Source organism: Somniosus microcephalus, chromosome 28 (genome assembly GCF_052327205.1).
Source record: "Somniosus microcephalus isolate GS21.2 chromosome 28, FLI_Smic_1.0, whole genome shotgun sequence".
Taxonomy (NCBI): Eukaryota; Metazoa; Chordata; class Chondrichthyes; order Squaliformes; family Somniosidae; genus Somniosus; species Somniosus microcephalus.
In genome coordinates, this window is record NC_141014.1 from 19786127 (window position 1) to 19847261 (window position 61135).

General features: G+C 47.0%; 1 protein-coding gene across 1 annotated transcript; it reads right to left on the bottom strand.

Annotated features, from left to right (window-relative positions):
• Positions 1–2533: 2533 nt before the first annotated feature.
• On the bottom strand, positions 2534–24409 carry LOC147099032 (uncharacterized). The gene is made up of 5 exons (XM_085969174.1): positions 24019–24409; positions 13368–13619; positions 8560–8667; positions 6958–7022; positions 2534–6032 (listed from the first exon to the last, which is right to left on the bottom strand). The coding sequence occupies exons 1-5, from the start codon at positions 24407–24409 to the stop codon at positions 5745–5747; spliced, it is 1104 nt and encodes a 367-aa protein (XP_085825300.1). The 3' UTR covers positions 2534–5744.
• Between the last annotated feature and the right edge of the window lie 36726 nt (positions 24410–61135).

Below are 61135 nucleotides of genomic sequence, written 5' to 3' on the forward strand. Positions count from 1 at the left end.
AGGAATAACATTTCACCGGCATACAAACATTGGCCCCGATATTTATTGGGGCGGAGTTTCAGAGCGGGGGCGGGAGGAGTTATTGTCGAACGCCATGGAGTTTTTTTAAACAGTTTCCCCACCCAGAAACCAGCCCGATTGACAGGATTGGCTGCCTGTCGGTCATGGAACGCTCCACAAAAGGCCGTAGCCCAGGATCAGGTAGGTTTACTGGTTGTTGGGGGTACAGACTGCAAGGGGGGGGGTGTGATCGCAGGGGTCGAGGATCATGGAGGATCTGAGAGATATTGGCGGGGAGGGTCGGAGATCAGGGGAGAGATGGAGGTCAGTGATTGGGGAGGGGGTCAGTGATGGGAAGGGGGTCAGTGATGGGGAGGGGATCAGTGATGGGGAGGGGGTCAGTGATGGGGAGGGGGTCAGTGATGGGGAGGGGGTCAGTGATGGGAAGGGGGTCAGTGATGGGGGTTTGTGGGCGAGTCAGATCGTGGGGGAGAGATGGACGTTGGTGATGGGATTGTCGGTGATGGGGGTCGATGATCGCGGGGGGGGGGGTCGGTGATGGCGGGGGGGGTCGGTGATGGCGGGGGGGTCGGTGATGGCGGCGGGGGCTCGGTGATGGCGGGGGGGCTCGGTGATGGCGGGGGTGGGTCGGTGATGGCGGGGGGTGGGTCGGTGATGGCGGGGGGGGTCGGTGATGGCGGGGGGGGTCGGTGATGGCGGGGGGGGTCGGTGATGGCGGGGGGGTCGGTGATGGCGGGGGGGTCGGTGATGGCGGGGGGGGTCGGTGATGGCGGGGGGGTCGGTGATGGCGGGGGGGTCGGTGATGGCGGCGGGGGCTCGGTGATGGCGGCGGGGGCTCGGTGATGGCGGGGGGGCTCGGTGATGGCGGGGGTGGGTCGGTGATGGCGGGGGGGTCGGTGATGGCGGGGGGGTTCGGTGATGGCGGGGGGGGTCGGTGATGGCGGGGGTGGGTCGGTGATGGCGGGGGGGGTCGGTGATGGCGGGGGGGTCGGTGATGGCGGGGGGGGTCGGTGATGGCGGGGGGGGTCGGTGATGGCGGGGGGGGTCGGTGATGGCGGGGGGGTCGGTGATGGCGGGGGGGTCGGTGATGGCGGGGGGGCTCGGTGATGGCGGGGGGGCTCGGTGATGGCGGGGGTGGGTCGGTGATGGCGGGGGGGGTCGGTGATGGCGGGGGTGGGTCGGTGATGGCGGGGGGGGCTCGGTGATGGCGGGGGGGCTCGGTGATGGCGGGGGGGGTCGGTGATGGCGGGGGTGGTTGGATGGAGATCGTGGAGGTGGGGGATTTGCAGATTAGCTTGTTGGGCTTGGAGGAAACACTCCTGCTCCTCCTGGCCCACAAGCAGTGCTGTAAATGCACTTACTTGATGGATCCAACATGAATTAAAAATAGAACTCCTGTTAAAATGGAGGAATGCAGCCTCCTTAAAAGATTACAATAACTGACCCGCTTCCCGAGAGCAGATTGCTCGCCCACGCCTCGTCCCGCCACCGTTAAAACCAGAATGGATGGGTTTGATGCGGGTTGGGTTCCGGTTTCAAATTTTTTTAATTTTAACTTCCTACCTGACCCAAACCACCCATTTTTTCAGAGTTAAAATTACCCCCAATGTTGCATCAGGGAGTCTACAAATGATTGCTTCCTCCAAAAGTCTTGCCGATGATCATATTGTGTAAGAGATACACTTTGAAGACGATTTCTTTAGCCCCATGTGGACTGATCCTATGGTGAGCATTTTCTAACTCTCTGTACCATCAGCTTCTTCTCCTGTCATTCTGCTTCTGACTATAATCTTGCTTGCAAATAAACCTGAATAGTAGTTTTAGCATTAAGCACTGACCTGGCGTTATGGTATTTAGAATAAATAGGGGAACGTGGTGGTCATCCCACATGGCTCTTGTGTGCTATGGTTAAGGGTCGATCAGTGCTCGCTTGGCACGTGATCCCGTTCACATCGCACAATAGAATGCAAGTGTCGGTTCACAGGAGACTCGGGCAGCTTATAGAAACTACTTCTCTGCCATAAGCATAGCTTAAAAGGGCAGTAATATCATTAGGAGCATAAGTTGGGAGAAAACCGAGCCCGCAGGAGATTATGTCTGCTTCTCCCTCGTCCCCATACAAACAAACCACAGCTGCCGATGATCACTGAGGGGCGGAAGTTAGGTGTAAACCTAAATTTACGATGGCATTTTTCAGGGTGAAACTCTATCCATTTTGTTTCAGCAGATCATGTTCACTCGTGGCTTGATTTTAGTTTTAAGGACTATCTCACAAGTATGTGTGTCACAAACATTTTAAAACACCATCACTAACTGAGGGATAAAAGCAACCTTCGGAGATCGTTTCACAATCAGCGAAGCCCAGTGCTGGTGTGGAACTCTCCCATCACAACGACGGTGACCATTACTGAGCTCAGAAACTTTCATTTTACCTCTAACATGAGTGAATATTCCATGCAATACAATTTGGTAACTGATTTCTCACAGTGTTTCGTACATTGTCCAGAATACCTTTAAGCTACAAGGTATGATTTTATAAACAAAAGAAATGCATTTGGATATCTATATTATATTCATAGCTACAAAGGATTAACTGCTCCAGCTCAGACCCCAGTTGTATTAAATTTGCCCGTTGTTCTAGTAACCCTTGGCAGTGCATACGCCAGTCACAGTTTAGATCCTAATTCTCTTCTATCAGTAATAAATGTGAGGTAAAAGGTGCAACACTAAATCACATGACAAGGACGCTGGTTGGCCATTTTCATGGACAGTGTCAGCCGTGGCTCAGTGGGCAGCTCTCTCGCCTCTGAGTCAGAAGGTTGTGGGTTCAAGTCCCACTCCAGAGACTTGAACACATAATCCAGGCTGACGCTCCCAGGGCAGTACTGAGGGAGTGCTGCACTGTCGGAGGTGCCATCTTTTAGATGAGACGTTAAACCAAGGCCCCGTCTGCTCTCTCAGGTGGTTGTAAAAGATCCCAAGGCCACTATTTTGAAGAGCAGGGGAGTTATCCCCGGTGTCCTGGCCAATATTTATCCCTCAATCAACATCACTAAAACAGATTATCTGGTCGTTATCACATTGCTGTTTGTGGGAGCTTGCTGTGCGCAAATTGGCTGCCGCATTTCCTACATTACAACAGTGACTACACTTCAAAAAGTACTTCATTGGCTGTAAAGTGCTTTGGGATGTCCTGAGGTTGTGAAAGGCACTATATAAATGCAAGCCTTTTTTAAAAAAAAGATGGAATTACAGACTGTGATCTTTTAAGGCATGGGTAAAAATCCCAGAAACCCATGTAATAAAGAATGGTTAATCTCCACATGATCTTTTAGATCTGATGATAGGGCAAATGTCACGAGGATATGTCTGTAGTTTATTGGCAGAGTCCACACTCTGGCTCAGCTTCTCTGTTTGCTTGCATCACATACTTTTTAACAATGTTTCCTTATAAAATTCACATTTATTGTACAATCTAGTGTAAGGAAAGCACCATCTGTAAGTCCACGCAAAATCCCCCCACTGGGATCAACAACAACCTCAACAACTTGCATTTATATAGCGCCTTTAACATAGTAAAACGTCCCAAGGCGTCTCGCAGGAGCGTTATCAAACAAAATTTGGCAGTGAGCCACATTAGGAGATAGGAGGACAGATGGCAAAAAGCTTTGTCAAAGAGGTAGGTTTTAAGGAGTGTCTTAGAGGAGGAGAGAGAGGTAGCGAGACGGAGAAGTTTAGGGAGGGAATTCCAGAGCTTGGGGCCCAGGCCGCTGAAGGCACGGCCACCAATGGTGGAGCGATTGAAATCGGGGATGCGCAAGAGGCCAGAATTTCATATAGTCACCTAACAGAGGAAGTTCTTTCATCCTTCATTCCTCGGCCGTTCGCTCTGTTCCATTCCAGAAGGTATTATTCAAGTGTAACTTTTAGACCTTCTTTTAACCGTAACTTTTAACATTCATAGAAATAGAACTTTCAATACGGACACAGACCGTTTAGCCCAGCCAGTCCATGTTGGTGTTTACCCTCCATGTGAGCAAATAATTCTGATCACATTTTCCCGGCCTGTTCCCCGTCCCTTCATCCACCTCTCCAATCTAATCTGGAATGTTGATGTAGTTTCTGCCTCAATCACTAACCCTGGAAGTGAATTCCGAGCCCTCTGTTTGAAGAAGATCCTCTTGCTCTCTCATCTCCATCTCTTATATTTACTACAACAACAACTTGTATTTATATAGCGCCTTTAATGTAGTAAAATGTCCCAAGGCGCTGCACAGGAGTATTTTAAGACAAAAAAATTTGACACCAATCCACATAAGGATAAATTAGGCCAGGTGACCAAAAGCTTGGTCAAAGAGGTAGATTTAAAGGAGTGTCTTAAAGGAGGAAAGAGAGGTAGCGAGGTGGAGAGGTTTAGGGAGGGAATTCCAGAGCTTAGGGCCTAGGCAACTGAAGGCATGGCCGCCAATGGTTGAGCGATTATAATCAGGGATGCTCAAAAGGGCAGAATTAGAGGAGCACAGATATCTCAGGGGGGGTTGTGGGGCTGAAGGAGATTACAGAGATTGGAAGGGGCGAGGCCATGGAGGGATTTGAAAACAAACTTGAGAATTTTGAAATCGAGGCGCTGCTTAACCGGGAGCCAATGTAGGTCAGCGAGCACAGGGGAGACGGGAGAACGAGACTTGGTGCGAGTTAGGACACGGGCAGCCGAGTTTTGGATGATCTCAAGTTTACGTAGGGTAGAATGTGGGAGGCCAGCCAGGAGTGCGTTGGAATAGTCGAGTCTAGAGGTAACAAAGGCATGGATGAGGGTTTCCGCAGCGGATAAGCTGAGACAAGGATGGAGACGGGTGATGTTAAGGAGGTGGAAATAGTTAGTCTGTGTTATGCTGCGGATATGTGGTCGGATGCTCATTTCAGGGTCAAACACCAAGCTTGCGAACAGTGTGGTTCAGCCTCAGACAGATGTTAGGGAGAGGGAGTCAGTGGCTAGGGAACAGAGTTTGTGGCAGGGACTGAAAACAATGGCTTTGGTCTTCCCAATATTTAATTGGAGAACATTTTTGCTCGTTCAGAACTGTATGTCGGACAAGCAGTCTGACAATTTAGACACTGTGGAGGGGTCGAGAGACGAGGTAGTGAGGTAGAGCTGGGTGTTGTCAGCGTACATTTAATCTTGTATCTATGGCCCCTCATACTGGACCCCTCGACTACTGCAAGCAGTCTGCTTCTTTCTACCCTGTCCCGTCCTTTCATAACTTTAAACACGTTATTATATCGCCCCATAATTTGCATTGTTCTAACAAAAAAAGATCCTTCAGCGGATTACAATTAAAATGAAGTTGATATTTCTCCTTGTAGAACTTTCAATATCTTACTTGAGGGACGATGGTCGTCCCTCCTAATCGCTTCAGTGTCCATTTTCCTCACACAGGAGCCTTGGGCTGTTTCTCTGCATCAAAGACATGATATAAATTACAGGGCAGCGGTAACATGGGCCTGGGAGCAGGACTCTCGCCTGCCATGTTGCCTGGTGAGTAAAGCTACGCATTGTGGGAATCAACAGAGGGGAAGAAGTGGAGATGGGGGACCGAGAAATATTTTGTTTTAAAATGTTGATGTCTTTCAAACATCAGTCAAATCAATGCACAACGGATCACCAACACGGACTGGAGCAAGTTACAGACACAGCATTGAACTCAAGCTCTGGTTGCAGATGTTTAAGCTCGCCTTTTCTTTTTCTTTTTGTCCATCGCTACCAGATCTAGGGTCGAATAATGCACCTGCGCTTCCTGTGACAATCGCTGTGTCCATGGCGACTGCTCCTGCCATGGCAACCGTTGCTGTGGCGGCAAACCCGCATCTCTTGGCGGCTGTTTCTCTCTGGGCACCCGCTGCTCCCGGGGCAACATCTGGTCCCGTGGCAACCGCTGGTCCTGTAGCAACCGCTGGTCCCGTGGCAACCGCTGGTCCCGTGGCAACCGCTGGTCCTGTGGTAACTGTTGCTTCTGAGGAAAGAAAGAACGTTAAAATCCGCATTGAAAAGTAAACCTCAGGGGGTTGCTTGTGCAGATATTATCATTAAAGAAAGAATGACATGCATTTTCTACAGCGCCTTTCACAACCTCAGGCCGTCCCAAAATGCTTTACAGTCAATGAAGTATTTTTTGAAGTGTAGTCACTGTTGTAACTTTTAGAAAGCCAATTAGGATGGCACAGGTCAAATTAACCTGCACTGGGCATTGACTGGGCCGCACCGCGTGCTTTCATTGACTGGGCCGCACCGCGTGCTTTCATTGACTGGGCCGCACCGCGTGCTTTCATTGACTGGGCCGCACCGCTTGCTTTCATTGACTGGGCCGCACCGCTTGCTTTCATTGACTGGGCCGCACCGCTTGCTTTCATTGACTGGGCCGCACCGCGTGCTTTCATTGACTGGGCCGCACCGCGTGCTTTCATTGGCTGGGCCGCACCGCTTGCTTTCATTGACTGGGCCGCACCGCGTGCTTTCATTGACTGGGTCGCACCGCGTGCTTTCATTGACTGGGCCGCACCGCTTGCTTTCATTGACTGGGCCGCACCGCTTGCTTTCATTGACTGGGCCGCACCGCGTGCTTTCATTGACTGGGCCGCACCGCGTGCTTTCATTGACTGGGCCGCACCGCTTGCTTTCATTGACTGGGCCGCACCGCTTGCTTTCATTGACTGGGCCGCACCGCGTGCTTTCATTGGCTGGGCCGCACTGCGTGCTTTCATTGACTGGGCCGCACCGCGTGCTTTCATTGACTGGGCCGCACCGCGTGCTTTCATTGACTGGGCATTACCCTGCCAGGTTGACTTACAGCCAAGAGGTAGATTTTAATAAGCATCTAAAAGGAGGAGAAAGAGGTAGAGAGCAGAGAGGTTTAGGGAGGGAATTCCAGACATGCTTACCCTGGGGCCAGCTTCAGTCAATCGCGGGGCTGCAGTCTGACAATTTGTTGGTGAGTTTTTCATAACTGTGAAGATATAAGAACATAAGAAGTAAGAGAAGGAGTCGGCTACAAGGCCCCTCGAGCCTGCTCTGCCATTCAATAAGATCATGGCTGATCATCGACCTCAACTCCACTTTCCCGCCCGCTCTCCATATCCCTTGATTCCCCTAGAGTCCAGAAATCTATCGATCTCAGCCTCAAATATACTCAAAGACTCAGCATTCACAGCCCTCTGGGGCAGAGAATTCCAAAGATTCACAACCCTCTGAGTGAAGAAATTCCTCCTCATCTCAGTCTTAAATGGCCGACCCCTTATCTTGAGTCTATGCCCCCTAGTTCTAGACTCTCCAGCCAGGGGAAGCAACCTCTCAGCATCTACCCTGCCAATCCCCTTCAGAATCTTGTATGTTTCAATGAGATCACCTCTCATTCTTCTAAACTCCAGAGAGTATCGGCCCATTCTACACAATCTCTCCTCATATCAAAAGATGCAACTAGTCAGTTTATAGTGGGCAATGGAAACACAGTGATCTGCAGCATGTTTCTACCCGAGGGGGATCAGTCAATAGATGGACTGTAGCTGACACCCACTCTGTCACACCTCTAACTAAAGCTCCCACTGACTCGAGCAACCGAGTTGAGCAGGAGCACTGCTGCCAGTCAATTTTGAGAGAGCAACTGAAACCCCCAAAATTTGTGTTTTCTCAACAACTTTGTGTAAATAGGGTCAAGAAGATTGCATCAGACAAAATGTGAAATGGCATTTTATTATCCCAGCTCCAATATAGTCCAGAAAACAGAAGCAAAGGTGACATCTAGTGGTGCTGAAACTGCAATTGCTAACCGCTCAAATTGAATAAAAGAGATAGAGATATCAAAGTCATAGAGGGAAGTTCCCGGATTCAATCCCTGGCTGAGTTACCTGTTCACTGGCGGGCAGTAGAGGGAATTCCAATTGGCTGTAAGGGGAGTTACAATTGGCTGTAAGGGGAGTTACAATTGGCTCTAGGGAGAGTTACAATTGGCTGTAAGGGAATTAGAATTGTCTCTAGGGAGAGTTCCAATTGGCTGTAGGGGGAGTTCCAATTGGCTGTAGGGGGAGTTCCAATTGGCTGTAGGGGGAGTTCCAATTGGCTATAGGGGGAGTTACAATTGGCTGTAGGGAGAGTTACAATTGGCTGTAGGGGGAGTTACAATTGGCTGTAGGGAGAGTTCCAATTGGCTGTAAGGGAATTAGAATTGTCTCTAGGGAGAGTTCCAATTGGCTGTAGGGGGAGTTCCAATTGGCTGTAGGGGGAGTTCCAATTGGCTGTAGGGGGAGTTCCAATTGGCTGTAGGGGGAGTTCCAATTGGCTGTAGGGGGAGTTCCAATTGGCTGTAGGGGGAGTTCCAATTGGCTGTAGGGAGAGTTACAATTGGCTGTAAGGAGAGTTCCAATTGGCTGTAGGGGGAGTTCCAATTGCCTGTCGGAATCCTGGGCTAGTACCAGTTGCTTCAGTGCCTTTCCCAATGACCCAGCAGATACTGTCTGTGCCTTCACACAAGTCGGCCACACAGGTACCTTTGCCTCTGTAGTAGTTGGAATAGATGAGGACACAGAGCAGGATTGTTAATAATAGCCCAATAACTGCACATAAACTCCAATCCAGAAAATCCAGGCCACCTGACCCTGCAAAGAAATAAATAAAATATTCACTTAGACAGAGAATAACACAGATAGAACACTCCAGTGTATAATAACTCAGAAAGCCAGAGCACTCCACAAAACATGTAACAATTTGAATTTTGCCTGCATTACTTGAACTGAATGTTGTTAACTTGGAATATTGCTGTATTGCTAGGGTCAGCATGTAAAGGGTTAAATCAATGCCACCGAGAGTTTCCTTAGAGGGTGGTTCACAGCTGCCCACAATAGACATCTTAGCAACGGCATTGCTACTTTATGTAAGCCACTGTAGCCTTCAACCAATGGGACGACTCCAGGAGGTCAGTTCGCTGAAATGATCATAGCATTGGGCTATCAATGAAGGCTGCAGCTAATGCTAACGGAATATCCACTGTGGGTTAATTCAATCATAAATTGCATATTGTCTACATATAGAATTAAGGCAGGTGACAGATAAATCTCTCTCTCTCTCTCTCTCTCTGACATGGGTGAGCAGTGCCCTAATAGGCAGCAACAGCCCAGACTAGCTAGCTTAGGACTAGGTAAGCTTGAAGATGGGTCAATGCTTAGAGAAGTAGTAAGGTGGTCTATTCATTATTTTTCATAAACCAAGGAGTATAGGACAATGCTCATCTTCACTATAAAAGCTGTAAAAGAGAAAACTACAAAAAGGGTCAAATCAACTAGTTTGAAGACATAAAAACAGAAAATGCTGGAAATACTCAGCAGGCCAGACAGCATCAGTGAAGAGAGAAACTGACCTTTCGTCAGAACTGGAAAAAAGCAGGAAATGGAACAGATTTTTACGCAAGTGAAGAGGCTGGGAAAAGGGGGAGGGGATGAAAGAACAAAAAGGAAGGCCTGTGATTGGCTGGAAGGCAGGAGAGATTAAGAGACATTAAGAGATATTCAAGGCAAGAGGAGATGGTAATGGGACAGGTTAAGCAACAAAGGATGGCTCTAGATGAAGTGTAAATTGTGCTGGCAGAGTGAAAGACAGCTGCCATGTGGGAGAGAAGAACAGAACAAAAGTGTGGATAAAAAATATACATATGTTATGATCTGAAATTGTTGAATTCTATGTTGAGTCCAGAAGGCTGTAAAGCGCCTAATCGAAAGATGAGGTGCTGTTCCTCGAGCTTACGCTGAGCTTCCGTGGAACAATGTAAGAGGCCGAGGACGGTGAGGTCCGAGTGGGAATGGAGCGGAGAATTAAAGTGACAGGCCACCGGAAGCTCGGGGTCCCCCTTACAGACTGAACAGAGGTGTTCTGCAAAGCGGTCACCCAATCTGCGTTTTGTCTCCCCAATGGAGAGGAGACCACATCGTGAGCAGCGAATACAGTATATTAAATTGCAAGAAGTACAAGTAAATCGCTGTTTCACCTGGAAGGGGTGTTTGGGGCCCTGGACAGTGGGAAGGGGGGAGGTATAAGGGCATGTGTTACATCTCCTGCGCTTGCACGGGAAGGTGCCAGGCAAAGGGGAAGGGGTGTTGGGGACAATAGAGGAGTGGACTAGGGTGTCACGGAGGGAGCGGCCCCTACGGAATGGTGAAAGGGGAGGGGAAGATGCGTTTGGTGGTGGGATCACGCTGGAGGTGGCAGAAATGGCGGAGGATGATCCGTTGAATGTGGAGGCTGGTGGGGTGAAAGGTGAGGACAAGGGGAACTCTATCGTGGTTCCGGAAGGGAGGGGCAGGGGTGAGGGCAGAAGTGCGGGAGATAGAACGGACCCGTTCGAAGGCCGTGTCAACCACTGTAGAGGGGAATCCTCGGTTGAGGAAATAGGAAGACATGTCAGAAGCACTGGTGTGGAAGGTGGCATCGTCGGAGCAGATGCGGCGGAGACGGAGAAACTGGGAGAATGGAATAGAGTCCTTACAGGAGGCGGGGTGGGAGGAAGTGTAGTCCAGGTAGCTGTGGGAGTCGGTGGGCTTGTAGTGAATATTGGTCAATAACCTATCCCCAGAGATGGAGATGGAGAAGTCGAGGAAGGGAAGGGAAGAGTCGGAGATGGACCATGTGAAGGTGAGGGAAGGGTGGAAATTGGAAGCAAAGTGAATGAAATTTTCTAGTTCAGGGTGAGAGCAGGAAATGGCACCGATACAGTCATCAATGTACCGGAAAAAGAGGTGAGGGAGGGGACCCGAGTAGGACTGGAACAAAGAGTGTTCCACATATCCCACGAAAAGGCAGGCATAGCTAGGACCCATGTGGGTTCCCATAGCCACACCTTTGATTTGGAGGAAGTGAGTGGAGTCAAAGGAGAAGTTGTTCAATATGAGAACAAGTTCAGCCAGGCGGAGGAGGGTAGTGGTGGATGGGGACTGGTCGGGCCTCTGTTCAAGGAAGAAGCGGAGCGCCCTCAGGCCATCCTGGTGGGGGATGGAGGTGTAGAGGGATTGTACGTCCATGGTGAAAAGGAGGCGGTTGGGGCCAGGAAACTGGAAACTGTTAAAGTGGCGGAGGGCGTCCGAAGAGTCGCATATGTAGGTGGGAAGATACTGGACAAGGGGAGAAAAATAGAGTCGAGATAGGAAGAGATAAGTGCCGTGGGGCAAGAACAGGCTGAAACGATGGGTCTACCAGGGCAGTCCTGTTTGTGAATCTTGGGAAGGAGGTAGAAGCGGGCTGTGCGGGGTTGGGGAACTATGAGGTTGGCGGCTGTGGGGGGAAGATACTAGAGGAGATGAGGTCAGTGACAGTCTTGGAAACGGTGGCTTGATGTTCGGTAGTGGGGTCATGGTGTTGGCATTCAGCTTCCGCTAGGTAGAGGTCAGTTCATCAAACAACAACAGCACCACCCTTGTCAGCAGGTTTAATGACAATCTGCCACCATCATCCCAATGCTGCCAAACCTCAAATTTACCCTTCCTATAACTGCCCCACCCAACAACTCCCTCCCAGTGGTCCCATACCCCACGTCCCACTTCCAACCATCCCATATGTCAGGACTACCCCTCCCCACACCTATTAGATCCAAGTACCCCCTTCCCAGTGCTCGCAAAAAAAAAGACTGTCCTTCCCTATGTTCCCATACTCCATAACTCCCTGCTGGTTCACCCAGATCTTTGCGGCCCTCTCATGTTTCCATAGCCCGTAACCCCCCTACTCCAAGCAGACGCAGAGCCCATGACAACCCTCCCAGTGCTACTAACCCACAGGCCCTTCTCCACCAGCAGTGCTACAGACATTTGTGGAACCAATCTCCTACCCACCTGCAACCTGGATCCTGTCCACTACCATCAGGGCTTTAATAAAAGGTAAGGATAAAATCAACTCTATAGTTAAACTAACATTTAATAGTAATCAAGGCAACCTATTTACAATTTCTGTGCAAATATGTGCAGAATCATGGAAGTGAAGCCCAAAAAACACCACTGACACTCCCACAGTAAGAACACAATCTTATTGATGCAATCACCATAAGTCAGTGAGCTAGATAATATACTGTAAACTGCAAGGGGTGAAACAGTGAGTCCTCCAACTCACTGCGGTGGGGGATCCACTGGTGTATATGTTATAAAACCACACATTGGGGTGAAATTCATACGAACACGTGAACAATGACAGACAGGTAAAGACCCTGTGGTCCACTCAGCCTGTGTGTCCCACACAATATATACACTCCCCACCCCACCCGAAACCCTGTGATCTCCGGGGAGAGGCGAAAAAAAGATAAAAACCCCAGGTTAATTTGGGGGGAAAAATCTGGGAAATTCCTTTCCGACCCATCTAGGCGATTGAAACTAGTCCAGGAGCTCATTCTGGCCTGAATTCCCCGCAGTACCTACCCTTCTGTACGAGGTGATCTCCGCCCCAGCCAGAAACAGGCCCAGTTCTCGCTTGATGGAATTCAGTGAATCAGCCTGTTCCAGAGGTCCACTATTCTCTGGGAAAAGAACCACCTCCTGACATCTTGCCTACACAACTTAAATTTGTGACCCTTGTTCTTTTTTTTTTTTAATTCATTCATGGGATGTGGGCCTCACTCAGAAAGTCAGCATTTATTGCCAACCCCTAACTGCCCTTGAGAAGGTGGTGGTGAGCCATTTGGCCTGCTGGACCATTTCAGAGGGGAGTTAAGAGTCAACCACATTGCTGTGGGTCTGGAGTCACATATCGGCCAGACCGGGCAAGGACGGTAGATTTCCTTCCCTGAAGGACATTAGTGAACCAGATGGGTTTTTACGACAATCCGATAGTAATTGTGACCATGAAACTGACACTAGATTTTTATTCCAGATTTATTTAATTGAACCCCAGCTGCCGTGGTGGGATTATGAACTCATGTCTCCGGATCATTAGTCCAGGTCTGCTGGATTACTAGTTCCGTAACATAACCACTACGCTACCGTTCCTGTTGGTGGGAGTGCAAAGCGGACGGTAGTGGATTGGCGCCCCGATACACTCCGCCCAATTCATGTTCCCTTTAAGGTCAATAGAAAGGAACATCAGGAAGGTGTACAGCGAGCGACTGACCCGCTACTGCCCGTTTTGCCATCCTGATAAAGGTGAACATCACGCCCATGTGCAGCACACAGATACAGCCCTCCTGTACTCACTATAATAATCTGCACTGTTTTATTAGGGTGTAATGCTCCTGATTTATCACACTGTAGTCATCTAGTATCATGTTCTCTATATAATCACTATTTTCTAAAGACCAGCCTTTGTCTTTTGCGTATTAAACACAGCTTACTTTCTAACATGGGAATTGCCACTGTTGTAACCTTAGTATCGCACTGGCAGATTTTCATCATTCCCAGGCCATCCTCAAGGGTGATGTTGCATTTGATGCTGAAGCTCTTAGCTTGTCCTTTGGTGCTCGCACCAGTCGCACTTCCGTTACTCAACGTCACATCCCACATAAACTGCACATCATCTCCCACAAATCCAGTAACAACACAATTGGATCCTCCTTTTCTCCTTTCATCCCTATTTTCAGATGCTCCTGAAATATAAATAATCGATCAGAGTGAATAAACGTTCATTTCTAGAGGGTGATATCGCAACCTATTCATGGTCATGTTGTGTTCTTTTCCAATAACTGAGTTTAAAAAAAGGGAGAGCTTTTTACTGGGCATTGGTACTGAGGAAATGTTGTAACATTCCTTCCAGTGCAGGCTGTGATTAAGAATTGGAAAATCCATTGAGTTATAATAGATAGATAGAGATAGAGGGATAGGCAAATAGATAGATGGATTAAAAAAAAGAAAGACTTGCATTTCTATAGCGCCTTTCCCAACAACCGGATGTCCCAAAGTGCTTTGAAGTCCTTTTTGAAGTGTAGTCACTGTTGTAATGTAGGAAATGCAGCAGCCAATTTGCGCGCGGCAAACTCCCACAAACAGCAATGTGATAATGACCAGATAATCTGAGGGATAAATATTGGCCAGGACACTGGGGAGAACTTCACTGCTCTTCGAAATAGTGCCATGGGATCTTTTACGTCCACCTGAGAGAGCGGACGGGGCCTCGGTTTAATGTCGCATCCGAAAGACGGCTCCTCCGACAGTGCAGCACTCCCTCAGCACTGCACTGGAGTGTCAGCCTGGATTTTTGTGCTCAAGTCTCTGGAGTGGGACTATGAACCCACAACCTTCTGACTCAGAGGAGAGGGTGCTACCCACTCAGCCACAGGTGATAGATAAACACAAGTTGATAGACAGATAGGTGAAGACAAATAGATAGACAGATAACGACAAACAGATAGACAGAAAAATGTTGTTGCCATTTGTCCATCGCTATCAAAGAAGACAGCCAGAATATCATCTCATTTTTTTGCAGCAAGTTCTTTGGTGACCGATGAGATCTATTTTTGCTCGGAATGAGCGTCTGCAGATTGAACAGTGGATCCCAGGTACGCCAGGTTTGGGGATCTTGATTCCTCAGCCGGCATTTACATTCAGCATCAGCAATGCGACGGGCCTCAGAGTAGGAGGTACCTACAGGGGCGTGCTTTCTTATCTTGAGCAAGTTGTTCCCCCTTATAGACCTCTATTTCACAGTTGCTTTCAGGCAGTCTCTTTATCCCTTTTGCTGTCCGCCACAAAATCACTTCCCTGTTGTCAAATGCGCCGTAAAAAGGATCTTCGGAAATCGTTCATCGGACATTCACACCACATGACCCGACCATCGTAGCCGTGCCTTCGTGATCCGAGCATCCATGCCTGGTGTGTCGGCTATTTTAAGAACTTCAGTGCCGGGGATCTTGCCTTGCCATCTGATCTTCATTAGTCATCTCAGAAGGTCGTCACTTTCTTAACGTGGCGTGAATATGTTGCCCGGGTTTCACCGGCATAAAGCAGGGTCGTCAGAACGGCAGCCCTGTATACTCTGAGCTCGGCTTGCAGGCTGACGCCTCTCTCTCGTCCCAGAGGCGCACACGGAGTTGGCCAAAAGGCTGATCTGGCTTTGGTGCTTCTGCAGGATGCTTCCGCGTCGATAACGACTTCCCTGGCCAGGCTGCAACCCAGGTAGGTGCATCTTCCCACAGCCTGAAGCATCTGATTAATGGATGATAAATAGATAGCTTCTAGATTAGATTGATAATATAAATAGAGAGAAGTTAGAGACAGATTGATGAGAGTTAGATTAGAACGATAACTCGGTGGATGAGAGAGATGGGGTAGAATAGATAGATGGACAGACAAAAAGATATAACACAAAAAAATGACAAACACTGAAATTTGGGAATGAAAACTGCAAATGGTAGAAATGCACAGGACCATCAACATTGAAAGAGAAAAATAGATTGCTGCTTTAGGAGGTGCCTTTTCATCAGAAATCAGAGATAGATGGACAGACTGACTTAGATAGGCAGACAAAGGTAGAGAGAAAACTATTTGGATATGATATGAATTGGGGAGTGAAAGATGAAACAAAAGGTACAGGGGGAAGGATAGAAACATTAGTAAGTAGCAGAATGAAATTTCAGTTTTACACCTTCCTACACGAATGTAGTTTGTGGCGATCCTATCAGGCTAGTTCTTTAAAGAATAACGTGTAACGCTACCAGAAATTGTGCTCGGTCGATTGCTATCTCAGTCATTCAAAACGACCGCAGCAGCTCGTAATATAGAGAGCTGTGAGCACAGAGCGGGGTGAATTTGCTAAACAGAGTGGCGATGGAAATTTGGTGAGAGTGGGAAGGAGGTTCTGAGTAATTTAATATATATAAATAATCAGTAATTAATTAGATCAAAGGGGATAAAATTTAAATTAACTAAGTAGAGGATACCAACATTAAAGGGATCCAAATTGCATTAAATAAAAATCTGGTATACATAATTTTTTTATTATTCATTCACGGTATGTGGATGTTGCCAGCATTTATTGCCCATCCCTAACTGCCCTTGAGAAGGTGGTGGTGAGCCGCCTTCTTGAATACAACTGAGTGGCTTGCCAGGCCATTTCAGAGGGTGGTTAAGAATCAACCACATTGATGTGGATCTGGAGTCACATATAGGCCACTTTCTCACCCGATTCCCAAATCCCTTGATTCCCCTAGAGTCCAAAAATCTATCTATCTCAACCTTGAATATACTCAAAGACTCAACATTCACAACCATCTGGGGCAGAGAATTCCAAAGATTCACCACCCTCTGAGTGAAGAAATTCCTCCTCATCTCAGTCTTAAATGCCCTACCCCTTATCCTGAGACTATGCCCCCTAGTTCTAGACACTCCAGCCAGGGGAAACAACCTCTCAGCATCTACCCTGTCAATCCCCCTCAGAATCTTGTATGTTTCAATGAGATCACCTCTCATTCTTCTAAACTCCAGAGAGTATCGGCCCATTCTACACAATCTCTCCTCATAGGACAGCCTCTCATCCCAGGAATCAATCTAGTGAACCTTCGTTGCACCGCCTCCAAGGCAAGTATATCCTTCCTTAGATAAGGAGACCAAAACTGTGCACAGTGCTCCTGGTGTGGTCTCACCAAGGCCTTGTACAATTGTAGCAAGACTTCCTTACTCTTATACTCCAACCCCCTTGCAATAAAGGCCAACATGCCATTTGCCTTCCTTGTTACTTGCTGTACCTGCATGCTAGCTTTCTGTGTTTCTTGCACGAGGACACCCACATTTGAAAGTTTCTCACCATTTAAAAAAGATTCTGTATTTCTATTCTTCCTAAAAAGTGAATAACCTCACATTTCCCTACATTATACTCCATCTGCCACCTTACTGCCCACTCACTTAGTCTATCTATATCCCTTTGCAGAGTCTGTGTTCTCCTCACAGCTTACTGTCCCACCTAGCTTTGTATCGTCAGCAAACTTGGATACATTACACTCGGTCCCTTCATCTAGGTCATGAACTTATTTTCTTTGATTTTACTTCTCAATATTTTTTCATGCCCTCTCTTTGCTTTCCTAATTTCCTTTTTAATTTCACCCCTGCACTTTCTATACTCCTCTAAGCTTTCTATCGTCTTGAGCTCTCTGTATCTGATGAAAGCTTCCCTTTTTTTCCTTATCCTGCCCTGTATGCTCATTGACATCCAGGGGGCTCTAGATTTGTGGGAACATATTTGCTCTGAACCCTCACTATCTCCTCCATGAATGCCTCCCACTGCTCTGATACTGATATACCTTCAAGTAGCTGTTTCCAGTCCACTTTTGCTAAATCCCATCTCAGCTTAGTAAAAATAGCCTTTACCGGACTGATAACTTTTACACCTGGTCGATCTTTGTCCTTTTCCATAACTATGCTAAATCTAACTAAATTATGATCACTACCACCAAAATGCTCTCCCACTGATACCCCTTCCACCTGCCCAGCTTCATTCCCTAAAACCAAGTCCAGAACCGCCCCCTCTCTTGTAGGGCTTGTTACGTACTGGCTAAAAAACTTCTCCTGAATCCATTTTAAGAATTCTGCGCCCTTGATTCCTTTTACACTCATTCTATCCCAGTTGTTCTGCTTAGAGCAGCGAAGGTTAAGGAGAGGTTTGAAAGAGGAGTTCATAATCTTGAACGGTTTTGAGCGAGTAAATAAGGAGAAACTGTTTCCAGTGGCTGAAGGGTCGGTAACCAGAGGACACAGATTTAAGTTGATTGGTAAAAGAACCAAAGGTGACATGAGGAAAATAATTTACGCGCCAGTTGTTATGACCTGGAAGGGCGGTGGAAGCAGATTCAATTGTAACTTTGAAAAGGGAATTGGACAAATACTTGAAGGGGAAATATTTGCTGGGCTATGGGGAAAGAGCAGGGGGGAGTGGGACTAATTGGAGCGCTCTTTCAGAGAGCCAGCACAGGCAGGATGGGCCGAATGTCCTCATTCTGTGCTGTCTCGTTCTATGATTCTAATTATATTAACATGAAAATCAGTGATTAGGACCTGCCCGAGATGTTAGCATAAAGGAAACCACAGATACCAGTTTTCCGTTGTGCCTGTATCTAGGTCAATAACCTGGAAACTACCGATGAAGGCTTTCAGCTGAATGAGCAAACAGGCCATTCTGACAGCGAAAAGCTTATTTTTCCAATATTCCCATTTTCTCTGCCTTCCTTTCCTGACGCCACTGTGTACAGTTTTGGTCTCCTTATTTAAGGAAGGATATACTTGCATCGGAGGCAGTTCAGAGACGATTCACACGGTTGATTCCTGCGATGAGGGGGTTGACTTATGAAGAAAGGTTGAGCAGGTTAGGCCTATACTCATTGGAATTTAGAAGAATGAGAGGTGATCTTATTGAAACATATCAGATACTGAGGGGGCTCGACAAAGTCGATGCAGAGAGGATGTTTCCCCTCGTGGAGAAATCTAGAACTCGGGGGCATAGTTTCAGAATAAAGGGTCGCCCTTTTAGAACTGGGATGAGGAGGAATTTCTTCTCTCAGAGGGTCGTAAATCTGTGGAATTCTCTGCCCCAGAGAGCCGTGGAGGCTGGGTCATTAAATACATTTAAGGTGCAGATAGATTTTTGCAAGATAAGGGAGTGAAGGGTTATGGGGAGCGGGCAGGGAAGTGGCTTTGAGCCCAAGATCAGCCATGATCTTATTGAATGGCGGAGCAGGCTCGTGGGGCCAAGTGGCCTATTCCTGCTCCTATTTCTTATGTTCCTGCGGTACAGTGCCATGGGAACCAACAGCCCTGCAGCACCTCACCTGAGTGAGGCTCAACTATGATGCTCTCCCCCCTGTCCAACATTCACTGGCTGGGCTCGCCTGATCCCCTGGTCCTAAATTTTCTCATGTGCTTATTTACAGACAGATTGCAGAAGCTAACCCTATCGGAAATAAGCACAAGAGTAGTACAAGAAGTACAAGAAGTCTGAAAGCCAACCATCAGCAATTAATAATTCTGTGGAAAAAAAGCTCATTGCATTAAATTTAATAATGTAACATTGTATAAAAATGTTTAAAAATGTGTTATTTTTCTTTAAATGGTTCTCAGGATGTGGACGTCGCTGGCAAGACCGGCATTTATTGCCCATCCCTATTTGCTCTTCTTAAACCGTTGGTAACTGTTTCGATACAACCAAGTAACTTGCTCGGTCACTTCAGAGGACATTTAAGAGACAACTACATTGGTGTGGGACTGCTTTGTGTCTAGATATTGATTGAGGACACGATCAAGCTAGCCATGGTTAAACAGCCTGCCAAAAATGACTGCCCGGGTTTACACATGAGAAAGGAGCAAGGTGCCAAATACGACTTGATAGCTTGAGAAGAGGTTTGGAGCAAGTTGAACGATAAAAAAAATAACACGTTCTTATTACATTTTCTATCAAAGGGAAAATACAAAAATAGGCAGACCACATTTGCGCACATCATTAATGCAGAGACCATTTATATGCAGACTATATACACACAGAACATTTTTATGTACACCATGTATGCACACAATTCAAAAAGGTATAAAGACACATTTCTCAGGAAAATTAAAACATCATTTTCTAGCTTGGTATGAATTACTTTAATTCTGTCACAGTAGACATGGGGTAAAAACTCTCAGAAGATTATTCCAACTGATTTTTACACAATTTTGATTAAATTAGTGATTGTTGTCTGGCAAATGCAGGAGCCAAACCATTCAATTCAAATACAAACATCTTGTGTGATTTGGTCAAATATATTTTTGAATAGTAGCTAGTTTTGAATTTAACAGGCAGTTATTAAAACTCTGGGTCCTAGTCATTTTTGAAGATATTTATCATCCTATATTTTACAGTTCGCTGAATATCTCTGAAGCCTTTAAGTGAAATAGTCAGATAGCTCTTGTAGATGGTAAGAAAATGAAAGCAACTACGATGTGAGAAATATTATTTATATCATAGTTTAGAGCAGTAGTCATTAACTAGTTATTATTGTCTACTAATCGGGGAGCTGGCAAAGTTTAATAACTACTGTAAAAATATATATTGTGTCATTACCATTATTAGTTTGCACTATCATTGTTTGACAGTTACACCCCAAGTCAAAATTCAGTGTAGTGTTGTTCTACTACCTTCTGAAGTCAAAGAGTACCATAAAACCAGTTGAAATAAATTAAAGAGGATGAATTTCACCTAGATATCTGGGCAACTGACAGCCTTTGCAGAGACGTAGGGCTCACCTATGAGAGTAATCAGCAAACATGGAAGTCTAAAATATCGAGAGTTTAAAAAAAAGTACAAAAACCCCAAAAATGTAACATATATATTGCCTGATTCAGTGTTTGTCAGTGGATTACTGGCAGCAATCCAATCTCAGAGTTCAGCTGATGCACAAACTCCACAAGATCTGTCACGGTTTACTAAACTCCTCAATTAGACCCTTGCTTTACAATCACTGCTGAACACCCATTCCATTCCTCTGTGTCGAAATCATCTGAACTTTTGATGAATTTCAAGCCTAGAATTCATTCCATTATTCTTTACATAAACCATCAAAAACCCCATTATTCTATAGAAACCCGTTTAGACCCATTGATTAAAGTGCCGCCTGTAATTTTCTCCTGAATGGCCATTGTTTTTCATATATAAAATCATCTAAACCACCCAAATAGTTTTTAGCTTGTAACTTGCTCCTAGGTATCCATTCCTCTGTATGTAACTCATCCGAACCTGTTGATTAGGTACCAGCCTGCAGCTCACTCCTTGGTAGACACTGGGCCAGATTGTGCTGGAGCGAGGAAGCTCACAAGATGCTCCGTTAGTTAGATGTGTTCGTACACCTTTAGGTTTAAAAAAAATTGGCACGCAAATTTGCTGGAAGTGTGAGTTGATAACGGCACAGTGAGGGAATCAGGGCAGCTGGGACCTTGGTGAGCAATGGCACAGACTGTGCACAGACCGTAACCAATGCAATTAGGGATTGAGAAATAAACAGAGAAGAAACGTGATTTAGAGTGGGTGAATTCAACGTCAAATCAGGTACAGAAAGAGAAATAAAGAGAGGGAAAGAAAGATTGGATTAAGAGAGTCGGAGAAACTAGCCAGAAAGAAAAAAAAAAATTTTTTTAATTTGCCATGTTTAAAATCTCCTAAACTTTTCACAACCTGGAGGAATGAGATTCCACATTTACAATTGTTCACTTTCTGGGCTCGAGAGGTTGACTGGCAGCCAGTAACAATTATCACTTCGTTCAAAGGGTACTTGCGCTATTAATTACTAGACTTAACTTTCAGCGGCGAGTTTAATGAGCAATTAACATGCAAATGCGGCAAATGCATGAAAATCACGGGGTGGTTGAGCGCAAGAAGCCGTTTTCGTCAAGCTAATGGCGGAGAGGCGCAAATCATCCAGCAACTTGTGGTGATTCTCAATGCACATTAATAACGGCGGGCGTCGTTCAGTTGCCGTTACTTTTTCAGCTAAATCTGGCCCAGTATATTCTACTTATGATCCATTGAACTCTCTAGAGTCGATCCCAGCCCGTAATTCACTCCTGGGCATCCTTTTTTAGATATTTTTTTTATAAAGCATCTGACCCTTTTCTTTAAATTCCAGTCCCTGTTAATCACATTCCTATAATTCATCATCTGAAATCCTTCATCAGACTATTTCCTGAGTATAATGTACAGGTTGTAACGGATCACAAATCATTGTGGAGAAGTTACTCTGTGTAGCAAGATTCATTCAAAAAGCGGTTATGAACTACACGAGACCAAAGCAATTCTTCCCCGAGAGAGTAAAACCTCAAGCAGTTCATAACTATTATCTGAAGTCCATCAAAAGCACTCTAGTTTGCTCTATTCTGAAACATATATATTTGATGCTAATTTTACGAAATTGACTCTTTTTGTCGGTTTCTGTATGCACGGTCTGAATCCCCACTACCAGTGCACACCACAATGAGAGAGAAATCACGGAGATTGTACTATAGAGTTTATCAAGACTATCTACTGTTGCTAGACCGCTATAGAGAAATGCGTTCGAATTCAATACTAGGAAATTCTATAACTGTAATGATCTATATCAAAGAATTGGGGAAACTGCTTCTGACTAGAGTGTTGATGTGCCATGCTAATACTTATATTTATATCATCCGTAACTGTACCAATAAAATTATTTAAGGAATAAAAAGTGAAAATCTGGATTTCTGAAATAAAAGCAAGAAATGCAGACAGTATCTGTGAGCTAGCTCCGTTATATGGGTGTCATTATATGGTATTTCGGATGAAACATTAAGCCAAGGCCCCCTCTGCTCTCACGGGTGGGTGTAAAAGATCCCAGGGCACTATTTTGAAGAGCAGGGGAGTTCTCCCCAGTGTCCTGGTCAATATTTATCCCTCAATCAACATCACAAAAACAAATTACCTGGTCATTATCATATTGCTGTTTGTGGGAGCTTGCTGTGCGCAAATTGGCTGCCGCGTTTCCCACATTACAACAGTGACTACACTTCAAAAGTACTTCATTGGCTGTAAAGCGCTTTGGGACGTCCTGAGGTCGTGAAAGGCGCTATAGAAATGCAAGTCTTTCTTTTCTTTCTCTCTCAGATACTCACTGACCTGTTGCAGAACTCCACCTTTTTTTTCCTGTTTGGATTGATTTATTTTAGGTGGAAAAAAAACTCTTTGGCCTTCACTTTGTCCCATGCAAATATTAGCATGAGAATATTGACTGCATTTCTGGGCAATCCCTTTGCTGTTTCAACTCAGGGTCTAAGCTGTCCGCAATGAATCGGTCCAAAGTCCTGTCGGAAGAGCCAGCAACGCGAGCTCAGACAAATGGGTCCAGCACTTGGTCAGTATCATTGGCTCAGCCTCATTTCACGGCAGTGGGATCTTGTTATTTTCTGAATGATTGATTTCCCTGATTTCCTACATTACAACAGTGGAACAAAGGGATCTCGGAGTACAAATACACTAATCACTCAAAGTTGCGACACAGGTTAGCAAGGCCATAAAAAAAGCAAACCAAGCACTGGGGTTTATTTCCAGTGGGATAGAATTGAAAAGTAGGAAAGTTATGCTAAACCTGTATCGAACCTTGGTTAGACCACACTTGGAGTACTGCGTACAGTTCTGGTCGCCATATTATTAAAAGGATATAGAGGCACTGGAGAGGGTGCAGAAAAGATTTACAAGGATGATACCAGAAATGCGAGGGTATACATATCAGGAAAGGATGAACAGGCTGGGTCTCTTTTCTCTTGAAAAAAGGCTGGGGGGTGACCTAATAGAGGTCTTTAAAATTATGAAAGGTTTTGATAGAGTGGATACAGAGAGAATGTTTCCACTTGTGGGGAAGAACATAACTAGAGGCCATCAATATAAGATAGTCACCAAGAAACCCAATAGGGAATTCAGCAGAAACTTCTTTACCCAGAGAGTGGTGAGAATGTGGAACTCGCTGCCACAGGGAGTGGTTGAAGCGGATAGCATCGATACATTTAAGGGGAGGCTAGACAAGCATATGAGGGAGAAGGGAATAGAGGGTTACGCTGATAGATTTAGATGAGGAAAGACGGGAGGAGGCTCGAGTGGAGAATAAACTCTGGCACGGACTGGTTGGGCCGAATGGCCTGCTTCAGTGCCGTATATCCGATGGAATCCTGTGTAGTGACAACACTGCAAAAATACTTCATTGGCTGTAAAGCGCTTTGGGGCGTCCTGGGGTGGTGATAGGCGCTAGAGAAATGCAAAATCTTTCTGTGTGTAGAGATGATCTTAGGGTAGATCTTTCTGTCGTAGATGTTTGGTACAAGTGTTCTAATGTGTTGCTAGCAACGTCCTCTCTCTAATTTAATATAACAGGGTAAAGACTCCATTGAGGGAGCAGGGAGGAGATGGTGATGCTTAAGTGTTGCTCCAGTCCGCGGCTGAGAGCCATTTCTACTTTATATCTCTGCCTGTAACCTCCTCGCTCCTATTCTGTCAGTCAATGTGGGAGACAGGCTATAGATCCTTACCTGTGACTGTCAGAACGGCCCCTGTCCCGAACTTCACCTCGCCCTGCGTTCTGACGGCGCAGTAATAGATTCCAGCATCCGAAACCGTGACATTTGCGATCTCCAGTCGAGAGCTGCGGGTGTCGGAGTCAAACGAGGGAGAAAAGCGAGTCCCGAAACGGTTGAAGTAACTCACTCCTCCGCCCGAGGCGTGGTGATACAGTACCGCAGTCGGTGCTTGTCCGGGGCGTTGCAGGAACCAGTACAGCAGGTCTGAGCCCCCCTGTGTTTGACACCCCAGGGTCACCGAGTCTCCCGAGTGCGCTGTGGTCCATGAGGTCTGAGCCAGACTGGAGCGATCTGGGTCGGGAAAGACCGAGTGAAGTTGGTTATTGCTCCCTTCATGCAACATCTAAAATCTGCGAAATAACAACAGAAAATGCTGGAAAAACTCAGCAAGTCAGGCAACATCCGTGGAGAGAAATTTGAGTTGACGTTTCGGGTTTGTTTTGAAGAAGGGTCAAACCCGAAACGTCAACTCAAATTTCTCTCCACGGATGTTGCCTGACTTGCTGAGTTTTTCCAGCATTTTCTGTTGTTATTTCGGATTTCCAACATCTGCAGTATTTTGCTATCTAAAATCTGCGACATTGCTTCAGTTTCTGTCTATTTTATTTGTAAATCCACTCAGTCCACGGGTTACAACTATCACCGACATACCATCATGTGTGATATTCAGCAATCTGTCCACTGGAGTGTTTGTATATCATTTAAGTCATATAACATAATTCTCATCAATTCTAACAAACGTGGCATAACATTGTGAAATATGGTTACAATTATAGAGCGGAGGATAGAGATAGGAATACAACGGATAGAGAGAAAAGTGTAGGTAGATTCATAGTTCAAGGTCAGGATCCAATGGATGTACAGATTGGGGTCAAACAGATGTAGATATAGGGATCAAATGGATGTAGAGATTGGGATCCAATGGATGTAGAGATTGGGATCCAATGGATGTAGAGATTGGGATCCAATGGATGTAGAGATTGGGATCCAATGGATGTAGAGATTGGGATCCAATGGATGTAGAGATTGGGATCCAATGGATGTAAAGATTGGGATCTAATAGATGTAGAGATTGGGATCCAATGGATGTAGAGATTGGGATCTAATGGATGTAGAGATTGGGATCCAATGGATGTAGAGATTGGGATCCAATGGATGTAGAGATTGGGATCCAATGGATGTAGAGATTGGGATCAAGTAGATGTAGAGATTGGGATCCAATGGATGTAGAGATTGGGATCTAATGGATGTAGAGATTGGGATCCAATGGATGTAGAGATTGGGATCCAATGGATGTAGAGATTGGGATCCAATGGATGTAGAGGTAGGGATACAATGGATGTAGATATAGGGATACAATGGATGTAGATATAGGGATACAATGGATGTAGATATAGGGATACAATGGATGTAGAGATAGGGATCCAATGGATGTAGAGATAGGGATCCAATGGATGTAGATATAGGGATCCAATGGATGTAGAGATAGGGATCTAATGGATGTAGAGATTGGGATCTAATGGATGTAGATATAGGGATACAATGGATGTAGATATAGGGATACAATGGATGTAGATATAGGGATACAATGGATGTAGAGATAGGGATACAATGGATGGGTGGATAGATACATATATATTTTCATAAATATATGGTTGCAATGGATAGAAAGTAAGGTGGATATAAACAGCCAAACAAACAGATGAAGAGAGTACTTACAATTCGCCCACGTCAATAGGAACCACGTTAGCCGAGAGCTCATGTTCGCCTGCCTCTGAAATGCTTCGCCTACAAACACATCTCCTTTGGCCAGCGGCTCGACAAGTTTGTGGTTTTGCTCAATGTCCCCACCGCAAGGCCCTCTCTGATCAGCGCCGCCGCTCTGTTGCTGCAACAGACGCTGATTGCGCTGATACTGATTGAACTGCGCCAGTCACCCTGTGACCGGCGGGCTCTCGATCAGATTGAGATTGTGAGATCTGGTTGGTGGGCTGAGAACCTCAGGGCTCGGGGTGTTATGATTGCGAAATTTCAAGATAAATGAAACAAGTTTGCAAGTGAGCCTGAAAGTGATGAAATGACTACAAATGTAACCTAGATCTAGTTTCCGACCGTGGCACATACAGGCGAGAGGCTGGTTGTAATGGAAATACCAAGACATTTACAAGCGAGTCTTTTCTGCAGAGAATAGTTGGTTCATTCAGATCCAGATCTCACTGCTCTGATATCGGTCCGTCCCGACCGCCCAGGTTCCAATATCTCAGGAAGTCCCAGCGTCTGCTGGTGTGAATATTTGCCTCATATAAACTCGTAGCCAATCTACTTTCCGACTTGCAACCGTTTTCACACAGCGCCCGCTCAGCTCAACCGCCTTTCATTTATTCTATTCCGCGATTTCCAACTGTCGAGACAAATTGGCTCCCCACTCCCCTTTTCCTGCGTTACCACCGTGACTACAATTCAGAAATACTACATTGGCTATGAAGGGTAAAAGAAAGCAAGACTTACATTTATATAGCACCTTTCACAACCACCAGAGGTCTCAAAGCACTTTACAGCCAATGAAGTGCAGTCACTGTTGTAATGTGGGAAACGTGGCAGCCAATTTGCACACAGCAAGCTCCCACAAACAGCAATGTGAGAATGACCAGATCATCTGTTTTTGTTACGTTGGTTGAGGGATAAATATTGGCCAGGACACCAGCGAGAACTCCCCCTGCTCTTCTTCGAAATAGTGCCTTGGGATTTTTTACATCCACCCGAGAGAGCAAACAGGGCCTCCGTTTAACATCTCATCTGAAAGACAGCACCTCAGTGCAGCACACCCCTGCATTGGAGTGTCAGCCTAGCTTCATGTGCTCAAGTACCCTGCTCAAGTCCCTGGAGTGGGACTTGAATCCACAACCTTCTGACTTAGAGGCGAGGGTGCTACCCATTGCGCCACAGCTGACACTGACAGGCACAGTAGCATAGTGGTTATGTCCAGTAGGGCTGGACTGGGCAGGAAGTTCAAATCCCAGCCACAGCAGCTGAAAAATTTAAGTTCAGTTAATTAAATAAATCTGGAATTTAAAAAAAAGCTATTATCAACAATGGTAACCATAAAACTACTGTTTTGTCATAAAAGCCCAACTGGTTCACTAATGTCCTTCTGGGAAGGAAACCTGCCAGGGGTCTTGACCTATATTCCAGGTAACTCCAGACCCACAGCAATGCCTTAACTGCCCTCTGAAATTTCCGAGCAAGCCACTCAGTTGTACCCAGACCACTGCGACAAAGTCAGCACATACAAAAAACAACTTGCACCTACATATCACCACCATCTCAAAGTGCTTTTTTAAAATGTATTTGTTTGTGGTGTGTGGGCGTCACTGGCAAGAGTACCCCCGCCACGCAGACTGCAGCAGTTCAAGAAGGTGGCTCACCACCTCCTTCTCCAGGGCAAGTAGGGATGGGCAATAAATGCTGGCTTTGCCAGCGATGCCCACATCCCGTGATCCCACATCCTTCCCACTCTGCATTCTTCACACTCTGGATTCGTCCCACTCTGGGTCCTTCCCACTCTGATTCTTTCCCACTCTGGATTCTTCCCACTTTGACTCATTCCCACTCTGGATTCTTCCAAGTCTGATTCTTGCCACTCTAATTCCTTCCCACTCTTGATTCATCCCACTCTCGGTCCTTCCCACTCCGAGTCCTTCCCATTCCGAATCCTTCCCACTCCGGATTCTTCCCACTTTGATTCCTTCCCACTCTGATTCCTTCCCACACTGTATCTCTCCCACATTGATTCTTTCCCACTCTGGATTCTTCCCACTCTGACTACTCCACACTCTGTGTCCTTCTCACTCTGATTACTTCCCACTTTGATTTCTTCACAATCTGAAATATTCCCACTGTGTTTTCTTCCCACTATGATTCCTTCCCACTCTGGATTCTTCCCACTCTGTGTCCTTCCCACTCTGGGTCCTTCCCACTCTAGATTCCTTCCCACTCTGGGTCCTTCCCACTCTGGGTCCTTCCCACTCTGGGTCCTTCCCACTCTGGATTCCTTCCCACTCTGGGTCCTTCCCACTCTGGGTCCTTCCCACTCTAGATTCCTTCCCACTCTGGGTCCTTCCCACTCTGGGTCCTTCCCACTCTAGATTCCTTCCCACTCTGGGTCCTTCCCACTCTGGGTCCTTCCCACTCTAGATTCCTTCCCACTCTGGGTCCTTCCCACTCTGGGTCCTTCCCACTCTAGATTCCTTCCCACTCTGGGTCCTTCCCACTCTGGGTCCTTCCCACTCTGGGTCCTTCCCACTCTGGGTCCTTCCCACTCTGGATTCCTTCCCACTCTGGGTCCTTCCCACTCTGGGTCCTTCCCACTCTAGATTCCTTCCCACTCTGGGTCCTTCCCACTCTGGGTCCTTCCCACTCTAGATTCCTTCCCACTCTGGGTCCTTCCCACTCTGGGTCCTTCCCACTCTAGATTCCTTCCCACTCTGGGTCCTTCCCACTCTGGATTCCTTCCCACTCTGGGTCCTTCCCACTCTGGATTCCTTCCCACTCTGGGTCCTTCCCACTCTAGATTCCTTCCCACTCTGGGTCCTTCCCACTCTGGATTCCTTCCCACTCTGGGTCCTTCCCACTCTGGATTCCTTCCCACTCTAGATTCCTTCCCACTCTGGATTCCTTCCCACTCTGGATTCCTTCCCACTCTGGGTCCTTCCCACTCTGGGTCCTTCCCACTCTGGGTCCTTCCCACTCTAGATTCCTTCCCACTCTGGGTCCTTCCCACTCTGTTTCCTCTCCTCGCTGACTCGTTCCCCATGAATCTTTTTTATCCTCAGTTATATCTGCGTTTGGTTCTTTTGCTATATTTGCTAACCTTAGTTGTGGGAGATCAAGTATCACTTAATATATAATTTTTACTTTCAAAATTAACCCAGGGAAATTGAAAAGTTCATGCTGTGCCTCGCTTTTGCAAATTTAAAAAAAGAAAAACTTGCATCTATATAGCGCCTTTCATGACTTCAATGACCCAAAGCTCTTTAAAGCCAACTAAGTGCTTTTGAAGTGTGTCACTGTTGTAATGTAGGAAGCGCAGCAGCCAATTTGCGCACAGCAAGATCCCACTAACAGCAGTACGATAATGACCAGATCATCTGTGGTGGTTTTTTTGGTGATGTTGGTTGAGGGAGAAATATTGTTCAGGACACCGGGGAGAACTCCCCTGATCTTATTTGATATAGTGCCATGGAATCTTTTACATCCACCCAAGAGAGCAGACAAGGCCTCGGTTTAACGTTTCATCCAAAAGACGGCACCTCTGACAGTGCAGCGCTCCCTCGGCACTGCACTGGGAGTGTCGACCTGCATTTTTGTGCGCAAGTCTCTGGAGCGGGACGTGAACCCACAACCTTCTGACTCAGAAGCGAGTGTGCTGCCCATTGACTCACGGCTGGCACCATGGGCTGGAATTTCTGGCTGCAGGCGGGTTGGCATCGGGAACGTGAAACGGCGGGTTCCGAACCTGCTGCCAACTCCAGCCAGCCTGCTGACACAATTTTCCACTAATTGGGCTCGTTAAGCCCACCGTGCGCGCTACCGGCCCTGATCACAAGGTGTGGGTCTACTGAGCCACTCTGCTGGCGCGGAGTATTTAAGGGGGGACCATTTCACAATTGCATCTGAAGTCGTTTCTGCTGCTCCTGACTGCTGCTGCTCACCATGTCTGTGGAGAGACAGAAGGCAGTTCCACGCTTCAGTGAGGAATCCCTCCGTGAGGGAGTCAGAGGTGTTCGGGAGATCCTATACCCGGGAGATGGAAGAAGGAAACCTCCTCAGCAGATGAAGGCAGCCTGGCTGTGAATAGCTGAGGAGGTCAGTGCCAGGTCCATGGTCAGATGCACCTGGGTCCAATGCAGGAAAAGGTTCAATGATCTCCTGCACTCAGGAAAAGTGAGTATAAAAGCACATTGACCTTAATTCTGCTGCGCCTGTCATCACATCCCCATCACTCTGTATTGCCAACCCTCCCCCTTGTAAGGATTTGGGGCTTCTTTAAACTGGTTTAAAGTAATTTTCCTGGTCTTGCAGCCTTTGCCTGCATTCAGACCAATTCCAATAAAACCAATTTTAAAACAGTGGTTTCGAATCGCTACCCCACCTTCCAGTTCTGACTGCAGGGCTTATAATTATTGATATTAAAACAGACACGTAGTTTGGATGAGAGAAAAAAATCAAGTTTTATTAACTAAAAGAAACTATAATCAAAATATCAAACTATCCCACACGCACACAGTAATTACAGTAAAATTATATAACAGGGGTTGCAGACGGCGAAAACGAGGGATACAATGGCTACAATGCTATATAAACAATCTTAGCAATTCCCTTAAATCACCATCCCCCAAACTCCTTAACTAGGTTGCTATGCTGAGGAGTCAGAACACTCGGCTCACCTGTGGTCCAGCGAAGTAAGAGCGAGAGATAGCTTCAGCAGCTATCTTTATACCTGGTGCGGCTTCTGCCTTGCAAGGGCTGTGTGCAAAATTCCCCACCCAAAAGGGTCCAATACACAAGAGAAAGCTGTGATTGGCTACCTCAGAGTGGTTGGACTGGATTAATGTGTCTTCTGGAGCTTCCTGGGCTGAAACAAAAGGGAGATACAACTGCTCTATTGTCCAGCGCTGGGTGATTTAAAACCCATTCAAATCTTGAACGATTCCCATTCAAGGTGCAAAAGTCTCTTCTGCAGTTTAGATATATCCACTCGATATACAAACAAATGTTAATAGCATTCAATTGCTTTGTAAACAAAGCATTGTCCTTTGTCTTCATTGAACCTTACTTCCAGACACAGAAAGCTGCATTCCAAGCCTCTTTTGTCTCGGCCATGTGGTGTCCGCCATTTTTATCCCTGGAAATTTAAAAGCACATCTCCCAGGGATACTTTAATCAAAAAAATGAATCTTCAGAACTGTAAATTATTGCGAATTCTTACACCCTGCACATCCTAACACAACCCAACATCTCTTGCACCATCACCCATCCCTCTCTCCCTATGTACAGAATCACTTCCCCATCTAACGATGCACCCCTCACACTCACCCTCAAGGTTATGCAATGACAACAACTAGCAACTCAAAATGAGGGAGCTTGGTAATGGGAACCCACTCCATCATAGTCTCCCTCTAAATATCTATCCTATCCATTCTATACACTCACTCCATCACTCTCACTGAAACACCACTTCTTTCTCTCATTGCAGAAAAAGAGAGCCCACAATAAGAGGCAGAGGGAGAGAACAGGAGGAGGACCACCATCCGTGGTGCAGCTCACCCACGCTGAGGAGGCAACTCTCGATATTGTTGCAGGTGCTGAGGAGCTTGAAGCGGGGGACGGAGAAAACGGGCTCAGTAGAGCAACCTGGTGACAGAATTATTTTCCAACCATCTGATTTAGCATTCATGAGTGACTCATATGGGATCTGATGTTCATAGAAATTGAGTGCTGATCATGTGCGCAATGGGATGTGTCTGCAACCTACATATCACATGTTTAACTCATGTCTTTACTCTCCCACAGGACCATCAAGAGCCCCCCTCCCTACTGTCCAGGAGGAAGAGCAGGAGGACTCCTCAAAGGATGCTGCATCCTCTGAGGGAGCAGCGTCAGCAGAAATGAGCACACCCAGCGCCAGCATAACCTTCCTTTTTTTAGTGATGTGCCTGTAAATATTTTACTATTTTGTTTTATGTTCCTTGATCATTTAAATTCATAGTTCCTCTTTGCCTTCCTAAATTTTTTTTGACTTCTCTCCTAATCTCTATGTATTCTCCCTTATCATGCACTCCCCTGCTGCCTATGCACTTAACGTATGCCTCTTCCCTTACCCTCAATTGTTCTCTTATGTCTTTATTCATCCATGGAGTCTCATTGGTGTTTAGTTTGTTCTTTCCTTTTAGTGGAATATATTGTTCTTGCACTCTGTTGAACACCATTTTAAATGTTTCCCATTGCTGTTCTACATCGTTGTTTGCCAATATTGTTGCCAATTTTATTTTCCCAAGTTCTATTCTCAGCCCCTCAAAATCAGCCTTTCTCCAATCTATTAACCTGGTTTTTGTCATACTTATGTCCTTCTCAATTATCATCTTAAAGCGTATTATATTATGGTCACTATTGCCTAGATGTTCCCCTACTTTTACTTTTCTTATCTGCTCTGGTTCATTCCCCATTATTAGATCCAATAGCGAATCCTCCCTTGTTGGGCTTTTTACATATTGGGATAGAAAGGAGTCCTGCACACATTGTAGGAACTCCATTCCCTTATCCCCTTTACCTACCTCTTCCATCCTATTAATATCAGGGTAGTTGAAATCCCCCATGATTATTATTATATGTTTTTTACTCATTTCCCTAATTTGTCTGCATATTTCTTCCTCCACCTCCTTTCCACTATTAGGTGGCCTGTAGACTACACCTATTAGTGTGATTCATCCTTTATTATCTTTTATCTCTATTCACATGGATTCTATTTTTGTCTTGCTGATAGCTGCGTCACTTTTTTCTACTGCCATTATGTTATCCCTAATAAGTACAGCTGCTCCACCTCCCCTTTTTCCCTCTCTATCTTTTCTAAATATGTTATACCCTGTAAATATGTTATACCCTGCAATGTTTAATTCCCAGTCCTGATTTTTCTGTAGCCATGTCTCAGTAATCCTTACTATGTCTGGTTCCTCGCAACACATGATTGCCTCCAGCTCCCCTGTTTTATTACGGACACTGTGTGCATTGCTGTACGGACAGTTTAACTAATTTTTAATAGGATTTCCACTCACTTTATGTTTAACCATCTTTTTAGACTCCTGTTCTATAACTCTACTTATTCCCTTGCCATCAATGTCCTCCCTTACTTTATTCTTTCCTAGGCTCTCTTTTCCTGTTTTGTTTATAATTAGGATGGTTACGTTTCTTGTAGATCCCTCCCCCTATCTTACTACTAGTTTAAAGCCTTTGCCACCTCCCTATTTACCCTTTCGGCTAGGACACAGGTCCCATCCCGGTTCAGGTGGAGCCCGCCCCATGGGTACAGCTCCTTCCTGTCCCAGAACTGGTGCCAGTGTCTCATGAAAAGGAACCCCTCTCTTTCCCACACCAGTCCTTTAGCCACATGTTAATTCTCCTGATCTGTCTGCTTCTATGCCAATTTGCACATGGCTCGGGCAATAATCAAGAGATCATTACCCTCGAGGACCTGCTTTTTAAATTTAGAACCTAGTTCCTGATACTCTTTCAGCAGAACCTCCTCCCTGTTCCTACCTATGTCATTTGTTCCAACATGGACCACGACAACTGGACTCACCGCCTGCCTTCCCAAGTTCCTCTCCAGCCGTCGTGAGATATCCCTTACCCTGGCACCGGTTGGCAACACACCCTTTGGGATTCTCGTTCTTGGCTGCAGAGAACGCTATCTATCCCCCTAATTATAGTGCCCCCTAACACTACCACATTTCTATTCAACTCTTCCCCACCTTGGGCAGTCTTCTGAGCCACGATGTCTTGGTCAGCATTGTGGCTGTCCTCCCTGCAGTCTTTCTCCTTGTCCTCACAGGTAGCGAGCACTTCGTACCTGTTGGACAGGGCCAGTGTCTGGGGGGGACCTCCTTCTCAACCTCTCCTAAATCCCTGCTACCCGGCTCCCTAGCAGCCACACTCTCCCCTTCCAGAGTGCGGGCAGCGAAAGAGTGCTTATCTAGAGTTTGGTAAGTGTGAGTTTTAGAGTTGTGGCATAAGATTAATTAATTCGATTATTAAGATAAGTTAAGCAATTTAAGATAATTTAAGTTAAGGGAAAATTTATTGTTTAAAAAGTCAAACAGCAGGGGTTAATTGGGCAGGAAGAAAAACCGTTAAAAAATCGGTAAAAAAACGGAAGTGTAATTAATTGAATAGGGGACACTGATTGGCTGCTGAAAGTTTAAAAGGCCAGCGCGAGCGCGGGCAGCGAAAGAGTGCTTATCTAGAGTTTGGTAAGTGTGAGAGTTCGGGCAAGTGGGGAGTGAGGGGCTGTTTTTGTTTTTCTTTTTAAAACCTTCATAAGTTGGTAAGTTCTTTTAAATAAAGGTGTGATCTTCACCTAAAATAGGGGCAGAGGGTCTTCTTAAATAATATTAATAAATTTAATTAATTACATAGAATGGAAGAGCAGGTGATGTGTTGCTACTGCGAAATGTGGGAGTTGGTGGACACCATTGATGCTCACTGATGTAAGAAAAAGGAGACTTACCATCAAGTAACTTTAAAGTAAGCTTTAAGTAACTTATAAACACACTATATACACAAGAGAGGTCTTTACCATGCCTCTGGTAGAAGCCTCTTACAATACTGAACAGACCAGTATTTATACCAGTCCAACAGGAAGTGACATATGACAGGAAGTGAGGTATGTACATAGTTCATAGTTCACAGGAAGTGATGACATAACTTCCCGGAAGTTATCATTTTTATCACATTCTTCCCTCCTGCAGGATTAGGAGGCTGTGGTCTACCTTTTGGTCCGCAGCCGCCGAACAAGGAAGAGTCGCACCCGTTTGGATTCCCGTCGTAGAGGGTCGCTGGTCCGCTTACATGCGGTTGGCCATTGGTCAGAGTCTGTGTGGCCTGGATTGCCCTGTGAAGGGTCGGGGAGATCATGGCTTCAAGTACGAGCCCCAATAGGTTCAAAGTCGGACTGCCTCTGTTCAGAGGGAGGTGCAGAGCTGGTCTGTGGCGGATCAGTACTTTCATGCGCGGTACTGGGAGGGTCGCAACCTTGAGCACGGGGTTCTACCGGCACCAAGCTAGTTGGTGTCCGATCAGGATCCTGGAGAGGGGTACCCGATAGGTCCCAAGAGTTTCCTGGTGAAATGCCATCACCCGATGTCCCACTAGGTCCTGGTGGGCAGGGAGCCAGATCCCGTAATGATACGGTAGATTCTCAGCCGTTGGAATATCGTATGTTTGCATAGGTGGGGTTGGCATCGGTTAGTTCGACCTCGTCTAAAAGAGGGTCATTTTTAGACGTCCGAACGTATCTTCGGAGTAATACAGGTCCAGGAGTAGTTAGCCATGATGGGAGTGATGTCCCATGAGTTGAGCGACGCTGGAATCCAAAGAACCGCTCATGAGGTGTAGTATTTGTGGCTGTAGAAAGCAGGGACCGTATAGAGTGCAATGCATCCGGAAGCACTGTTTCCCATTGCTGGTCTGGTAGGCCCCGAGATCTTAAAGCGAGACGTACGGAATTCCAGATGATACCGTTATACCTCTCTACCTGCCCATTTCCGATGGGATGGTATGGTGTTGTTTTGCTTGTAGCAATTCCCCATTCTGAGAGGTAGTCCTTGAGTTCCCTTGACATAAAGGATGGACCCCGATCTGAGTGAATATAAGCCGGCATGCCACAGAGAGAAAATACCTGCTCAAGGCAGCAGATTACTGTGGACGCCAGCATATTGGAGCAGGGGAAGGCAAACGGAAAACGTGAATATTCGTCGATCATGGTGAGCAAATATGTGTTCCGAGTTGAAGAGGGCACTGGGCCCTTAAAATCGATGCTAAGTCATTGCATCGGTTGGGTTGCATGTATGAGTATACCATCTGAGGGGCGGAAGAACTGAGGTTTTAATTCCGCACAAAGCCGGCATTCTGAGCATATTTTCTTTACATCTCCAGTGGAAAAAGGGAGATTCCGTGATCGTACGAAATGTAGCATGCGCGTAACGCCAGGATGACACAAACCATTGTGGACATCCATGAGAGTGGAGGATGACATAGTGGAGCAGAATGCCCGTGTGAGGGTGTCCGGGGCCACATTCTCCTTGCCAGGCCGATAGAGAATGGTATAACCAAAAGAGGCCAGTTCCATCCTCCAAAGTTGTATTTTATTATTCTTAATTTTGGTTCGTTTTCGATTATCGAGCATGAAGGCGACTGATCATTGGTCCGTGATCAATGTAAAGTGCTGGCGAGCTAGAAAATGGTTCCACTTCCGTACTGCCTCTATGATGGGTGTGGCTTCTTTCTCAACCGGAGGATAATGTAGCTCGGCACCTTGTAAGGTCCTGGACATAAATGCTACAGGACGACCTTCCTGATTCAGAGTAGCCGAGATCGCCACCTCCGAGGCATCACATTCAACCACGAAAGGGAGATTCTCATCAATGGAGTGAAGAGCCGCTTTCTCCAACTGTTTTTTGAGAAGGATAAAGGCTGCAACAGCCGCTGTTCCCAGTGGAAATGATCTAGCATGCAGCAAGGGTTGGATTTTGTCCGAAAAATGAGGAATCCATTTAGCGTAGTATGCAAACAGACCGAGAGCCCGACGTAAAGAAGCCGGATTCTTAGGTGACGGGAGCTCTTGGAGCGGGCGAAGTCTTTCTGGGTCTGGCTTAATGATACCATTGCCTACGCAGTAGCCAAGGATGTTGATGGTCGGTTGCGACTCAACAGATTTGGATTCATTCAGGGTCAAATTACGGCGATGGAGGGCATCCCGAAATTTTTGGAGGTTGGAGTCGTGTTCCTGTTGATCGTGACCTGCAATGGTAATGTTATCAAGATAGGGAAAAGTGTCCCTTAGGTTTTCCTGCCTAACCAGGCCATCCATTGCCCGTTGGAAGACAGCCACTCCATTAGTAACCCCGAATGGGAGGCGACGAAATTGGTACAGCCGTCCATTAGCCTCAAAGGCTGTGTACTGCTTATCTGAGACCTTCAAGGGTACCTGATGATAGGCACTTTTTAAATCGTAAGTTGAGAACACTTTGTATTCGGCCAGTTTATTAACCATATCATCAATGCGTGGCAATGGGTAGGCGTCCAAGTCGGTATATTGATTGATGGTTTGCGAATAATCGATGCATAGTCGCTGTTTGTGAGGTTTTAGAGGGTTCTTGACAATGACGACTTGAGCCCGCCAGGGCGACGAACATGGCTCAATGATATCCTCTGCTAGAAGTCGAGAGATTTTAGCCGCAATAAAAGATTGGTCTTCCTGATTAAAGCGCCGCGATTTCATTATTATCGGTTGGCATTGAGGCGGAATACTGGCAAATAATGAGGGTTCATCAAGTGAAGCTGCTGATAATGCACAAAATGGTAATTTAGACGGTATATTAGAAATAGTAAGTCCGGGTTTGGATCCACCAAACTCAATGGTGAGTTTCTTATGCTGTTTTTGGAAGTCCAGCCCTAAGAGGAGATCACTACATAAGTCCTTGAGCACCGAAAGTCGGGTGGAGGGATACATACGACCATGAAGTGTCATATCAACAACACAAAAGCCGGAGATTCTGGTATTAAGTGATGACTGGGCCATCGCAATTGCCTGGTCCGATGGGAAGACATGTAGTTTCAATTTCGCAACAATCTGTTCCTTAATGAAACTATCAGTACTTCCTGAGTCAATTAAGGCATCTAAGGTATGCCCTTTAATTGAAATTTTTGTGGCTGCATGAGACAGGTTCTGTGGGCAAGCAGCTGTAATTGGTGTCGTTGCACAGAGAGTGGCTAAAACTCTCGGTGTGCTTCTTCGGGAGAGAGCTCGAGAGGAAGCTTGATAGGTCCTAGCTGGAGCATCTTGATAGGCCCTAATTGGGGCAGTTCGGTAGGCCTTAGCTGGATTGGCCCTCGTAGAGGCCCTTGATAGGCAAACTTTAGCAAAGTGTCCTTTTTTCCCGCAATAACTGCAGATTGCATTGCGAGCAGGGCAGGTTTTCCTAGGGTGAAAAGCATCTCCACAAAAGAAGCATTCCTTCCTAGATTGCCAAGAGGCTGCTAAAGTGGGGTCGTCCTCCTCTTCTTCATCAGAATTATCAGAATTAGATTCCCCCATGATAGGGTTCACCTGAGACCGCTTGAATTGTCTGGTTGCAGCTACAGCAGCAGATCGAGATCTGGGCAGCTGATAGAGGTCTGCATTTCTCTTTGCCAAATCCAGTGAACAAGCTAGGTCAAAAGCTCTTTGTAGCTCAAGTGTTTTACTTTCTAGTAGACGCTGGCGTATAAATGGAGAGGCAATCCCGCAGATGAAAGCATCACGAATCATTTCTTGGTGGTGCAGCTCAGCTGAGGCTGCCTGAAAGTTACAATCTACGCTGAGCCTGCGAAGTTCTTGCAGGAATTCGTCAATTGATTCCCCTGGCCCTTGTCGGGCTGTGGCCAGTAGATGTCTAGCGTAGACCTCATTTGGGGTCTTCGCATACAGTTTCTTAAGTGCCCGAATCACCTCTTCGTAATTATCCCATTCATCAACATATTCAAACACTTTTGGGGTCACATAATTGACAAGTATCTTCAATTTAGCAGGAGCATCCGCTTTACATTCATCCAGAAAATTCTCAAAAGTACGATACCAATGCTTCCATACCCTGCCAGCTGCTGGTGTATTCGGGTCCAAGTCCAGACGAATAGGTCTAAGGATTTTCTCCATGATGGGTGGTTCCCTGGATCCTTAACTTCCGAGTTTGTCTGAAGGTCTAGTATTTGTCAGTGTAAATATTAAGTTACTTAAATTGATGTAAGAAAAAGGAGACTTACCATCAAGTAACTTTAAAGTAAGCTTTAAGTAACTTATAAACACACTATATACACAAGAGAGGTCTTTACCATGCCTCTGGTAGAAGCCTCTTACAATACTGAACAGACCAGTATTTATACCAGTCCAACAGGAAGTGACATATGACAGGAAGTGAGGTATGTACACAGTTCATAGTTCATAGTTCACAGGAAGTGATGACATAACTTCCTGGAAGTTATCATTTTTATCACACTCACGGTGATAACATTTGCGATAAGTGTTTGCTGCTAGAGGAACTCCGGCTCCGTGTTGATGAGCTTGAGACCAAGCTTCAGACACTGCGACACATCAGGGAGGGGGAGTGTTACCTGGACTCTGTGTTTCAGGAGGTAGTCACACCAATTAGATTAATTAATTCAGATGTAGTCCGTGGTCGGGGATAGGATGGTGTGACTAGAAGTGAGGCAGGTAAGGGGATCCAGGAGGTAGTGTTGGAGGAACCGCAGTCCTTGCTCTTGTCCAACAGGTTCGATGCTCTTACTCCCTGTGAGGATGGGAATGGGGACTGCGGGGAGGATGAGCAACCTGGCCACAGCACCGTGGAGCGGGGGGCCATTCAAGTGGGGGGAGTTAAAAGAAATGTTGTAGTGGTAGGGGATAGTATCGTTAGGGGGATAGATAGGGTTCTTTGCAGCCGAGAGCGAGAGTCCCAAAGGCTGTGTTGCCTACCCGGTGCCAGGGTTAAGGACATCTCCTCTGGGCTGGAGAGAAACTTGGAGAGGGAGGGGGAGGATCCAGTTGTCGTGGTCCATGTTGGTACCAACGACATAGATAGGACAAGGAAAGAGGTTCTGCTGAGGGAGTTTGAGCAGCTAGGGGCCAAATTAAAAAGCAGAACCACAAGGGTAACAATCTCTGGATTACTACCTGAGCCACGTGCAAATTTGGCAAGGGTAAATAAAATTAGAGAGTTAAATGCGTGGCTCAAAGACTGGTGTGGGAGAAATGGGTTTTGCTTCTTGGGACACTGGCATCAGTACTGGGACAGGAGAGAGCTGTTCTGTTGGGATGGACTTCACTTGGCCAGTGCTGGGACTAGAATCCTGGTGAATTGAATAACTAGGGCTGTAGAGAGGGCTTTAAACTAATTAGTCAGGGGGAGGTTTTAAGAAAGCGAAAAATAAAAATGACAGCGGAGAAGGCAATAGAGCAAGGTAGCAGTGGGGGAATTAAAAACCAGAGCGTGTCAGGAAGGGACAGAATGTATGATGATAAAGGTAAAGTAGTAAAAGGGGTAAAAACAGGAATAAATTGTCAGAAAACATATTTGAAAGTTCTTTATCTGAATGCACGCAGCATTCGTAACAAAATAGATGAGTTGACGGTACAAATAACTACACATGGTTATGATCTGGTGGCCATTACGGAAACATGGCTGCAAGATGATCATGACTGGGAACTAAGCATACAAGAGTATTTGACAATTAGGAAGGACAGACAGGAAGGAAAGGGAGGTGGGGTTGCTATGTTAATCAAGGATGGAATCACTGCAATAGTCAGAAATAATATTGGGTCAAAGGATCAGGATAGTGAAACAGTTTGGGTGGAGATAAGGGCCTAGAAATTCATTATGGCGCTGCCAGCTTTGCGCCCAGTTAACGCCTAAAGGGTGATTTTGCGCCAAAAATGAGTTTGCGCAGATATTCAGCGCAGCGGTATTGGCGGCGGTAGCCGTTAGCGCTGCGCCGGCACTGATGACGTCATCGGTGTGCGCAGTGCCCCGGTTCCGCCCCGAAACCGCGCCGATCCCCATATTTAGTTGCGGCCGCCTCCTCCGAAGCGGCCGCAAACAGCGACCAGAAAACGGGGCCGTCCTGCTGCCTTAGTGGGGCGCTTTAAAGCAGAAGGTGCGGCCGGCCACTTTTGCGGCGGCTGCCTGCCCGCACCTCCTTCCCCGGCCTCCTCCACCCCCGCCCCCGCGGCATTGCCGGCTGCTTTCCGCGAGCCTGGCACTTCTCCGTGGTGCCGGGCTCATTTGCCGGCACTATCCAGCGGCGATCTCCCCGTTGCAGGCTGCTCCCCCTTAAGAGGAGGAGGCCTGCAGTACCGCAGCCTGCCGCTGCGCAGCGGCGCCAAGAGCGCTGATATTCAGTGTCAGCGCACCAAGCGGAGGCGGGCACACCCTGGTATAGCACCCACTTCCGAATTGGGGCGCTAACAATGAATATCTGACGATCGCTATAGGCTTCCCGCCCAGCGCTAACTTTTGGGCGCTAGGCAGCTGGCGGGGCCATAGTGAATTTCTAGGCCAAGGAATAATAAGGGGAAAAGGTCACTAGTGGGCATAGTCTATAGGCCTCCTAACAGTTGCAACTCTGTTGGTCGGAGTATAAATCAAGAAATAGTTGGGGCTTGTAATAAGGGAACAGCTATAATCATGGGGGATTTTAACTTTCATATTGACTGGACTAATCAAATTGGGCATGGCAGCCTTGAGGAAGAGTTCATAGAGTGTATTAAGGACGGGTTCCTTGGGCAGTATGTAACTGAACCAACCAGGGGGCAGGCAATCTTAGATCTGGTCCTGTGTAATGAGACAGGATTAATAAAAAATGTCCTAGTAAAGGATCCCCTTGGAATGAGTGACCATAATATGGTTGAATTCCAAATTCAGTTTGAGGGTGAGAGAGTTGGATCTCAAACCAGCATACTGAGCTTAAACAAAGGAGACTATGAAGGTATGAGAGTAGAATTGACTAAAGTGGACTGGGAAAACAGATTAAAGTGTAAGATGGTACAAGAGCAGTGGTCTACATTCAAGGAGATATTTCACATCTTTCAAGATAAATATATTCCACTGAGGAAAAAGGGGAGTAAAAGAAAAGACAGCCATCCGTGGCTTAGTAAAGTAATAAAGGATAGTATCCAACTGAAAACAAGGGCATATAAAGTAGCCAAATCTAGTGGGAGGATAGAAGATTGGGAAGCATTTAAAAGCCAGCAAAGAATAACTAAAAGATTAATTAAGAAAGGAAAGATAGATTATGAAAGTAAACTAGCAAAAAATATAAAAACATATAGCAAGAGTTTCTACAGCTATATAAAAAGAAAAAGGGTGGCTAAAGTGAACATTGGTCCCTTAGAGGATGAGACTGGGAAACTAGTGGTGGGGAACATGCAGATGGCAAAGACGCTGAACAAATATTTTGTATCAGTCTTTACAGTAGAGGACACTAAAAATATCCCAACACTGGACAAACAGGGGGCAATGGGGGGAGAGGAGCTAAACACGATTAAAATCACTAAGGAAGGTGGTACTCTGTAAAATAATGGGACTTAAGGCGGATAAATCCCCCGGACCTGATGGCCTACACCCTCGGGTCTTGAGAGAAGTAGCGGTAGGGATTGTGGATGCATTGGTGATTATTTTCCAAAACTCCCTGGACTCAGGAAAGGTCCCGGCAGATTGGAAAACTGCTAATGTAACACCCTTATTTAAGAAGGGAAGTAGACAAAAAGCTGGAAACTATAGACCAGTTAGCCTAACATCTGTGGTTGGTAAAATGTTGGAGTTCATTATTAAGGAAACAGTAACAGAGCATTTGGATAAACATAATTTAATAGGACAGAGTCAGTATGGTTTTATGAAGGGGAAGTCATGTTTGACAAATTTGCTCGAATTCTTTGAGGACGTAACGTACAGGGTGGATAAAGGGGAACCAGTGGATGTAGTGTATTTGGACTTCCAAAAGGCATTTGACAAGGTGCCACACAAAAGATTACTGATCAAGATAAAAAATCATGGGATTGGGGGTAATATACTGGCATGGGTGGAAGATTGGCTATCTAGCAGAAAACAAAGAGTTGGGATAAATGGTTCGTTCTCGGGCTGGCAATCAGTAAGTAGTGGTGTTCCGCAGGGGTCAGTGCTGGGACCCCAACTCTTTACAATCTTTATTAATGATTTGGAGGAAGGGACCGAGTGCAACATATCCAAGTTTGCCGACGATACAAAGATGGGAGGAAAAGCAGTGAGTGAGGAGGACATAAAAAACCTGCAAAAGGACATAGAGAGGCTAAGTGAGTGGGCAGAGATTTGGCAGATGGAATATAATATTGGAAAGTGTGAGGTTATGCACTTTGGCAGAAAAAAATCAAAGAGCAAGTTATTATCTAAATGGAGAGAAACTGCAAAGTGCTACAGTACAAAGGGAGCTGGGGGTCCTGGTGCATGAAACACAAAAAGTTAGTATGCAGGTGCAGCAGGTGATCAGGAAGGCCAATGGAATCTTGGCTTTTATTGCAAGGGGGATGGAGTATAAAAACAGGGAAGTCTTGTTGCAGTTATACAGGGTATTGGTGAGGCCACACCTGGAATACCGCGTGCAGTTTTGGTTTCCATATTTAAGAAAAGATATACTTGCTCTCGAGGCGGTTCAGAGAAGGTTCATTCAGTTGATTCCGGAGATGAGGTGGTTGACGTATGAGGAAAGGTTGAGTAGGTTGGGACTCTACTCATTGGAGTTCAGAAGAATGAGAGGCGATCTTATCAAAACATATAAGATTGTGAGGGGGATTGATCGGGTGGATGCGGTGAGGATGTTTCCACTGATGGGTGAGACTAGAACTAGGGGGCATAATCTTAGAATAAGGGGCTGCCCTTTCAAAACTGAGATGAGGAGAAACTTCTTCACTCAGAAGGTAGTAAATCTATGGAATTTGCTACCTCAGAGAGCTGTGGAAGCTGCAACATTAAATAGATTTAAAATGGAGATAGACAGTTTCCTAGCAGATAAGGGAATTAGGGGTTACGGGGAGAGGGCAGGGAAGTGGACGTGAGTCTAGGTTCGGATCAGCCATGATCCTATTGAATGGCGGAGCAGGCCCAAGGGGCCGTATGGCCTACTCCTGCTCCTACTTCTTATGTTCTTATGTTCTTATTAATCTGTTGGGGGGGAAATTGGGTTGCTTTGCGCCTCCCGCAAAGCCCCTAGCGCCCGGACGCGGCGCCGCTAACACTGGCGGCGGAATTCAGCGGGAGGTTAGCGGCGGTTGTGGCCGGTAGCGTCCCGTGGCATGCGCCTCCAGCGATGATGTCATCACCGTGCGCAGCGTCCCGGCCGCGAACTTCAGTTGTGCCCCCTGACCAATCGCCAGACAATATGTCCGACAGGCGTTTTTGCAGCCGCAGCGGCGCCAATTAAAGGGCAGGTGCCGGGCTGCCATTTTTTTTTTTTGGCCGCCTGCCAGTAACTGCGCCCCCTTCCCCTTTTTTATTCAGGGTGCTGGCCGCGATCTGTCAGCCCGGTGCTCCCCTTGAGTGCCGGGCTGCTTTCCCAGCACCCCACTCCCCGGTGGTCCAGCAGGGCCCCAGTGCGCGCAGCGCTAGGCTCCTCCCCTTTAATCAGGGGAGGGAGGCGTGCAATACCGCGGTGCTGCGTGCTGACGCGCATGGCGCTGTTGCACGTAGCGTCGCGATCTTCACTTGTAGGGCCCAGGAAGGAGGGCGAGCGCTTCCAGTAGCGCCCTGCCTCCTGCTTGGGGCACTACCACTGAACTTATGGTGCAAGATGGCTAACTTTTTCGGGGCGCTAAAAGTATCGCCCCGGCGAAGTTAGCGCCCCAAAGGGGCCGCCACCGAATTTATCTCCCGTGCTATCTTCTGGGATGTGACTGCATTCTGGATAAAACGGTCCAGAAATTCCTCCCCCTCCCTTATAGAAACATAGAAGATAGGAGCAGGAGTATGCCATTCGGCCCCTCGAGCCTGCCCCGCCATTCAATGCGATCATGGCTGATCATCCAAATTCAGTACCCTGTCCCTGCCTTCTCCCCATATCCCTTGATCCCTTTAGCCTTAAGAAATATATCTAACTCCTTCTTGAATATATTTAATGAATTGGCCTCAACTGCCTTCTGTGGTAGAGAATTCCACAGGCTCACCACTCTCTGGGTGAAGAAATTCCTCCTCATCTCTGTCCTAAATGGCTTACCCCTTATCCTTAGACTGTGACCCCTGGTTCTGGACTCCCCGACCATCGGGAACATCCTTCCTGCATCTAGTCTGTCTAGTCCTGTTAGAATTTTATAAGTTTCAATGAGATCCCCTCTCATTCTTCTGAACTCCAGCGAGTATAAGCCCAATTGACCCAATCTCTCCATATACGTCATTCCTGCCATCCCAGGTATCAGCCTGGTGAATCTTCGCTGCACTCCTTCCATGGCAAGAACGTCCTTCCTCAGGTAAGGCGACCAAAACTGCACACAATACTCAAGATGTGGTCTCACCAAGGCCCTGTACAACTGCAGCAAGACATCTTTGTTCCTGTACTCAAACCCTCTCGCTACGAAGGCCAACATACCATTTGCCTTCTTAACCGCCTGCTGCACCTGCATGCTTACCTTCAGCGACTGGTGCACAAGGACGCCCAGATCTTGTTGCACTTGCCCTTCTCCCAATCTATTGCCATTCAGGTAATAATCTGCCTTCTTGTTTTTGACACCAAAGTGGATAACCTCGCATTTATCCATGTTATATTGCATCTGCCATGCTTCTGCCCAATCACCCAACCTGTCCAAATCATCCTGGAGTTTCTCAGCATCCTCCTCACAGCACACACGCCCACCCAGCTTTGTGTCATCTGCAAACTTGGAGATATTACATCTAGTTCCCTCGTCCAGATCATTAATATATATATTGTGAATAGCTGGGGTCCAAAGACCGATCCCTGCGGTACCCCACTAGTCACTGCCTGCCATTCGGAAAAAGAGCCTTTTATTCCAACTCTTTGCTTTCTGTCTGCCAACCAGTTCTCTATCCAAGTCAATACCTTGCCCTCAATCCCATGTGCCTTAACTTTACACGCTAATCTCTTATGCGGGACCTTATCGAAAGCCTTTTGAAAGTCCAAATACACCACATCCACTGGTCCTCCCTTATGTATCGGAGTGTCTCCAACTCACACTCCAGCTCAATGAATCTGAGCCAGAGAGATTCGAGACAGAGACATCTCCTGCAGACCTGTTCCCTCGGGACAGTCTCGCTGTCCACAAACCCCCACACACTGCAGTCCAGACACACAACCTGCCCTGCCATATCTTAGTCTAGCCTTATTTTCTTTATTTAATTACTAAAATTATTTATTCAATGATTACTTATAGTTATATTAATTCATTTAACTAGTTAAGCTATAAATTAAGCTATAAAATACAGTACTTTGTACTTTCCCGCACCGAGATTAAACCACTGTCCCAGGTTAGAGAGAAAAGAGAGGGAAAAAAAACCCTTAATACTCAGCAAGCAATCACCTGCCTGCTGTCCTGTGACGTCACTCCTCGTTTTTCTGGAAATCGTCCAAGGTTCCGCCGCTGATACCGCCTCCGATTAGGTCACTTTTATTACCCAGCCTGATGTAAGAAAACTACTGATCACTTGGTTTGAGTATAAAACAAGGCTTTAATCAACTGTTTCACAACCATGAGATTCTAGTTACATCACTAGTTCCTGGTTACAGAAACATCCTGAGCAAGCTGGGCCCACGCCCGAGTATTTATACTCCTTGGACGGCGCCACCAGCTGGCCGCCCAGTGTTATTTCATGAGTCATTTCTACATGATGATAAGATCCATGGCACAGCCCAAATTCTGGCCCACTAGTGTTATTTTGGTCAGGGAACTACAGAGACTGGGATGTGCTTGCCAGTTTGAATTTGTAAGCAAGAAGCACGCATCATCTGAAGATTGTTTTACAACCTCCAACAAAGTGTGACGTCCAGGGTGTGGTGGCTGGAATATTGGCATTTCTCATGCTGACTCAGAACTTACCCTGTTATTGGGGGGGGCGGTGGAGAGGGGGGCGGGGGTTAGCTGCTGGAGGGGTTGATGTGGGGAGAGGGGTGCACATCTCTGCTGAAGTGATTTAGAAAGAAGTTTATAAGAGATCTCCTTAGTGAAGTGCATGTTTTTGATTATCTGCTGTAAAATACAGTGTTTCTCTTATATAATATAAAATAAAAACAGAAAATGCCGGAGACACTCAGCAGGTCAGGCAGCATCTGTGAAGAGAGAAACAGAGTTAACGTTTCAGGTCGATGACCTTTCGTCAGGACTGGAAAAAAAGGAAATGGAACAGATTTTTAAGCAAGTGTAGGGGCTGGGAAAGGGAGGGCGATGAAAGAACAAAAGGGAAGGCCTGTGATAGGATAGAAGGCAGGAGAGGTGAAGAGACACTGAGAGACATTCAAGGCAAGAGGAGATGGTAATGGGACAGGTTAAGAAACAAAGGATGGCTCTAGATGAAGTGTGAATTGCGCTGGCAGAGTGAAAGACAGCTGCCATGTGGGAGAGAAGAAAAGACACAAACAAAAGGTGTAGATAAAAATATAAATATGATAGGGGCCGAGGTTATGATCTGAAATTGTTGAACTCGATATTGAGTCCGGAAGGCTGTAAAGTGCCTAATCGAAAGATGAGGTGCTGTTCCTCGAGCTTACGCTGAGCTTCCGTGGAACAATGCAAGAGGCCGCAGACGGTGAGGTCCGAGTGGGAATGGGACGGTGAATTAAAGTGACAGGCCACCGGAAGCTCGGGGTCACCCTTACGGACTGAATGGAGGTGTTCCGCAAAGCGGTCACCCAATCTGCATTCGGTCTCCCCAATGTAGAGGAGACCGCATCGTGAGCAGCGAATACAGTATACTAGATTGCAAGAAGTACAAGTAAATCGCTGTTTCACCTGGAAGGGGTGTTTGGGGCCCTGGACAGTGGGAAGGTATAAGGGCATGTGTTGCATCTTCTGCACTTGCACGGGAAGGTGCCGGGTGAAGGGGAAGGGGTGTTGGGGTTGATAGAGGAGTGGACCAGGGTGTCGCGGAGGGAGTGGTACCTTCGGAATGCTGAAAGGGGAAGTGAGGGTGTTTGGTGGTGGGATCACACTGGAGGTAGTGGAAATGGCGGAGGATGATCCGTTGAATGTGGAGGCTGGTGGGGTGAAAGGTGAGGACAAGGGGAACCCTATCGTGGTTCCAGGAGGGAGGGGCAGGGGTGAGGGCAGAAGTGCGGGAGATAGAATGGACACGGTCGAGGGCCGTGTCAACCACAGTAGAGGGGAATCCTCGGTTGAGGATAAAGGAAGACATGTCAGAAGCACTGGTAGGGAAGGTGGCATCATCAGAGCAGATGCGGCGGAGACAGAGAAACTGGGAGAATGGAATAGAGTCCTTACAGGAAGCGGGGTGAGAGGAAGTCCAGGTAGCTGTGGTGAATGTAGTGAATGTTTGTCAGAGATGGATACGGAGAAGTCGAGGAAGGGAAGGGAAGAGTTGGAGATGGACCATGTGAAGGCGAGGGAAGGGTGGAAATTGGAAGCAAAGTGAATAAAATTATCTAGTTCAGGGGGAGAGCAGGAAACGGCACCAATACAGTCATCAATGTACCGGAAAAAGAGGTGAGGGAGGGGACCTGAGTAGGACTGGAACAAAGAGTGTTCCACATATCCCACGAAAAGGCAGGCATAGCCAGGACCCATGCGGGTACCCATAGCCACACCTTTGATTCGGAGGAAATGAGTGGAGTTAAAGGAGAAGTTGTTCAATGTGAGAACAAGTCCAACCAGGCGGAGGAGGGTGGTGGTGGATGGGGACTGGTTGGGCCTCTGTTCAAGGAAGAAGCGGAGCGCCCTCAGGCCATCCTGGTGGGGGAGGAGGTGTAGAGGGATTGTACGTCCATGGTGAAAAGGAAGCGGTTGGGGCCAGGAAACTGGAAACTGTTAAAGTGGCGGAGGACGTCGGAAGAGTCGCGGATGTAGGCGGGAAGAGACTGGACAAGGGGAGAAAAGATAGAGTCAAGATAGGAAGAGATAAGTTCCGTGGGGCAAGAATAGGCTGAAACGATGGGTCTACCAGGGCAGTCCTGTTTGTGGATCTTGGGAAGGAGGTAAAAGCGGACTGTGCGGGGTTGGGGAACTATGAGGTTGGCGGCCATGGGGGGGAAGATCTCCAGAGGAGATGAGGTCAGTGACAGTCTTGGAAACGGTGGCTTGATGTTCGGTAGTGGGGCCATGGTCCAGGTGGAGGTAGGAGGAGGTGTCGGAGAGTTGGCGTTCAGCTTCCGCTAGGTAGAGGTTGGTTCGCCAAACAACAACAGCACCACCCTGGTCAGCAGGTTTAATGACAATGTCGGGGTTGGATCTGAGAGAGTGGAGTGCGGCAGTGTTTCGCTTACCCACTGCACGTAGAAGAATCTGTGTCCTGTTAAAATTCTGTTAAAAAGACTGCATGTACTTACTGTCTACAAAGCCGTACAATTTTATAAAATTTTTTATTAACTTTTTCCGTTATAAGTTCCTGTGTTCAAAGTTATAATGGAAAGCCCGATCTAGACTGGCTCCTGCACCTGTGTAATTACAGGTCATGGACACTAGATGGGGGTATATTACCTTTTTCCCACAAATTGTACAAAAAGATTTTTGAAATTCTCCTTTTGTCATTTTTTTCTCTCGAAGTGGATTTTCCAATGTCTAGATTTAAGGGTTTAGGTAAAATAATAAATAAATGAATAATGCCTATTCCACAATAACGTGATTGTTATTTATTAACTGAATTGACTTTTTTGTTGTTTAATGCATTCTTTAAAGTGTTTAACTTGCTGGGTTTAGCCTCTCCCAAAAGCTCGGCCTTGGAGTTAATGGGCCGTATTTTGCGACCCTATCGGGTGCGTACGAGGTGTGTCCGCGCCTGTTGGGGCCGCGCAAGTTCCGGGTTTAGGCATGCGCAGAAACCCGGCACTTGCGATTTGTCAAGAATCCTCTGGACAGATCCCCCGCCTCCCCGGGAGAAGGGCCTCTGCGGGCGGAGAGTTGCGCTGTTTGCCCAACTTCCACCCGCTGAATGCCTGTGAAACCATCCTCTGCTATTTGCATTCGTTAGATATATTTCTTAAGGTTAGATATATTTCTTGCGACTAAAGGGATCAAGGGATATGGGGAGAAGGCAGGGACAGGGTACTGAATTTGGATGATCAGCCATGATCTCGTTGAATGGCGGAGCAGGCTCGAGGGGCCGAATGGCCTACTCCTGCTCCTATCTCCTATGTTTCTATGAAATTCTTACGCCTGGTAAACCAGCATAAGAGTTTTTAAAAAATAGAAAGATAAAATGTTATCATTCATTTATGCATTAAAACCCTGTAAGGTAAATAAGGTAAGTTTATTTTTAGCCCCGTTAAAACTTAACCAAAAAAAAATTCCAAAATTTAAATTTTCGTTTAAAATATTTAATTAAATGGTATTTCAATTCATTTTAAATATGTAATTTTAAAAAAATGTTTATTTCATGTGTTGGCCTATTTTTTAAGTGATCCCCATTCATACTTATGGTGTTTCCGTATGTACGGGACTCCCATAAGAATGAATGGGATTTCCCTTCTTTTATTGGTCAGGCCGGCCCACGTGATCCCAGGGGCGCTTGCGAACCGCCTGCGCCCCTGGGACACGTGGGGCTCTGCCCATGCGCGGACCCGGAGAGGCCCAGGATCGCAAGCCTCCCTACCTCCCGGGCCACCAGGTAAATGCGCAGATGTTTTACAGGCCGGAGTCATCCGCCCCGCGGGAAGCCTCCCATCGCAGATTTTGGGCCATTATTTTTGCCTAGAACTGTGATGCGGTTGGCTGAACTTGGATTGGGCAGTCAGGACGTTTACAGTGTATGCAACTTCGCAGGGTGCACCAATACCACTCAGGTAACTGGGCTGGTGGAATATCTTTCCTCAGCTTCCAGCAGTTTCTGCTCAGATATTTATCAAATTTATTTGAAGAAAAGCTGGGTGGGCAAATATTTCTTAAGGCTAAAGGGATCAAGGGATATGGGGAGAAGGCAGGGACAGGGTGCTGAGTTTGGATGATCAGCCATGATCTCATTGAATGGCCAGGCTCGAGGGGCCGAATGGCCTACTCCTGCTCCTATCTTCTATGTTTCTATGTTTCAAACACTTTAAAGTATATTATGAGCATTTCTTTTTTAAACAGAGACATGGGGTTGAAGTTTGTTCTTGAAACTTGTGCAGAACGAGCGACCGTGAATTGGCGATAATGGAAAAGAAAACCAGGCAGGGTGTAAGTAATTCGCTATCATCCTGTTTTGCGCTACCACCCATGGGATGCTCGGGACAAGAAAGAGCCGGTGCCAAGAACAGGCTTTGGGGCTGCAAGACTCCCAGTGATGACTGACTGATCAACTACATGACAGAGTGTGCAGGATGATAAGTCGCTGATGTCCATTGCAATGACTCAAGCGTCAGTCATGCAGGGAAGAAAGAATCTGCGTTAACACTTTCCTTTAATCAAAGAGTGTGAGAAGAAAAGTGGAATACGCATAATAGTGATACGAAAGGTTATAAAAGAAGAACGCCTGCAGCTAGGCTGGGACCTCTGGTGACTCCTCCACATCAGAAAGAAACCTTGGACCATATATTAATTGGTAAGATTGTATCATAGTGGAATTCACTCATGGCTCTGTGGGTAGCACTCTCACCTCTGAGTCAGAAGAACATAAGAGACAGGAGCAGGAGTCGGCCATTCAGCCCCTCGAGCCTGCTTCGCCATTCAATAAAATCATGGCTGATCTTCTACCTCATCTCCACTTTCCTGCACTATCCCCATATCCCCTGATTCCCTTAATATTCAAAAATCTATCGATCTCTGTCTTGAATATACTCAACGACTGAGCCTCCACAGCCCTCTGGGGCAGAGAATTCCAAAGATTCACCACCCTCTGAGTGAAGAAATTTCTCCTCATCTCAGTCCTAAATGGTCGACCCCTTATTCTGAGACTGTGACCCCTGGTTCTAGATTCCCCAGCCAGGGGAAACATCCTCTCAGCATCTACCCTGTCAATCCCTGTAAGAATTTTGTATGTCTCAATGAGATCACCTCTCATTCTTCTAAACTCCAGAGAATATAGGCCTAGTCTACTCAATCTCTGCTCATAGGACAATCCCCCATCCCAGGAACCAGTCTGGTGAACCTTCGTTGCACTCCCTCTATGACAAGTATATCCCTCCTTAGGTAAGGAGACCAAAACTGTACCCAATACTCCAGGTGTGGTCTCACCAGGGCCCTATATAATTGCAGTAAGACGTCTTTACTCTTATACTCAAATCCTCTTGTAATAAAGGCCAACATACCATTTGCTTTCCTAATTGCTTGCTGTACCTGCATGTTAACTTTCAGTGATTCATGTACAAGGACACTCGGGTCCCTCTGAACACCAACATTTCCCAATCTCTCACCATTTAAAAAATACTCTGCTTTTCTATTTTTCCTACCAAAGTGGATAACTTCACATTTCTCCACATTATATTCCATTTGCCATGTTCTTGCCTGTCTCTATCCCCTTGAAGCCTCCTTGCATCCTCCTCACAACTTACATTCCCACCCAGCTTTGTATCATCAGCAAACTTGGATATATTACATTTGGTCCCCTCACCCAAATCATTGATGTAGATTGTGAATAGCTGAGGCCCAAGCACTGATCCTTGCCGTACCCCACTAGTTACAGCCTGCCAACCCGAAAATGACCTGTTTATTCCTACTCTCTGTTTTCTGTCCATTAGCCAATCTTCAATCCATGTTAGTACATTACCCCCGATCAAATGAGCCCTAATTTTGTTTAATAACCTCTTGTGTGGCACCTTATCGAACGTCTTCTGAAAATCCAAATACACCACATCCACTGGTTCCCCCTGCTCTATTCTGCTAGTTACCACCTCAAAAAGTTCTAACAGATTCGTCAAACACGATTTCCCTTTCATAAATCCGTGTTGACTCTGCCCAATCCTATTATTATTTTCTAAGTGCCCTGTTACCAGGTCCTTAATAATAGATTCTAGCATTTTCCCCACCACTGATGTCGGGCTAACTGGTCTGTAGTTCCCCGTTTTCTCTCTCCCTCCTTTCTTATATTGGGGTTACATTTGCTACCTTCCAATCTGTGGGAAACGTTCTAGAACCTATGGAATTTTGGAAAATGACAACCAATGCATCCACTATCTCTCTAGCCAACACTTTCAAAACCCTAGGATGTAGGCCATCAGGTCCAGGGGATTTATTGGCTTTCAGTCCCATTAATTTCTCCAGTACTACTTTTTTACTAATACTAATTTCTTTCAGTTCCTCATTCTCGCTAGACCCTTGGAACTTCACTATTTCTGGAAAGTTTTTTGCGTCATCTTCCGTGAAGACAGATACAAAGTATTTGTTTAACTTCTCAGCCATTTCCTTATTCCCCATTATAATTTCTCCTGTCTCAGCCTGTAAGGGACCTACATTTACTTTCGCTAATCTTTTCCTTTTTACATACCTACAGAAGCTTTCGCAGTCTTCTACAGTGGGTTCAAGTCCCACTCCAGAGGCTTGAGCACATAATCGAAGCTGACACTCCCAGTGCAGTGCTGAGGGAGCGCTGCACTGTCGGAGGTGCCATCTTTCAGATGAAACATTAAACCGAGGACTGATCTGCTCTCTCAAAAGATCTAAAAGATCCCATGGCACTATTTCGAAGAAGAGCAGGGGGGTTATACACGATGTCCTGGCCAATATTTATCCCTCAATCAACATCAATAAAACAGATTATCTGGTCATTATCACATTGCTGTTTGTGGGAGCTTGCTGTGCACAAATTGGCTGTCGTGTTTCCTACGTTACAACAGTGACTACACTTCAAAAAGTACTTCATTGGCTGTAAAGTGCTTTGTAATGTCATGAAAGGGGCTACATAAATGCAAGTCCTTCTTGTTTCCATGGTTGCTGCTTTGCTGCTATACACTTGAAGTCTGTCTCAAATAAAGATTAAGTGGATTTTTATCTACAAGTATATGTGGTTGTGTCTGATTTGACAGGCCTGAACCCAAAAAATTATATTTAGAGTGAAATTACAGTCTTGGCTAACAAAACCAGGAACTATAAAACCAGCCTTTGTTGAAATGCTTGAAGTTCACCATATGAACTAAACTGATATAACCTCTCCACCCTCGCACGTTAGCTTCATTGACCTTCATTGAACCTGTGCTCAGTGACCCTCCTGCCATGTTCCTCAATGTACAACGACCTTAAGTTTCCCTGCTGCACTATAGCCCTTGTGACAGCACATAGCTGAATGTTTTATCTAGATAGTTCTAAAGACAAAAGTGCAGTTTGAGGTTTTCCCATGTCTTCAATGTTCAAAGGTGGCTTCCATAACAGGCCAAGCCTCCAGTGAACTGAAATGTGGTGTTAGATGTGTGTGGGTTATCATAATTAAACTCTAATTGTGGTATATTGCAGGCTGGAGAGGTCATAGAATGCCCAACATGTTCTTTTGTTTCTCCTGTCCTTTCCAAAAGAAAAAAAAGTATGCCAGCCGAACAATACGTACAGGCTAAACTATTTAGCCGAATTTATTTACAGGTAGAATAATAAATAGAAGCAGTAAGACACACCAAGATACTGAACCAGCATTCTACCCAATGTTAACAACAGAATCAGGCTGTATTAGATAGAATGCATTTGTCACAGCATTTGATCAATAATAAAACTGTTCACTGAAACAGTCGAGCTTGACTTGGTAGACGGCCCCGATGCAATTTCAATGTAAATGACACAAATTCCAGTTCAGCCATGGAGTTCAGTTCTCCTGCCAGAAGTAAAGTTGAGCAACCAGAGTCTGGGTTTTTTTTCCCCCCTGGGGAGCTTTTCATGTTATTATCATTCTCTTTTTGTAAACAAAGAGACTGTGGTTTACAATGGTGCACCAGGACAGGAGCTGGGCAGATTTCCCAATGAGGTGCCTTTAGGGCAGAATCCAGTTATGCCAGGATTCCTCCCCATGTGATCAATGTTGTAAATTGTGGTGAGGGTGAATGAATATTCCATCCACCCGCCATATCTTGCTGCCATATCTGAGGAATCACTGGGCTACCCCACTGTGCCCAATTAACTGAGAGCCTCTGGGCCCTTAGAGTATTTTTTTTTAATGTTGCTGATACAAGTACGATAATTACCATAATAGAAATAGATGAAGTACTTACACATCAGCCTGAAGGTATTGTTAAAAGACACGGAGAAACCGTGCCGAGATTCAGGAGTCGACGGATGTGCATAGGAGGCATTGAAAGGGGGAAGCAGGAGCGGCAAAGGGGAGAGAAGGTCCTCTTCAGGTGGACCGTGCGTTCACTCTGTAATCCCACCCTCCTGTTTCAATGCCAGTCTGGTTCGCAGTTGTTTCTAGATTGTGTTTCTTGGTGCTGTGTGGCACTGTACGAAGTGCCTGTGCAGACACTGCAGAGTGTGTTAGTCAAACCTTTTTCATCTCAAATGTCAGTGGGTTACTGCAGACAGAGCAGATTAACAGTACCGGATCTGTTCAATTGTGCTTTTTGCATCCTCTCGAATGTGTTGCTCTAGTTCTGGAGATGAGTTACCAGATAAGCGCATCTAACCGTACGAAGATCCTGACCCACTGCTCAAAGAAAGATATGGAAACACTACAATGCCCACCACAAATTAAACGTGCTTAATCAACCCGTTTGTCTTTGATTTTGTAGATATTCAGGCAATCACCAAGGAGGATGCTTCCTCTGGCTGGGGGGTCTAGAACGAGGGGTCACAGTCTCAGCATACTGGGTAGGACATTTAGGACTGAGATGAGGAGAAATGTCTTCACTCAGAGGGTGGTGAACCTGTGGAATTCTCTACCACAGAAGGCTGTGGAGGACAAGTCACTGAATATATTTAAGAAGGAGATAGATAGATTTCTAGACAGAAAAGGCATCAAGGGGTATGGGGAGAGAGCGGGAATATGGTATTGAGATAGAGGATCAGCCATGATCACACTGAATGGCGGAACAGGCTCGAAGGGCCGAATGGCCGACTCCTGCTCCTATTTTTCTATGTTTTCTATGTCACCTCGCCCAACCCTTGTCAGATGTACAAGTAGACGGAGCCAGTGCCCTGGGTTAGCATGGAACTTGTATTGTTGGTGAATTCAACGTGAGAGAAAATTCAACAGCCGCTTCATAGACTCATAGAAACTTACAGCACAGAAGGCGGCCATTTGGCCCGTTGTGCCTGTGCTAGCTCTTAGAAAGGGCAGTCGTGCTCAGTCCCACCGCCCGCCCCCCCCCCCAGCTTTTTGTCCGTAACCCTGTCAGTTCCTCATCCTCAAGAACCTGTCCAACTCCCTTTTTAAAAATTATTTATGGAATCAGCTTCTACCAGCTTTTCAGGTCGAGCGTTCCAGATCCCGACAACTCTGAGTGAAAACATTTCTCCTCATCTCCCCTCAAGATCTGTTCCCAATGATTTTGAATCAATGACCTCTGGTTAAATCCTTCCACCACTTCATACAGTTCCCCAAAGGGAACAGTGTGAAGACACGTACGACGACCTCTGGTTATTGACCCACTGACCAGAGGGAATATTTCTTTCCCCTTGTCGACTCTATCAAAACCTCTCGTCATCTTGGAAACCTCTATTAGGTCACCTCTGATGCGCTATCAATTACTCATAAAAGACTGAGAGTTAGAAGAGTAACTAAAGGCTTTTATTAACAACAGAATGGAGGTCTGCCTCGCGTGGTCGACCGGTCCATGATACTAAGGGCTGGGGAGCAGTCACCTTTATACTAGGACCTGTGGGAGGAGTCAGCCGAGGCATGTCCAGGCATGTACACAGTGGAATACAAACAGGACAAACAGGAATACAAACAGTGGTTTACCACATTCACCCCTTGTTTAAAATTGAGTCCGGCGGGGTGAAGTGTATTAAAAGTTAGTGTATTGGAGTCTCTCCGGAGGTCTTGTCTGCCGCTGTGATCTGCGTGGCGACGGCAGGGGTAGTGAAGTTTCCGGCGTCGAGTCCAGCGTAGGCTGTGGCACAGGCGTGTCGTCCTCGTAGATGTCGAGCGGGTCGCGGGGCCCAGGCCTGCCGTCTGCTGGGGCTGGATATCGGATCGTGGGGGGGGGTGGTAGTGGGTAGTGGGTTACTGCGGCCCCCGAGGGTGCAAGGTCTCTTATGGAGACTGTGTCCTCCCGCCCGTCCGGATATGCGATGTAAGCATACTGGGGGTTGGCGTGGAGGAGGTCGACCCTCTCGACCAGGGGGTCCGTTTTATGGGTCCTCACGTGTCTTCTCAGTAGGACCGGCCCTGGGGACGTCAGCCATGGCGGTAGCGATGTCCCCGATGTGGACTTCCTTGGGAAGACAAACATTTTCTCATGAGGGGTGGCGTTAGTGGCAGTGCAGAGCAGTGACCGAATAGAGTGGAGCGCATCAGGGAGCACATCCTGCCAGCGGGAGGTTGGAAGGCCCCTAGACTTTAAGGCTAGCAGGACGGCCTTCCAAACTGTCGCATTTTCTCTTTCCACCTGTCCGTTCCCCCGGGGGTTGTAACTGGTGGTCCTGCTTGTGGCAATACCCCTAGTTAGCAGGTACTGACGGAGTTCGTCGCTCATAAACGATGAGCCCCGGTCGCTATGGATATAGCTGGGGAAGCCGAACAGGGTGAAGAGGTTGTTCAGACATTTAATGACCGTGGCACTGGTCATGTCCGGGCAGGGGAAGGCGAACGGGAAACGGGAGTACTCATCAATAATATTGAGGAAGTACACATTGCGGTCGGAGGAGGGGAGAGGCCCTTTAAAATCGACGCTCAGGCGCTCGAAGGGGCGAGTGGCTTTTATCAGGTGGGCCCTGTCTGGTCTATAAAAGTGCGGTTTGCACTCAGCGCAGACTTGGCAGTTCCTGGTCATGGTCCTGACCTCCTCAATAGAGTAAGGCAGGTTGCGGGCCTTGATGAAGTGGAAGAACCTGGTGACCCCCGGGTGGCAGAGGTCATTGTGGAGGGCCCGCAGTCTATCGATCTGCGCGCTGGCGCAGGTGCCACGCGATAGCGCATCCGGGGGTTCATTTAGCTTCCCGGGCCGGTACAAGATCTCGTAGTTGTAGGTGGAAAGTTCGATTCTCCACCTCAAGATCTTGTCATTTTTGATTTTGCCCCTCTGCTTGTTGTTAAACATAAAAGCAACTGAACGCTGGTCAGTGAGCAGGGTAAATCGTTTTCCGGCCAGGTAGTGCCTCCAATGACGCACAGCCTCCACAATCGCCTGGGCCTCCTTCTCAACAGCGGAGTGTCTGGTCTCCGGGCCTTGGAGGGTTCGTGAAAAGAAGGCCACGGGTCTCCCCGCCTGATTGAGGGTAGCGGCCAGGGCAAAGTCAGACGCGTCGCTTTCCACCTGGAAGGGGATGGATTCGTCCACTGCGTGCATGGTGGCTTTGGCAATGTCCTCCTTGATACGGTGGAAGGCTAAGCGGGCCTCTGCCGTCAAGGGAAAAGAGGTGGACTTGATCAGCGGACGGGCCTTGTCCGCATAGTAGGGGACCCACTGGGCGTAATAGGAGAAAAACCCTAGGCACCTCTTCAGGGCCTTGAGGCAGTGGGGCAGTGGAAGTTCCATAAGGGGACGCATCCGGTCGGGGTCGGGGCCGATGACTCCGTGTTCCACAACACAGCCAAGGATGGCGAGGCGGTTTGTGCGGAATATGCACTTCTCCTTGTTATATGTCAGGTTTAGGAGTTGGGCGGTGCGGAGGAATTTTTCGAGGTTTGCGTCATGGTCCTGCAAGTCACGGCCGCAGATGGTCACATTGTCCAGATATGGGAAAGTGGCCTGCAACGCATTTTGATCTACCATCCGGTCCATCTCCCTTTGGAAGACGGAGACCCCGTTGGTGACGCCAAAGGGAACCCTAAGGAAGTGATAGAGGCGGCCGTTTGCCTCAAAGGCAGTGTACTGGCGGTCCTCAGGGCGGATGGGGAGCTGGTGGTACGCTGATTTCAGGTCAATGGTCGAGAAGACGCGGTACTGCGCGATCTGGTTGACCATATCAGCTATACGGGGGAGTGGGTAGGCGTCCAGCAGGGTGTAGCGATTTATTGTCTGGCTGTAGTCGATGACCAGGCGCTGCTTCTCGCCGGTCTTAACGACCACAACCTGGGCTCGCCAGGGGCTGGTGCTGCCCTCAATAATCCCTTCTTTCAGGAGCCGCTCCACTTCGGTTTTAATGAAAACCCTGTCCCCGGCACTGTATCGCCTGCTCTTTGTGGCGATGGGCTTACAGTCGGGGGTGAGGTTAGCAAACAGTTGGGGGGGGGTGACTCTGAGTGTGGAGAGGTTGCACCTGGTGCGCGGCGGGCAATTTGGAAGCTGCTGGCTGCGGACTGTGAGTGGGGGTAGGGGTCCACCGTACGCCATCGTAACACTTTTAAGGTGGCACTGAAAATCTAACCCCAGCAGGACGGCAGCGCAGAGGTCAGGCAGGACCAGAAGTTTAAAATGATCGTACACGGTCCCGTCTACTACGAGTGTCACCACGCAGTAGCCGCCGATGTCCGCCGACTGGGACTCGGAGGCCATAGAAATCCGCTGTTGCGCAGGCAGGACTGGGAGAGAGCAACGCCGCACCGTGTCGGGGTGGATGAAGCTCTCCGTGCTCCCAGAGTCAAAAAGGCAGATTGTATCGTGACCATTTACCTTAATGTCCATTGTGGAACTGGCCAGTTGGTGCGGTCTCGCTTGGTCCAGTGTAACGGATGCCAGCGTAGGGGTCGGTGTGTCGGTGCGGGTATCAGATGAGGCGGTGTCGGGGGCCTGCTGCGTCCCGGCTGTCGTCCAAGATGGCGGCATCCATGATCCCCATGTGGCTGGAGGCGTCCAAAATGGCTGCTGTACCGGTGATTCGCACATGGCCGGGGAGGTCCAAGATGGCGGCCCGCATGGCCCACACGCGGCGCTGCTGGGGTTCGGGGTGGCTTTGGCCCTGCAGACGCTAGCGTAGTGTCCCTTCTTCCCGCAGCCCGAGCAGATCGCGTTTTTCGCCGGGCAGCGCGCTCTGGGGTGTTTTGCCTGGCCACAGAAGTAGCATTTCTGGCCTTGGGGCACTGCTGTCTGGCCTTGGGACACTGCTGCGGTAGTTGGGCCGTTGTTGGGGTGTGGCTGGGGTGGCACGGCGCTATGAGGCGGTCCTACCGTGTCCCAGGCTGTCATTCCCCGCGGCGTCCACGGTGCAGAGGAGTAGGCATCCATGCCCTGGTAGGCTGCATCCAACGATAGTGCGAGTTCAGAGGCCTTGTTGAGGTCGAGGTTACTCTGCTCCAACAGTCGCTGTCGGGTGTAATTGGATCTGTGGCCCGCTACAAAAGCGTCCCGGATAAGTTCCTCTGTGTACACGGCGGCCTTTACATCCTTACAACCACAGGCCCGGCCAAGCACAGACAGTGCCTGAAGGTATTCCACGGTCGATTCCCCAGGTTGTTGTTTACGACTCCCCAGGAGGTGCCTGGCGTACACTTCGTTCACTGGGCGCGTGTACTGGTCCTTGAGGAGCTTGATAGCGTCCGCGTACGAGGTCGCGTCTTGGATGACCGAGTACACTCGGTGGTTCACTTTGGAGGTCAGGACATCCAGTTTGTCCTCGTCCGATTTGATTGCTTCGGAGGCAGTCAGGAATTTTTCGAAACACTTAAGCCAGTGAGTAAACTTGGTGGATGAGTCCGCCTCCCGATGATCTAAGTCCAGGCATGCTGGTGTGAGGATCTTCTCCATTATAAAAATGTTGTTAATAAAATTGATGCGCTATCAATTACTCATAAAAGACTGAGAGTTAGAAGAGTAACCAAAGGCTTTTATTAACAACAGAATGGAGGTCTGCCTCGCGTGGTCGACCGGTCCATGATACTAAGGGCTGGGGAGCAGTCACCTTTATACTAGGACCTGTGGGAGGAGTCAGCCGAGGCATGTCCAGGCATGTACACAGTGGAATACAAACAGGACAAACAGGAATACAAACAGTGGTTTACCACAACCTCTTAACCTTCTCTGCTCCAAGGAGGACAGTCCGAACTTTTCCAACCTCTCCTCATAACTGAAGTCCCTCCTCCCTGGTAACATCCTGGTAACCCTCCTCTGTCCCCTCTCTAAAGCAGTTGGATCCTACTCTGCTCCAGCAGAAAGCTAGAGAGATAAGTGTGTTTCCCAGGCTCCTTGAAACCGTTGATTTCCTTCAGTCTTTATTTTATTAAGGGAATCAAGGGATATGGGGATAGTTCAAGAAAGTGGCGATGAGGTCGAAGATCAGCCATGATAGTATTGAATGGCGGAGCAGGCTCGAGGGGCCAAATGGCCGACTCCTATTGCTCTCCTACAAGCCACAGGCTTTTAAAGCTCAAGTTGACCTCATTTAATCACACAGCTTGGAAATGACTGTGCAAAATTTGCATGCAAACGCTTAAAGTCCGAAATCCCTTTTGTCTCCGCTGGCAACAAGGGTGCGAACCGATTGGTATGAGCGGGTTAAAAAGTGAGGTGCACCAAGATTTCAACCCGTTTCTTGATCGAAAAAAAAGGCAAAACCTTCCATTAATTGTGTCATTCGGAGCTAATCCATAAATTGTATATAAAACAGAAAATTTGGAAATCCGCAGTAGGCCAG

Excerpts from the sequence above, each read along its gene's own strand:
- LOC147099032 (XM_085969174.1), bottom strand. The coding sequence starts at position 24,409 with ATGTTGCATGAAGGGAGCAATAACCAACTTCACTCGGTCTTTCCCGAC. Across the intron at positions 13,620-24,018 it reads GGCCGTTCTGACAGTCACAG|GAGCATCTGAAAATAGGGAT; the intron begins GTAAGGATCTAT and ends TTTATATTTCAG. Across the intron at positions 6,033-6,957 it reads TGACTGAAGCTGGCCCCAGG|AAGCAACAGTTACCACAGGA; the intron begins GTAAGCATGTCT and ends TTCTTTCCTCAG.